Here is a 71,559-nt window from a genome sequence, read left to right on the forward strand (position 1 = left end):
ACCTTGGTTGAATAGTTTGTCATTCACCTAGTTCTAAAAGAGACGGGAAGTAAGTCATTTAGAATATATTCCATCTTATGTACCGAACATAGGTAACTGATCTGACCATCAAAGCTTAGGCAGGTCGGAAGAAACTTGAAGGCAAAGTGACATTAACTGCGCGTCTTTGAGATGTTTGTGAAGCGTCAAAAGATCGTAGATGTTGGAATCTCCAAGAGTGCTAATGTGTATCAACCTGCCTATAATCACTTAGAAAGTGATGAAGCCAGGTACCTCTTTTCGCTTTGTTCCTCATTTGAGGAAGATAATGATATTTGGACTGAATAATTACTTAGATACGAAATAAGGTTTGACAACTTTTAGGCAATTGACAATTTAGAACATGCAAGAAATAGATTTGCTTCGATTAAAAACACTGAAAGATTGCTTTTTTGTTATCTCAAGGTTCGGATAAAAATTATGTCAATGGTATGATCTGTGATGTGGCTATTACTATTTTAAATTCTTTATGTATAAATGTGTGTACCAAGTTTTAAAGCATAAATTTTCTTCCTACCTTATAAATATCTGACAATTATCCTTTTAAGTATCCAATTTGTTAGAGAGTAAAATACTTCATAATTTTGTGGTTGCTTTAAATGTAAAAGAAGATTAATTGATAACTTCCTCAACTTGGCTTGAAATTTCAAGTAAGTAATATACATGAAATATTTGACTATTTTCTCTACCTAAGTGCTAAGAATTATATTTACAAAAACATCTTTTTCAATAATAAAAGTATTTGTTCCTACTTTTTAAAAATAGAATTGTATACCTACATTCAAATATATGTTGAAATACTTAGAGAACAATAAGGTCTATAAAGTTTGGGGGTGGGTGAGAGTAATAATAGAGTTGTTCAATTATCACGTAGACAAATCAAATCAAGAATTGACAACACATTCTTTTCCCCTAACGTTTCTTTTTCTGAGTAATAGTACAAATTTATAAGGTAGACTATTGCCCTCTTGTGTTGTCAACAACTACCTCTTAGTTTATTCATTTTTGGGAAAATGTACAAGTATTTCCTAGATTATGATCGAAATTTTAGAGATACACCTTAACTAAACTAAAGTCCTATTACCCCCGAACCCATTTTTTTTTTTGTAATTTTGTGTACCTTTTTGGCTTACGTGACATCCAAATATTTCTAACACACCTCAATTGCATGGAGTTACAGAGTGTGCCACGTAAGACAAAATGTGTACAAAATTACAAAAAATAAAGTTCAAGGGGGTAATAGGACCTTAGTTTAGTTAATGTGTGTCTCTGAAATTTCGGTCATAGTCTAGGAGATACTTGTGCCTTATCCCTTCATTTTTTCACATTATGCAATTGTGTTGTGATTTATATATTTCTTATAATCGTGGTGTTTGTGTCTACTCACACGTGTAACTTGACTAAGTTTCATGAGGTATTTCTTGAGTAGTTATTATCTAAGTTGCTCGGACTTTTCAAAAATGTTGCAGCACATGTATCGGATCCTTCAAAAATGCACTACTTTTGAAGGGGACTCAAGCTCATCATACATAATTCGATTTCCTACACATACCCAATGACATTTTTGAAGAGTTGGAACAACATTAGTTATTCATCATTTTCAAAACAATTAAGATGTGACAGCCCCATGTTAGGTAGGTGGGTGAGAGTAATAATGGAACATTATTTTATTTTATGTTGACTTCATTGCTCAATAATATTGTTTATCATCATTTCATCACATTATCTGTTTATTGACAACTTTTAAATTTCAAATTTTCAGATGATATATTTAAGTTCAGAAGATTGGAAGAAAAGTGTGTGTATTGATATTTGAGTTGCAACTAAGAGCCCTGCAATGAACTTTTTCCTCTGTTTTACATCTTGTTTTTCATTGAATTGAAGAAAAACTTGTGATTTTCATCTGATCCTGCCTTTGCTTCCTTGTAAATTTAGTCAAAAACAGAATTAGCTATGGAATTCTTATCTATTTTTGTGGAAAAACTCACTGATTGCTTGATCCAGCCAGTTGCGCGGCAGATTGGTTATTTCTACTACTACAAGAGCAATATGAGATGTATGGATAAAGAATCTGAGAAGCTGAAGAATATCAGAATGACAGTGCAGCGAAAAGTGGAAGATGCCAGGAGAAACTTACAAGACATTTCACCTAATGGCAAGGCTTGGTTAACTAGTGTTGATGCAACTACTGCAGATGTGGAAGGCGTAATGCGAGGTGGAGCTGAGGTTGAAAGGGGTTGCTATTATGGTGTGTGTCCGAATTTGAAGTCACGTTACTCGATGAGCAGGAGAGCTAAGAAAATTACACTGGAGTTGATTGAACTTCAAAATGAAAGCAACAAGCCTGATGTTTTCTCATTTGATCATCCAGTCGAAAGTGAACCTGAGGCTATGTGTAGTAACAATGTTGAGGAGTTTGATTCCAGAAAATTGAAGGAGGATGAGGTCATGGCAGCTTTGAGAGATGATGGGGTTACTATTATTGGGATATGTGGTATGGGTGGAGTTGGTAAGACAACACTGACTGAGAAAATCAGACAAAAGGCGAAAAAAGAAAGGTTGTTTAAAGATGTTGTCATGGTAATTGTCAGTCAACAAATAGACTTTAAAAGAATTCAGAATGAGATTGCAGGAGGAGTCGGGCTGACATTAGAAGGGGATGATTTGTGGAGTCGTGGAGATCTGCTGCGTACAAGGTTAATGGATCAGAACAGTCGCATCCTTATAATCTTGGATGATGTTTGGAAGGCTCTTGAACTGGAGAAACTTGGAATTCCTAGTGGTAGCAACCACAAACATCGGTGCAAAGTGACATTCACAACGCGTTTCCAACATGTTTGTGAAGCAATGGGAGCTCAAAAGATCATGGAAGTTGGAACTTTATCTGAAGAGGAAGCATGGATCCTTTTCAGACAGAAAGTTGGTAATTCAGTCGATGATCCTTCTCTACTTGATATAGCAAAAGATGTTGCCACAGAATGCAAGGGGCTGCCACTTGCAATTATTACAGTTGCAGGAGCACTAAAAAAGTGTAAAACCAAGCGTTCGTGGGACTGTGCCCTTGAAGAATTACGCGGTGCAGAAACAATAGATATCCCTGAAGTGCACACAGAGGTGTATAAACCTCTGAGGCTAAGCTATGATTACTTGGGAAGTAATGAAGCCAAGTGCCTCTTTTTGCTTTGTTCCTTGTTTGAGGAAGATAGTAATATCTGTCCTGAAGAATTACTTAGATATGGAATGGGGCTTCGCATCTTTCCGAGAATCAAAAATTTGGAACATGCAAGAAATAAGGTGTGTTATCTGTTGGAAATATTGAAAGATTGTTTCTTGTTATACCAAGGTTCAGAAAAAAATTATGTCAAAATGCATGATGTGGTCCGTGATGTGGCTATATATATTGCGTCTGAGGGCAAGGATATATTTATGGTAAGCCATGATGTGAACTCAGAAGAGTTCCCAAGAAAAGACTCTTACGAGCAATACAGTCACATGTCAATTGTTGCAAATAATTTGATGAGCTTCCTAGCCCAATATTTTGCCCAAAACTGAAGCTTCTAATGTTGAAACTTTGTTTTGAAGAAGAGCCAATCAAATTAAAGGATGATTTTTTTGATGGAATGAGTAAACTCAATGTCTTAAGTTTTAGGACAGACGATTATCGTTACTCCATTCTACCCTTTCCAGCATCCATTCAGAGGTTGTCAAATTTGAGGACGTTGTGTCTGAGTAATTTAAAGTTGGATGACATATCCATTATTGGGAAACTTGTCACTTTAGAAATTCTCAGCATAAGAGATTCTAAGTTAGGGGAGCTGCCCGTGGAGATAGGAAAATTGACCAATCTAATTATGTTAGAGTTGCGGAATGAGGAAAAAGCACTGGAAATGATTTCACCAGGGGTCTTATCAAGATTAGTTCGATTGGAAGAACTTCATTTGGTGGGAGTAGAAAATTGTAGTTACTCCAACTTGAGGGAGCTGGAATCGTTATCGAGATTGACTTCACTGACATTAAGTGAATGTTCTGGAGATGTGATCTACAGTAACTTGGGCCTTTCCTCTAAGTTGACACGGTACGCTCTTACAGTGGGTAGAGCTTACAAAGCGACTTCAAGCATGGATGATTACGACAAGAATATTGCCTTAAAGGTCACTGAGACTGCCCCATTGGGTGATTGGATCCGCCACATGTTGAGGAAGAGCGAACATGTACATTCAACCGGAGAGGGCTCCAAGAACGTGTTGGCTGAGTTGCAGCTGGATGAATTTCAGAATGTGAAATATCTCTGCCTGAAACACTTTGATTCATTAGTACATATCCACTGTCAGAATAATATTTCATTCCCCAAACTTGAAAGACTGGAGGTAACAAAGTGTCGTTGTCTACAGTATGTTTTTTGTGTGTCATTGGCTGGAGGGAGTTTAACAGTAGCTTGCCGTGATGATGAGGAAGAGGAGATCTCTCGGAGGACACGTGAAGTAATAAAGTTCCCCAATTTATATGATTTGAACCTTCGATCTCTGAAATGCCTCACTCACTTTTGCAATGACACTGTTGAGGGCATTGAGTTCCCTCGGTTACGGAAAATGCACTTCAGCAGCTTACCTGAGTTCCAAAATTTCTGGCATACAACCAGCAACTCTATCACTGACTCAAATCCTCTTTTTGATGAAAAGGTTCCCTTCTACTGCTCTACGTGTGACCGATCATGAAAAAAGAAGAACTTTTATGAATTAAACACTTACCTTTTACTTGAGCATTAGAGATATTTACTTACACAATATCAAGTTCATAATCAAATAGATAATACCACTAATTTATAAATTGTATATTTGCAGGTTTCTTGTCCCAACCTGGAAGAGCTATCTATCGATAGGGCTGACAGCATAACTGCTCTATGCTCTCACCAACTTCCAACTGCCTACTTCAGCAAACTTGTAAAATTCGAAGTAGATGGTTGCAGAAAATTGAGAAACTTGATGTCTCCATCAGTGGCCAGAGGTCTTATGAATCTCCGAATACTAGATATAAGAGACTGTCTGTCAATGGAAGAAGTGATCACAGAAGAGGAACAACAAGGAGAAGAAATCATGACTAATGAGCCCTTATTTCCCCTGTTGGAACATCTGAACCTTTACGGTCTGCCAAAGCTGGTGCATTTCTTTCTAGCCAAGTGTGCTCTTGAATTTCCATTTCTCAGGGATGTGTGGATTCATGACTGCCCTGAAATGAAGACGTTTGTCCAACAGGGAATATCTGTGAGTACACCAAGTGTTGAAAGTGTGAACAATGATGATGAGGTGAAAGTAGTTGATCTCAATAAAGCCTTGTTCAATTCCAAGGTTTGTCTTGTGCCGCTAGCTGTTTAACTAATTACTGCTCTCTTTCCGCTTTAACTAGTAAATAGTAATAGTTATTTCTGTTTGTCACTTAAAGCAACTTTTTTTAGTTTTACTTACTGTTACTATGATGCAAGATGAGAATATGGTTCAATTTTGGATTTGTACTTTAAGCTATATTGAATTTTCATCCCTTATATAAAACACAAGGTGGCAACAATTGCAGGTTTCTTGTCCCAGACTGGAAAAGTTACAACTCAATGGAGCTCACAGTATAATTGCTCTATCCCCTCACCAACTTCCAACATGCTACTTCAGCAAACTTGAAACATTGCATGTATCGTTTTGTGGAAATTTGAGAAACTTGATGTCTCCATCAGTGGCCAGAGGTGTTTTGAATCTCCAAACACTAGATATAGAATGTTGTGAGTTAATGGAAGAAGTGATCACAAAAGAGGAACAAGGAGAAGAAATCATGTTTAATGATCCCTTATTTCCCCTGTTGGAAGAGTTGAGGCTTCAAAGTCTGCCAAAGCTGGGACATTTCTTTCCCACTAAGCATGCTCTTGAATTTCCATTTCTCAGAGAAGTGTGGATTAGTGACTGCCCCGATATAAAGACGTTTGTCCAACAGGGATCTGTGAGTACACCGAGTCTTGAAAGTGTGAGCATTGATGATGAGGTGAAAGTAGTTGATCTCAATAAAGTGATGTTCAATTATAAGGTTTGTCTTGTACCGCTAGCTGTATAACTAATTACTATATATATTTGTGTCATGCATTAATACCTTTTTCTAAAAGCTTGGCTAAACACCTCAACTTGCTAAAACAAGCACTTTTGGCTTCTCAACTTATCACCTAGTGTTTTCTTCGTAGGTGTTGGCTTTTGATTGAGATGAACATGCTTCAAGTATTCTTTATGGTGCCATTTAGTTGTAGTAGACATTATTCTAAAATACCATCAGTAGTCATCATTTGTGTGAAACTCGAAGGAATATACTTTGTTAAAAGTTGGAGAAAATGTATGCACAAAGTCTTATTTGTGTGAAACTGGAAGGGAAATAGTTTGTTAAAAGTTGGAGAAAATGAATGCATAGAGTCTGATGTTTGAGTGCTTGGCAAGTGTTGCAGAATGAACGTAGACTATATAGATTGTTAGCGGATTTGTAGGGGAATCTCTTTTATTTCTTTCCTTAGCAGCTCATGTACATGTATTTATATTGCTTACATTTTGGAATGAGATATCAAGTTATTCTCCATACCTTGTCTATTACATGTTATCGTAGTCAGGTCCATGCTACAATTGGGCCAGTGCGTGAAGGTAGGTGTTAGAGTGGGTTAGAATCACATATTGGTTGGTGATGTAATGACGGTCTGCTTATATGGATTTGGACGATCCTCATGTCATCAACGTTTGTAGGTTACTTGTCCCAGCCTGGAAGAGCTACGTATCTGGATGGCTCACAACATAACTGCTCTATGCTCTCACCAACTTCCAACTGCCTACTTTAGCAAACTTGAAAGATTGGACGTATCGACTTGTGGAAAATTGAGAAACTTGATGTCTCCATTACTTGCTAGAGGTGTTTTGAATCTCCGAATACTAAAGATAGCAGGCTGCCAATCAATGGAAGAAGTGATCACAGAAGAGGAACAACAAGGAGGAGAAATGACTAATGGGCCCTTATTTCCCAAGTTAGAACAGCTGGATCTTTACGATCTTCCAAAGCTGGGGCATTTCTTTCAGACGAAGCATTCTCTTGAATTTCCATTTCTCAGGAAAGTGTATATTTATAGCTGCCCTTCAATGAAGACATTTGGCCTCAGTTCTGTGAGTACACCGAGTCTCGAAAGTGTGAACTATGATGATGAGGTGAAAGTAGATGATCTGAATAAATGGATACAACAGATGTTCAATTCTAAGGTTTGTCTAGTGCCGCTAGCTGTATAAATTAATTAACTCTAGTGCTCTCTTTCCGTCTTAACTAGTACTCCATTTCATAGTTGCAATAGTAATATTCAGATACTTATAATTTATGTTTGTTCAAGTAATCTCTGTTCAAGTAAATATTGTACTTTCATCTATGTTCTTTTCCAATCTCTACTCTCAGGAAGATGTAAGTGATGGCTGTGAATCTGAAGAAGATGTAAGTGGCGGCCGTGAATCTAAAGAAAATTTAAGTGATGGCTGTAAATCTGAAGATGTAAGTGATGGCAGTGAATCTGAATCTTCAGTCTAGTGAAGGCAGAAGCTAGCGTGCTGTCGATGAATCCAAAGCTATGAAGGTAATAAGTACTCGATGGAATAGTTAAAGTGTGACAAGTCAAGCTCGAACATCACCTGATACCTATGCTCCTGATGGAAGCAGAGATGTATACCTGTAACTTTATTAGTAATATCTAGAAATTCCTTGACTGTGAACACAACTATTAGTATTATATATTATTTTGATATCACTGTAGGATTCTATAAACTTTAAATTTTGAATCCGACTATGTTCTTTGTTCTTCTTTCATTTATATTTAACAGCTAATATGTAGTTTTATTTTCTCATGTAATCTTGCATTCTATGTCGTGTTGAAAGTTTTAAAACATTACTTTTCTGGTGATGCTTATTCATCCATATTTAATCGAACTTCGAAGCCTATACATAGCTATCTTACTGCTTGTGATGGGAATGTTACATTGTATTTTGGCTCAAAAATTGGGTCCAAAAGCTCTTTAATATTGAGATAAAAACATATTAGGTGTACAATGTTGCAATAACAGAGAAGAGAATAGTAGTTTTACTATGTTGATTAAGATGAAATCTTTGATTTTTATAGTCAACAGTTGCCAAATAAGACTAGATTAGTATAGCTTCAAGTGATTAATTTAATACTCTTTGCTAATGGAATTCTTGTATAGCTTAGTGCCCAAGTAAACCAAGCTAATATTTCAAAGCTCCAAGTCTTGTGTTGTCAATAACTACCTCCTAGTTTATTCTTTCTTTCACATTATGCAATTGTGTTGTCATTTACATATTCGTGGTGTTTACGTCTGCTTGCACACAACTAGTGCATCACCATTTATCAAAAGAACTTTCCAAGAGAGCTTTAACAGACAAACAAATATTGCAAGGTCAAAGTTAACCGCCAAACACTTCTTTCATCTTTTTCTTGGATATTTGCTACTCCATCTGTTCCGATTTATTTGTCCTATTTTCTTTTTTAGTCTGTTTCAAAATAAAAGCCTCTTTTTTTTTTCGACAACTTTTTAATCTCAATTTTTCACATAAATATTTAAGAGCACAAAATTCAAAAGTTTTACTTTCTTAAACTCTGTGTCAAGTCAAAACAGGACAAGCAAATTGAAACGGAGGGAGTATTTGTCTCTTGCTAAAAGAGAAGGAAGAAAATACAGGGAAAAACAGAAATGGTGGTCCATGTTGGTGACTTTCATTGTGGAATTGAATTGGAAGTTGGTGACTAATGTCCAAATAATTTTCCAACTGCTAAAAGAGAAAGGAAGAAAAGTCTATGTATGATATTTTAGTGGGCCTAAAAGTAAGAGCCATGTAATTCTTATCACTAAAAGCCCTGGAAATATTAACTCTTTCCATTTTTCCTTTGTTTTACATCTTGTTATTCATTGAATTGAAGCAAAACAGAAAAAAAAAAACTTTGGTTGTTTTCTTTATTACAGAAATGGAATTCTTAGCTATTTTTGTGGAAAAACTCACTGATTGCTTGATCCAGCCAGCTGCGCGAGGGATTGGATATTTCTATTACTACAAGAGAAACATCACATCTCTGGATGAAGAATCTCAGAAGCTGGAGAATCTCAGGAATGGCGTGCAGGAAAGAGCGGAGGCTGCCAGGAGAAACTTACGAGTCATTTCACAAACTGTTGAGGATTGGTTAACTAGTGTTGATACTACTACTGCAGATGTGGCAGCTGTAACGCGACGAGGTAGAAATGAGGTTGAAAGTGGTTGCTTCTATGGTTTCTGTCCAAACTTGATGTCACGTTACTCGTTGAGCAGGAGAGCTAAGAAAATTACACTGAAGATGATTGAACTTAGAAATGAAGGCAACAAGTATGATGTTTTCAGCTATCCTGTTGAAGCTGAAGCTATAGTTAGTAACAGTGGTGAGGAGTTTGACTCCAGAAAAGTGAAAGAGGATGAGGTCATCGCAGCTTTGAGAGATGACGGTGTCACTATGATTGGGATATGTGGTATGGGTGGTGTTGGTAAGACAACGCTGGCTGAGAAAATCAGACAAAGGGCAAAACTAGAAAAGTTGTTTGATGATGTTGTCATGGTAACTGTCAGTCAGCAACCAGACTTTAAAAGAATTCAGGGTGAGATTGCAGAAGGAGTCGGGCTGACATTAGAAGGGGATAATTTGTGGAGTCGTGGAGATCGGCTGCGTTTAAGGTTAAAGGGACAGGACAGTATCCTTATAATCTTTGATGATGTTTGGGAGGCTCTTCATGATCTAGAGAAACTTGGAATTCCTAGTGGTAGCAACCACAAACATCGGTGCAAAGTGACATTCACAACGCGTTTCCGACATGTTTGTGAAGATATGGGAGCTCAGAAGATCATGGAAGTTGGAACCTTATCTGAGGAGGAAGCATGGATCCTTTTCAGGCAGAAAGTAGGTGACTCGGTCGATGATCCTTCCCTACTTGACATAGCAAAAGATGTCGCAAAAGAATGCAAGGGGTTGCCGCTTGCAATTGTTACAGTTGCAGGAGCACTAAAGCTTAAAACTAAGCCTTCGTGGGAGGATGCCCTTAAACAATTATGCAATGCAGAAACAAGAAATATCCCTGGAGTGCACACGAAGGTGTATAGACCTCTGAGGCTAAGCTATGATCACTTGGAAAGTGATGAAGCCAGGTATATCTTTTTGCTTTGTTCTTTGTTCGAGGAAGATAGTGATATTTCGACCGAAGAATTACTTAGATATGGAATGGGGCTTCGCATCTTTTTGGAAGTTAAAAATATAGAAGGAGCAAGAAATAGAGTGTGTCATCTGTTAGAAACACTGAAAGATCGTTTCTTGTTATCCCAAGGTTCAAACAGAAATTATGTCAAAATGCATGATGTGGTTCGTGACGTGGCTATATATATTGCGTCTGAGGGAAAGCATATATTTATGGTAAGTCATGATGTGAACTCAGAAGAGTTCCCAAGAAAAGACTTTTACGAGCAATATAGTCACGTGTCCATTGTTGCAAATAAATTTGATGAGCATCTTAGTCCAAAAATTTGCCCAAATTTGAAGCTTCTAATGTTGAAACTCTATTGTAAAGAGCCAATCAAATTACAAGACAATTTTTTTGATGGGATGAGTAAACTCAATGTCTTAAGCCTGAGTGGATATGAGTCCTCCATTTGGCCTTTTCCAGCATCCATTCAGAGGTTGTCGAATCTGAGGACATTGTGTCTGAGTAATTTAAGGTTGGATGACATATCCATTATTGGTGAACTTGTCACTTTAGAAATTCTCAGCATAAGAGATTCTCTGTTAGAGGAGCTGCCCACGGAAATAGGTAATTTGACCAATCTAATCATGTTAGAGTTGCGGAATGAGAAAAAACCACTGGAAATGATCTCACCAGGGGTCTTATCAAGACTAGTTCGATTGGAGGAACTACATATAATGAAAGTAAGAAATTGTAGTTACTCCACCTTGAGGGAACTAGAATCCTTATCGAGATTGACTGCACTGACATTAAGTGAATGTTCCGGAGATGTGATCTACAGTAACTTGGGCCTTACCTCCAAGTTGACACGGTATGCTCTTACAGTGGGTAAAGCTTACAGAGCAACTTCAAGCATGGATGATTACGACAAGAATATTGCTTTAGAGGTCACCGAGACTGCCCCATTAGGTGATTGGATCCGCCACCTGTTGAGCAAGAGCGAACTTGTACATTCAACCGGAGAGGGAACCAAGAACGTGTTGGCCGAGTTGCAGCTGGATGACTTTCAGAATGTGAAATATCTCTGCCTGAAATGTTTTGATTCATTGGCACATATCCAATGTCAGAATAATGTTTCATTTCCCAAACTCGAAAGACTGGAGGTAAGAAAGTGTCATCGGCTAAAGTATGTTTTTTTTGTGTCCTTGGATGGAGGAAGTTCAACAGTAGCTTGCCTTGATGATGAGGAAGCCGAGATCTCTCGGAGAACACATGAAGTAATCAAGTTCCCCAATTTATATGATTTGAACCTTCTATCTCTCGAATGCCTCACTCACTTTTGCAATGACACTATTGATGGCATTGAGTTCCCTCGGTTACGGAAAATGAACTTCATGAACTTACCTGAGTTCAAAAATTTCTGGCCTACAACCAACAACTTCATCACTGGCTCAAATCCTCTTTTTGATGAAAAGGTCTGCTTCTACTGCTCTAGTGCAGGATCTATTTTATTTTTTTTAATCAATAAAGCAAGTTTCTATTGTGAGTCATCGATCATGAGTAGTATTTCTTCTTATCAGTTTAATATTTGATATGTGAGTCATTGATCCACATGATATTAACTCATTTTTTTTGCAGGTTTTTTGTCCCAACCTGGAAAAGCTACAACTCATTAGAGCTAACAACATAAGTGCTCTATGCTCTCACCAACTCCCAATTGCCTACTTCAGCAAACTTGTAAAACTGAAAGTAGATAGTTGCGGAAAATTGAGAAACTTGATGTCTCCATCAGTGGCCAGAGGTCTTCTGAATCTCCGGAAACTAAAGATAGAAAATTGTGAGTCGATAGAAGAAGTGATCACAGAAGAGGAACAACAAGGAGAAGAAATCATGACTAATGCGCCTTTATTCCCTCTGTTGGAACTTCTGAACCTTGACAATCTGCCAAAGCTAGAGCATTTCTTTCGGACGAAGCATGCTCTTGAATTTCCATTTCTCAGGGATGTGTGCATTCATGACTGCCCTGAAATAAAGACATTTGTCCAACAGGGATCTGTGAGTACACCGAGTCTCAAAAGTGTGAACAATGATGATGAGGTGAAAGTAGATGATATCAATAAAGTGATGTTCAATTCTAAGGTTTGTCTTGTGCCGCTAGCTGTATAACTAATTACTTATATGGACTTGGGTAATTCTCCCCTCTTGAGTTAGCTTTTGGGGTTAAGTTAGGCACATATGTCATTTCTTTGCAATTTTCATTCCAAATTCTCCATTTCCGTTATCTGATCTTTCATTTTCATACCAATTTCTACATTGCCGCTCTTTCAGCTTTCAAAGTTACTACTTTTCTACCCAACTATTAAACTAAATGGAGTCGATACTTCATCCCTTTAACGTTTGCAGGTTTCTTGTCCCAGCCTGGTGAAGCTAGTAGTCGTTGGGGTTAACAACATAACTGCCCTATGCTCTCACCAACTTCCAACTGCCTACTTTAGCAAACTTGAAACGGTGTACATATCGAATTGTGGAAAATTGAGAAACGTGATGTCTCCATCAGTAGCCAAAGGTCTTCTGAATCTCCAAGTATTAATGATAGAAGCCTGCCAATCAATAGAAGAAGTGATCACAGAAGAGGAACAACGTCAAGGCGAAGAAATCATGACTAATGAACCTTTATTTCCCCTGTTGGAAGAGCTGGTGCTTTGCAAGCTGCCTAAGCTGAGACATTTCTTTCTCGCGAAACATGCTCTTGAATTTCCATTTCTCAGAGTAGTGTGGATTAATAGTTGCCCTGAAATGGAGACGTTTGTCCGACAGGGAATATCTGTTAGTACACCCCAACTCAAATGGATGAACAATGATGTTGAGGTGAAAGTAGATGATCTGAATAAATGGACACGACATGCGTTCAATTCTAAGGTTTGTCTTGTGCTGCTAGTTGTATAACTAATTAACTCCAGCGCTTTCTTTCCGTATTAACTAGTATTCCACTACTTAGTTCTCTCTTCTCTGTTCCCAGGAACAAAATGCTAGTCAAGGCACTACCGATGGCAACCAATCTGAAGCTAGAGATGGCGACAAATCTGAAGCTACTGATGGCGATGAATCTGAAGTTACCGAGTCTCAAAAGGGTGAACAATGACTTGGGGTGATGGCAATGAAGCTGAACCTAGTCATGGCAGAAGCTAGGAAGGTAATAAGTATTCGATGAAATAGTCCAAGTTAGCTTGAACATCACATGATATAACCTATAGGGTTGTTAGTTGATTTTTGAAAGAAAGGGTGGATCTTGAAGAAGCGATATGAGCTTAGAGTATCAGCTTATTACGTTTTATCAGGCCCCTTTGATATCTTATTAGTCAAGTGCTAGCGCCCCTTTAGTCTGATCTACATTGGAACAAATGAGTCTACGTGACCATGTATTTGTATTAGCCATATCTATAAATGAGTTGACTTTGAACACTGATATTATTGCATATCAACTTGTGCTCTCTCTAGGATTCAATAAACTTCAAATTCTAAAATCGTCTCTTATATCTAACATCTAATATGTAGATTTGTTTTCTCTTCTCATCTTGCATTTATGTCCTTTTGACAGATTTTAAAGAATACTTTCTAGAGATGCTTTGTAAAATACTTCTTTTTTTGGAGTAATTTCAACTTAGATGATTTCTTTCATATGTTGAAGAAGTAATGGGGTTTGTATGGGATGTTCCCCAAAATAAATAATTAAAACTACAACAATCGCTCTATCAATTTATTCACTCGTTGCATTTAGACTATATCAACGAATACAATCCAAAAAATATAATAAACGTTATTGCTCTAATTTCACTTATATTCATTCGCTTTTACCTTAATATACTGATGGTAAAAAGAGAAGGAGAGAGAGAGGAGTGAGAAAGAGGAGAGAGACGAGCGAAATTGGCAGAGAGGAGAACAGATGCTAACATTTTGGACAAATTAGGAGAACCATCAATTTTATGCCTTATTTATTTTCAAATATGAATTTTTACTTTGGAAACTAATATATATATATATATACTATTTTTAGTTTTTTAAAATTCCGCGAGAAGAAAAAAAGGTGAAACACCCACTTAAGAAGCAAATACTCCCTCTGTCCCCATTTAGATAGACATTAAACACTTTCTATTTTACATAATAATTAAAAAATTATTAATAGATCAATCAATTTTAATATAAAACGGACAGATCATATAAATACCCCTTTAAATTTTTCACAACAATTAGGTTCATCTTTTAATTTTATCAATGACTTGATAGACATTACATTTATGAATTTTAATTGTTTTTTCAATGTTATCAACTTAGTGTAGTTTTTCCTAAATATAAAGCAGCTGTTTTTTTTGGGTCCCAAGAGTGAAAATAACACATACTAGCAATCAATAACTTCTTTGTGACACACAAGGCTTTAGGTTTGAGTCGGAAAAAACTTAACCGCACCGGGTGTTTACACTAAGTTAATGCAGTTTTCATTATTACGTAATTTAATGAAGTAAAACACATGTAAATTAATTATGGTTAAGTAAAATGAACTATAAATTTAAACACATGGCATGCATGTATTGGTTTGGTGTAAACACCCGGTGCGGGTAAGTTTTACCTGTTCGAGTCTAATTAACATCATAGTTTCTTAGATAGAAAACATTTTATTTCCTTTCAAACAAGTCAGAAGTTAAGTAATTTAAAATTACTGAATTATACACCGTCAATATATTATTTATTTATTAATATAACTACAAAATCTGAACTAAAATTATTGAATCAAACCCATAATCAAAATTCTAGCTCCGCCCGAATCTCAAAAGCAAACAAAAGGAAAAAGGAAAACAAATGTCATCTCTTATCTAGACATGAAAGCAAGTTGCCAAGTCCATAAAGATACCGCTAGCAAAAATATCCCTAAAAAATGAACCAATATCCAACACTAGATATTTTTTTAAATGAAACAAATAAAGACAAAAATACCCCCTACTATAATATATCTTAAACTTCCACAATTCCATTAGTCATTCCAATTTTCCCACAAATAAAAAAAAAGTATGTCACATGAGGATATTTCTGAATGGCAACAAATCCCATATTCTTCATCTTCAACTAGAACCAATAATAATAACAATAATACTCAAATAGCTTCTGATGAAATGACTATTTTGCCCTTGATTGAGGATATTACTATTGATAATAATAATAGTAATGATGAAGATGATGAGAAGGGTGAATATGGAAATAAGTGGTTGAAAAAGAGTTTAAGAGAATTGAGTTGTTGGATTGTTCAAGTGACTTCAAAGATGAGAAATTATGCTTCTTCTAAAGTTGGAATTGGAAAATTCACTTATAATAGTAGAATATTGACATTTCTTTTGGTTCCATTGTTTTATTGGATGATAAAGAAAAAATGGAGGAGGCAAAGACAAATTGATAATACTTCTAACAAACTTATGCTACTTGTCCAAGAAAAAGACCAGGTATTTATTTAACTTCTTCTCTTCTTTTTTTACCATTTTTTGTTCTTTTAGAACTCGTTTGGTAGGAGGAATAAGAGATAAATAATCTCGAGGTTAATTTTAGAATGAGTTTATATCTCATATTTGATTAGAATAAAATTATGAGGTAGCTTATTCTGGAATTGTAGTTAAGGGTGAAGTGTGAGGGTGTTCACTGGAAATCTATTAGTAAAAAAAAATTATATTGTATATGTTGGATAGATATCTAGGTATATGTGTTATGAATATATTATAAATTGTGATCTTCTAAGGTTTGAACAACAGTAAATCAGTAAATGATTAGCTTAGGAATTCGGAATATTTAGAATGCACCACAATGTCCAAGATTTGATTCTTAGGGATTGCGTTATTTTTTATATTTTTATTTTTCATACACATAGAAAAATGGGATAACAATTCTAAATATATGATGCACCTATAAATAGGGAATTGGATTTTTTTCTTATGTAATGATGCACCTGTAAAGATCTATTGTACAACTAACATATACTCAACAGAAATTTAAAAGTATTTTGTTCTGTATTTGTCTCGTACATGCTATAATATATAAATAAAAATTTTAACTTGATCTTCAATTTTTAAACTTATTTTTACTGTGTTAATTAAACATTCTAACTTACAAAATAATCATCTAGACATTTTCAAAATTTATGTGTGACGGGTTGATGTATCTAAATATCCATTCTCAAAATTAGAATGTTTAGTATCAGTTAAAATCAAGTTAAAATGTCTATATATTTATGTATTAGGTCTTCTAATTACAAGAAACTATCATTATTGCAGAAAATCGAACAATTATCGCTCCAAATTAGCCAGATGAATGAGTCCCTTCTAACACGGCGAAAAGTTCCGGTCCTTCAAGTAGGCTAATATATACACTACCCATTAGTTGTTTGTTGTGCAAGTATATAGTTAAAGAAGATATCTTATTAGTATTTGGTATGAAATATTATGTACTCTTTTTAAATGCAATGCTTTCTTTCTTTTACTTTCGGAGGAGATATAGAAAGTGTGTCGTGTTTAGATTTGGTATCAACTGGTATATGTATTCTTTTATTTTAGAGGTGTACAAGTACATATTTAAAGTCGTATAAAGTTAAACTAGTAGATATACATGTCATCCTACATGACATAATACACGTAAGACGTCATGTAAAACCGTAAAATTTTCAGGTAGGACGTGTGTGTTTACTTATTCAATTATATACAAATTTACATATTTACTTGTTCATAATCAAAGTTGGAGAATATAAATGCTAGTTTAACAGTTGGTTATCGTCATATTTAAAGCCTTCTTATTTCTTTAAACACTTTTACATTTGGTTAATATCACAGATGATCACTGTGTTTTATCTATTATAATAAATAATGTTTTAAGAAAAATTATATTAAAATAATTGAACTTTACGCACTAAAGCAAATGAATTGTATAAACGGATGGGTATAAACTAGTCGTCAATGAGGTTGACGACAAATCGGTTTGATTTTTCTAAGAAAAAAATCTGCTTTTCATCTGAATGGTTTCGAAAATAAAATAAATATACTTAAATAAATAATTTTATGTGAAAATTCTTGAATTATATCTTAATGAAATTGCCACTACACAATAATTTAATAATGCCTCATTAAACATTTAGTTTAAATATATCTTTTCTGTTATACTTTTGGTTCAAGTATATTTCTCTCATTATATTCTGGCACTAATTTGTTCTTAATTTTGACAAAGAAACATGCAGAAAACTTATAATCAAATTAATCCACCTTCAATTTTAAATATCCGATTTCTTTAGAAATTCACCATTTAACCCATCTCTAACCTATTCCCTCCCTTTAGCCCTTTTCTATTTTTTTTAACGAAAAAATTTAGTGAAGTGATTTTGAAAGATAAAAACACTATAAGTGGAATGATTTTAGTGAGGCATTACCAAGTTCAGTGATTTTATTACATAATTTTTTGTTGAGTCAACGAGATATTAACTCTTAACTTTCAGTGAAAATTCAATTAATTATATATTTAAAAACTATTAATTAAATAAGTACATGTAAATTACTGATACAAGTTGTGTTGCAATGACGAGACAATTCCATTTGAGATCTGGGATTCAAGCCTTCGAAATAAAGAAAATTTTGTTGGGAGCGCTAATTCATAATGAACTCAGTATGCAATTCAAATTTAATCGGAGCTTCGTACGGACATGAAAATAAAAAAAAATAAAAATACTCATAAATTATTAATATTAATATACTCGTAGTTAAAGTATTATTTTTAAAAATTAGGAGTAAAAAAATCGTAAAACTAGTTGAGGTTACAAATACAGTGACAGACTAAAGTGATTGGACAGAAAGGGCTACTAAACTTTATAAAATTCACTTTCAAGGCCCTACATTTTACAATTGATTTCAAATAAGTCCATCTTTCTCCGGCGAACTCCTCGGGATCTCCTTTCCTTCCTCCGACGTAATCCAGCCGTAAGTTCCGCCATTTCCATTCTACATTTCCTGCTCTTTTTTCAGATAAAAATCCTAGTTCCTCTTATGTATTCCATTTTGCTTCACATTTCGTAAAAGCTACGAATTTTTGGGGGTTTAGTTTTTGCTCTCTCCGTTTCGAGTATTCGTATATCGTAATCTGTTTTATTGGCTTCTACAGCTACATAATATACTGTGATCTTTCTAATAATTCAAACTGCTAATTAGTCAAGTTAAAATATTACTTATAAAATTCACTAATTTTGAGAATTAATTTTTGTCTGGTAATTAGTGATTTGCTTGTTCACTAAGTTTATTAAATTAAATACTGCATCTTTTCCTATGTGAGCTAATTTTTAGGCATTATTTGGCTAGTGATGTTTATTATAATAGTTACATACTATCAGGACTTTCAAGCAGTCAAATTTATTTAATTATTCAGATTTTAAGCTTTGATGTGATCTGTTTTTCTATTTTTTCAGATGAAAATGACTTTTTCAAGTAAATTTAATGTGCAGTACAATATAATTCATGTTTATAATAGTGTAGAACCTATTTTGACTAGTAATTGAAAACATATTAGTATATAATTACATGTTAATAAAATAAACTATCTAATATCAAATCCTAACCAATTTTGGTTTCTTATTCCAACCTTGAATTAGTCTTCCAACATTCTCCCGTTATTCAAAGTTATATTTCCAATTGTTGATGCACTAGTCACCAACCTCCATTTTTATGCACTTGTCACCAAACTTCAATTGTTGAAACACTTGTCTCCAACTCTCAATTGTTGATGCACTCTGTAACCAACTCGTAATTGTTGAAGTACTTGTCTTCAACTTTTTTTTTTTCTTTTTGTTTTGTTGATGCATTTGTTGCCAACCTCCAATTGTTGAAGTACTTGTCTCCAACTCTCGACTGTTGATGATCAATATATTTTTTCATTTGTTTATGCACTTGTCATCAACTTTCTATTGTTGGTGCATTTTTCACCAACATTTAGAAATAATTTCTTCCTTTTGTGCTATATTTGCTTGCTCCTTTATAAACATGTTTGCATTTTTTCTTGATCCTATATCAAATTTTCACTGTCGACAATTTTCTGTGAGTTTGCGACCGTAATCCTTGTCCACAGGGGCGACATACGTTGGCTAGTGCCCCTGCGTCAACAAAAGTTATTTGATACTCTACTAAGATTGTAGAAACTTTGATACCTATAAGAATGAAATTGATTTCAGAACCTCATAAATTTGTTAATGTTCTCCATAAATCTTCTCTACTAGAAAATAAGTAATAGCACACCTACTTAGGCATGAATTGAATAAATTAACCAGTAACAAATCCTAACCAGTTTTGGTTTCTTACTCCAACTTTAAATTAATATTCCAACAAAATGTTTTCTTCTGTTACCACTTACCACTAGTATAATATATAAATCAGATTAAAAAATTAAGTCAAAACCCGTGTAAATATTGGAATGTACAAAATCATGGCCGAAGTGTTGGTTGAAAGATTGAAGGTGAGAGATAAGTTGATCAATACACATTAGAGGGCCTTCATAAAAGGAAGACAAATTATGTATGCTGCTTGATAGCAAGTAAGTATGTTGATACTAGACTGAGAGGTGTGGATCCTGGAGTAATGTAAATTGGAAATTGAGAAGGCTTATGACCATCTCGATTGGAATTTTCTACTCAGTATTGTCAGGGACTCAGATAGATGGGATTTGACAGCAGATGGCTGAAATGGATTGAATTCTGCATCAAAAACACTAGGTTCTTAATTCTGGTTAATGGAGAATCAGCTTTTTTTTTTCAGCAGAGAGGGGGCTCATACAGGGAGATCCCCTATCAGCTTTCCTCTTTATCATAGCTATGGAGGAATTCAATAGTATATTGAAGATTGCCACTCAGAGCATATGGTTACAAGGCTTTTGAATTTGAAAATGGGCAGATGAGACACTGTAAATTTGCCACCTGTTGTATGTAGATGACCCTGTAATTTTTTATGATGCTAATCCTGAGCAACTATCTTAGGATGATGCTAGTTATTTTTGAAGCTACATATGGAGTGTAAGTTAATTGAAGGAAAAGCAACATCTTTCCTATTAAGGATGTTTCACAGATGCATGTTGCTGACAAATATTCTGGGGTGTGGGGTGGAAAAGTTGCCTACTGTATATCTTGGAATGTCATTGGGATCAAAACACAAGGCTCTTGAGATTTAGGATGGCATTATAGAGAAGATAGAAAGAAGCTTGCAATGTGGGAATCTCAGTATCTCTCTTTAGGAGGCAAGTTAATTTAATCAACTCTTTTTTGGATTCTTTATCAACATTTGTGATGTCCTTATTTCCCATGCCAAGAAAGGTAATCGAAACTCTTGACAGCTTGAGAAGGAACTTTCTGTGGCACGGTTACAAAGAGGCCAAAAGTTTCAATTGGGTGAAGTGGGAAACAGTCCAACAGAGCAGAGAGCAAGGAGATAAAGGGTTAGAAACTTGAAGCTATAAAATAACAGCTTACTCATGAAATGGTTATGGAGGTATAATGAGGAGGGTCAATCTCTTTAAAAAGATGTAATCTATAGAAGTATGGGCAGAATGGACAATAGTGTATTGATGAAGTCACAAACACTTTTAGAGTTGGAGTTTGGAGAACTATCAGGTTTTTATAGACACCCCTGATGAGGAATATAAGCTACCATGTGGGCAATGGAAGAAAAATACTCTTCCGGAAAGACAATTGGACTGGGCAAGGAACTTTGCTGGAGACCTTCCCTGGACTATTCTATATTTGCACCAATTCAGATATCACAATAGAAGAGATTTGGACAACATAAGGTTGGAGTCTTGTTTTCAGGAGATTGTTGAATGATTGGGAAGCGGAAAGGGTGGTTGAACTGTTAGAAAGAGCGGGAAACTTTACTGGGGCAACTACTGACTTGACACCATCAGATGGAGGCACAATGAATATGGGCAATTCTCAGTAAATATAGTATACAAGAGGGGCCTGTCTGAGTTGGCAGGAAGTTTCACGGGTCTATAGCATGGCACGAACAAAGGCTAAATGCTTTTTATGGTTGGTGGTGAAGAAAGAATGTCTTACTCATGAAACACTTTAGAGGAGGAAAATCCAGAGATGCTCTCTATGTATGGAGGCAGCAGAAACTAATAACCATTTGTTATTGCACGGTAGGTAACATCATCAGAAGTCTAGGCACTTTTTATCTGTTTGGCTAGGGAGGAATGGACAATGCCAGAGCATACCACAGACTTACTGAGCTGCTGGATCAGAAGGAGTGGGAGTAAGAGTAAAAAAAAGTGGTGGAAAACATTACCAACATGTATTCGATGGAACATATGGAAGGAGAGAAATGAAAGGATCTTTGAAGGCAGATTCAGTTCCATACAAAAGATCAAATGGAAATGTATTGCCTCTTTATGATTTTACTGTAAAGAACAATGTATATTAGGAGGAAGTACAGATAATGGACTTCTTAGGAGTTCCTTAGTTAACTTCTCCTTGTAAACTCATTTTTTGGAGGTCGCCAGCATACCCTTAATGCTGAGGAATACAAGTTACCAGTTCAAGAAAAAAGTATCCTCATCCTAATTATAGAAATACTAATTGAAATGTGATCGACTAAAATTGTGTCAAAGTCTTACACTCTTTCTAGTTGATATTGATTAATTAATAATATTCTTTAGAATTCAGATTGTATGAGATTACCAGTTTGTCACAAATAGGTTGACTGGATCGGTATTCCTAATTTTACACATAAATAGGTCTTTTTTGATAATTGCGTCGTCCGTTCCAATTTACGTGCACCTTGAATAATTTCATAGGATACCTGCTACTCCCCAACATCGCAGATATCGACAACTCTGTCCACCAAGACTTCGACTGATGAGAGGAAATCATAGTGTTTTTGCCTCTGCTTGGATTTTAACTCGAGATCTCATGATCTCGCCTTGCTTCATTGATCCATGGATCCTTTATCAGCCATTCACTGGCCTTTACTTTATGTAAATCGCACTCACTCTAACAACGTACCTTTTGTATGACAGGTCAGTGAGAAAATGAGAACAAACCACATATAACTAGATTTTCTTATGAAAAGTTCAAGGATATATATAACTAGGTTGACTAAACTTAAATAGGATATCCTTTATATATTTTTTAAATGACAACAATAACATAAATAGATGAACAATGGCAACAAACTTATAAGTTATAACTAGGAAACGCTGTTAAAAGACAAATGACAAATCAGCGATAGAAAAAAAGTAAATGAATTACATGTTCAATCAACATCCCAAGGATGTCCATCATTCTCTTCTCTAGCATTGTTGTCATTAGCACTAGTTTCGTTTGCAACATTCTTGTCTCCATGTTCAATGAGCTGTCTCTTCCTTTTGTCAAGTTTAGTCCGAATATCAGCAACTAGCTCTAACAAACGTCTACATTTTCTAGCATCAAGTTCATCGAAGCTTCTTTTCCCCTCTAATATTTGGTTGAAGAGGTTTCGTATTTCCTTCTCCTCAGCCATTTGCTCTATTTTCCTAATATATTTTTCCTTGAAGGTAGGTTTCATAAAATAAGAGTGTTTGTCTTATATATATAGATGCCTGATATGATCACATAATTAAATAACTCAAGTTGATTGAGACAATTTGACCAAAGGCAATAAACTAATTGCACAATCTAGATTTTAAGCTACTTATTAATTACTTTCTTAAACAGATGCAATTAAAATCCTAAAAGTCAATCTTGAAGTTAAGGAAATTATCATATTTCCATAATGATATAACTTAGAGTAGGTAAGAAAATCCTTCACCCAATTGAATAATCAAATCAATACATGGATATATTAAAATAATGGAAATAAGTCTTAAAGTCAAGATTTCATAAATATTACTCCCTCCGTTTAAAAAAGAATGGCCTAGTTTGACTTGACACGGAGTTTAAGAAAATAAATCTTAAAGTCAAGATTTTATAAATATTACTCCCTCCGTTTAAAAAAGAATGGCCTAGTTTGACTTGACACGGAGTTTAAGAAAATAAATCTTAAAGTCAAGATTTTATAAATATTACTCCCTCCGTTTAAAAAAGAATGGCCTAGTTTGACTTGACACGGAGTTTAAGAAAATAAATCTTAAAGTCAAGATTTTATAAATATTACTCCCTCCGTTTAAAAAAGAATGGCCTAGTTTGACTTGACACGGAGTTTAAGAAAATAAAAGACTTTTCAATCTTGTGGTCCTAAATTAAAGTTGTCAAATGTACCAAAATGTCCTTTAATCTAATGACTTTAAACATGCCGCGCAGAAAGTTGCAATTAAAGTGTTGCAAAAAAAAAGGGATCATTCTTTTTTAAACATATTAAAAATGAAAGTAAGTCATTCTTTTTAAAGCGCTGGGAGTAATAGAAGTGCGGAAGTAACAAAATACACCCAAAATCTAGTGTCATTAGGACAAGAGCTTGCAAGACTTAGTACAATTGTTTCACGCTATACTGTTTGAAATAACAAAGACAAGGAAATGAGATGGAGGAAGTCGGACATCGCTTTAAACTTGTCACAACTCGAGACTACCCCCTAGGCGTAACACCGTGCTTAGAGCCACAAGTGACCCCTAAACTAACCTCATAGTCTGGCATGACACTAAGATTAACATAAAAGTAATGACTGCAAGTAACTGGAATACTATGCGGAAGCTAAAACTGAATTAGTCCAGTAATTGGATTAGACAATATCTAAATAGGCATAAGCTGAATCTAACTGACTGTCTGAAAAGCCTCTACTAAGACGACTTGCTAGGACAAGCCCCTAGCTAACTCTGAACTATCTGAAAATTGAAAGCATAATACTGAATGAAATGTAAAAGATGTCCTTGAAAAATGAGGACTCACCAAAAGTACTACTAAGCTGATATGGAGCACACTAACCATGGCTTGAGTGTTGAACATCTGAATCTATATTATCAAACAATATAGGCAGGAAGTAAGCAGTCAGTACTTAGAATGTACTGAGCATGCATGCTAAAATAACAACTAAGCATGATAAACTGAAGTGACATAAGCTAATGCAATGATCAAGTAAATAACTTGAAAACTGATAACAATGGTGTACTGAAGTAACTGAATACTTGATCATGTAATAACCTAAAGACCGAACTGTAGGAGATACTAACCGACATATAATCATGGGAGCTACTACATGGAGTTTTGTATAATCCCCATCAAAAGGGCCCGATATACTTTGCCAAAGTATAAAGGCTGATTTGAGCTAATGTGGATCCACTAAGCTAATGTCTGTAAAAAACTAAGGAGTCGGCCTCAATTGATGAGAGACCCTTTTTAATTCTACGGTGGTACGTAGTTCTGGGACAAAGAGATTGCTAAAGGTCGTATGCCTCAACTAATGGGTGAGCCTTCATCCCTAGGTTCGCTCGCTGCTAAATAAACTCCCAATGGAACAACATACATTTAATTGAGGACAGTAATAATACTGAATGAAATGTAAAAGATGTCCTTGAAAAATGAGGACTCACCAAAAGCACTACTAAGTTTGATATGGAGTCATACTAACCTCGACTTGAGTGTTGAACGTCCGAATCTATATTATCAAACAATATAGGCAGGAAGTATGTAGTCAGTACTTAGAATGTACTGAGTATGCGAGGCATGCATGCTAAAATAACAACTAAGCATGATAAACTGAAGTGACATAAGCTGATGCAATAACTAAGTAAATAACTTGAAAACTGATAACAATGGTGTACTGAAATAACATATACTACTAACCTACATATAATCATGGGAGCTACTACATGGAGTTTGATGTATAATCCCCATCAAAAGGGCCAGATATACTTTGCAGAGTATAAAGGTTGATCTGAGCTAATGTGGATCTACTAAGCTAATGTCTGTAAAAGACCAAGGAGTCGGCCTCAATTGATGAGAGACCCTTTTTAATTCTGTGGTGGTACGTAGTTATGGGATAGAGATTCCTACTAAAGGTCTTGTGCTGGTGGGAGGTAGCAGGTAACCCGTGGAATTAGTCGAGGGGCATGCAAGTTGGCCTGGACACCATGGTTATAAAAAAAGTTGCTTGTTTCCTGGGATAAGAAGCAGTACCATTATATGGCGTCAATATCTTACCACTATTCTGAGGATGTTTCGCTATCTTATCATTGTTTTTGAGAAGTTGCTTTCCTGAAAAATTTGTTATATGGCCATTCCAATTCTAATGGTGTCTTTTGTAGACAGTGAGGGGTATGCTTTGACTAGCTTCAGCATTCTTCCTGCAAGCTTTTTCTTGATTACATATTCAGAGTTCATTCAAGTTACACATTCTCCGTGATGGGGCGTTTAAGGATACAATCTAGTATCAAAGCAATTGAAGAGGAGCCGGAAGATTGCAAGACCACATCTTCCAATAAAACTGCTATAGCTTGTATGGTTAACTCTGAAGTAAGTGCTGTTTTAGCTGTTATGAGAAGAAATGTGAGATGGGGTGGTCGTTATGTATCCGGGGATGATCAACTAGAGCACTCACTAATACAGTCTCTGAAGACATTACGTAAACAGATATTTTCATGGCAGCATCAGTGGCAAACCATCAGTCCAGCTTTATATCTCCAGCCATTTCTGGATGTTATTCGATCTGATGAAACTGGGGCACCAATCACTGGTGTTGCACTGTCTTCTGTTTTCAAGATTTTGACTCTTGATTTTCTTGATCATAATACTGTCAATGTTGAAAATGCCATGCACTCTGTAGTGGATGCTGTGACCAGTTGCAGATTTGAGGTAACTGATCCTGCATCAGAAGAGGTTGTGTTGATGAAGATACTTCAAGTACTTTTGGCGTGCATGAGAAGTAAAGCGTCAGTTATGTTGAGTAATCAGCATGTTTGCACCATAGTCAACACATGCTTTAGAGTAGTTCATCAAGCTGGAAGCAAGAGTGAGCTCTTACAGCAGACAGCACGTCACACCATGCATGAACTTGTGAGATGTATTTTTTCCCACCTTCCAGAAGTTGACGACATGCAACAATCTATAGTTAGACGAGGCAGTTCCACCAAAAACAAGGTATTGGTGCATCTTTGTTCTTTTATGTATCTCGATTTATCCTTCCTGCAGTATGTTCCATACTACTTCCTGGTTTGGGAAATATTGATCTTCCAGAATTATCTGCAGTCCCCTCTTAGAGTGCAAATCAATAAGAATGGCTGTATAAATGGTTTTATAATACTTCTCATGATCCAGTTTTGCCTTATGGGTATCATTTGATAAAAGAATATTTCTTTGTGTTGGCACAAAGAAAAGATTGGGTTAAGTGGTCTGATAAGGTGGATCTTACAATTCAAAACAAAGTAGCAAGACTGTTATAAGCTAATGAGTAGTTTTTCTTTTCTTTTGCATGTGCATCTAAAATATCTGTTTTTTCTTTTTCTTTCCCTTGGTTGGGGTGGGGGGAGGAGTGGGACAAAAATTATGCTCTAACAAGGTAGTCTTGGTATAATAGCACCAGAGCTGGAGCTTGGGGGAGCATAAGGGGTTCATCCCGACCGGTGGCGGAACCAAAATTTTTACTAAGGGGCGTCACAATATAAAAAAAAAGTAGACACATGTAGAAAATAAGTGGAGCTAACATATAGTATATATACATAAAACTAAAATTTTGACCCCCTTCGCTGGAAAATTACACTATATATACAAGGTCAAAGTTATATATATATAAATATGTTTACTTCTTTAATAATTTGGATCCTCTTAGTGAAATTCCTGGCTCCGCTGCTAATTAGCACCAAAGAGAAATTCTAGAAGTGAATAAAAATGTTTCAAAAATCATTTTCTGTTTTTGCTTATTCTTCTATATGAATGTGTTTGGAGCATTATATGTTAGTTTCTTCTAGCGTAGGTTGTGGACCTTGACAACGAGTACAGTTTCAACAAGTCAGAGAATGGTACTGGTACTTCTGAATATGATAGCCAGCCACTTTCTGGAACTTTTACTTCTTCTGCTTCCACAGGTCTTCTTAACAGTGTTATAGATGAAGGAATGGTCATGAATGATAATGGGAAGGATAATGTTCCTAATGATTTACATCTAATGACTGAACCATATGGAGTTCCATGCATGGTTGAGATATTTCACTTCTTGTGTTCTTTGTTAAATGTTGTCGAACATATAGGGATGGGTCCCAGAGCAAATACCACATCATTTGATGAAGATGTTCCACTGTTCGCCCTTTGTTTGATCAACTCAGCCATTGAGTTGGGTGGCCCTGCTATACACAGTCACCCTAGATTGTTGAGTTTGGTTCAGGATGAATTATTCCAAAATCTGATGATATTTGGCTTGTCAATGAGTCCAGTGATTCTTTCAACTGTCTGCAGCATTGTTCTAAATCTGTATCAGCATTTGCATACTGAACTAAAGCTACAACTTGAGGCCTTCTTGTCCTGTGTTGTCTTGAGACTTGCACAAAGTCGTTATGGGGCATCATACCAGCAGCAGGAAGTGGCCATGGAGGCTCTTGTTGATTTTTGTAGGCAGAAATCCTTCATGGTAGAAATGTATGCAAATTTAGATTGTGATATCACCTGCACCAATGTTTTTGAAGAACTTGCGAATTTATTGTCAAAGAGTGCATTCCCAGTAAACTCTCCATTATCTGCCATGAACATTCTTGCTTTGGACGGTCTGATTGCTGTAATTCAAGGAATGGCTGAGAGGATAAGCAATGGATGTAGGTCACAGCAAAATCCAATAAATCTTGAGGACCATGCTCCATTCTGGATGGTTGAGTGTGACAGCTATAGTGATCCTGATCATTGGGTACCGTTTGTACGTAGGCGGAAGCACATAAAGAGAAGGTTAATGATTGGAGCTGATCATTTTAATAGGGACCCTAAGAAAGGGCTGGAATTTCTCCAAGGAACATATCTGTTGCCAGAAAAACTTGATCCCCAGAGTGTGGCTTGCTTTTTCAGGTTTACAGCTGGGCTAGATAAGAATCTCGTGGGGGACTTTCTGGGAAATCATGATGAATTTTGCATTCAGGTTCTTCATGAGTTTGCTGGAACATTTGATTTTGAAGACATGAACCTGGATATTGCATTGCGGCTGTTTTTGGAAACTTTTCGATTGCCTGGGGAATCTCAAAAAATTGCAAGGGTACTTGAGGCGTTTTCAGAGAGATATTATGAGCAATCTCCACAGATTCTAGCTAATAAAGATGCTGCTTTGCTGTTGTCATATTCACTAATAATGCTCAATACTGACCAACATAATGTTCAGGTAAAGAAGAAGATGACAGAGGAAGATTTCATTCGAAATAATCGGAACATTAATGGAGGTAATGATCTCCCTCGTGAATATCTATCCGAATTGTATCATTCTATCTGCAACAATGAGATCCGCACAACACCAGAGCAAAGTGCTGGTTTTGCTGAAATGAACCCAAGCCGCTGGATTGATTTGATGCACAAATCCAAGAAAACATCTCCATATATTGTGTGTGATTCGAGAGCTTACCTTGATCATGATATGTTTGCCACCATGTCTGGTCCAACTATTGCTGCTATCTCTGTGGTATTTGATCACGCTGAACATGAGGATGTCTACAAAACTTGTATTGATGGTTTCTTAGCTGTTGCCAAGATTTCAGCTTGCCATCATCTTGAAGATGTTTTGGATGATCTGGTAGTATCTCTATGTAAGTTCACAACTCTCTTGAATCCTTCATTGGTGGAGGAACCTGTTTTAGCCTTTGGCGACGATGCAAAAGCAAGGATGGCAACTGTTACAGTTTTCACTATTGCAAATGAATACGGTGATTTTATCCGTACTGGTTGGAGAAATATCTTGGATTGCATCTTGAGATTGCACAAGCTTGGCCTTCTTCCTGCTCGTGTGACAAGTGATGCAGCTGATGACTCAGAGGCACCTTCTGATACAGGACATGGGAAGTCCTTGCCTAATTCGTTATCTTCTGCACATTTGCAATCCATAGGTACTCCTAGAAGATCTTCTGGACTTATGGGGCGATTTAGTCAGCTCTTATCTTTAGATACTGAAGAGCCAAGGTCTCAACCTACTGAGCAACAACTTGCTGCTCACCAACGCACACTGCAGACAATTCAGAAGTGTCGCATTGATAGCATCTTTACAGAAAGTAAGTTTCTTCTAGCTGATTCCTTGCTACAGTTGGCACGGGCTCTCATATGGGCTGCAGGAAGATCTCAGAAGGGTAGTAGTTCTCCTGAAGATGAAGACACTGCAGTATTCTGCTTGGAACTGCTGATTGCGATCACCTTGAACAACAGAGATAGAATTAGACTTCTTTGGCAGGGAGTTTATGAGCATATTGCTAGTATTGTCCACTCAACAGTAATGCCTTGTGCTTTGATTGAGAAAGCTATATTTGGACTCCTTCGCATCTGCCTGAGGTTGCTTCCCTATAAAGAGAACTTAGCTGATGAACTTTTGAGATCACTACAACTTGTTCTCAAGCTTGACGCCCGGGTTGCTGATGCATACTGTGAGCAGATTACACAGGAAGTCAGTCGGCTGGTTAAAGCAAATGCCACGCACATTCGTTCTCAAATGGGATGGCGAACGATTACTCTTTTACTTTCTATAACAGCAAGACATCCAGAAGCTTCTGAAGCAGGATTCGATGCCCTGGTTTTCATTATGTCTGATGGAGCCCATTTGTCCCCAGCTAATTATGTTCTTTGCATCGATGCAGCTAGAAATTTTGCAGAGTCTCGTGTTGGACCTGCGGATAGACCTGCTCGCGCGGTGGATCTTATGGCAGGTTCAGTTGCTAGTTTAGCATGCTGGTCCAAAGATACTAGGGAAGCTCTGGCAGAGACTGAAGCTGTGAAGTTGTCCCAAGATATCGGAGACATGTGGTTGAGGCTTGTACAGGGACTGAGGAAAGTTAGCTTGGATCAGAGAGAAGTTAGGAATCATGCTCTTTTATCCCTACAAATGTGCCTGAAAGGAGATCATGAAATTTACCTTCCAAATAGTGTATGGTTACAGTGCTTTGATATGGTCATTTTCACAATGTTGGATGACTTGATTGAGCTTGCATCACAAAAAGACTACCGAAACATGGAAGAGACACTTGTTCTTGCCTTAAAGCTCCTTGCGAAAGTTTTTCACCAGTTGCTGCATGAGCTATCTCAATTGACCACATTCTGTAAACTGTGGTTGGGTGTCCTCAACAGGATGGAAAAATGTATGAAGGTGAAAGTTAGAGGTAAAAAAAGTGAAAAGCTTCAGGAATTAGTCCCTGAACTTCTGAAGAACACCTTGACTATAATGAAGTCTAAGGGGGTACTTGTTAAGAGAAGCGCCCTCGGTGGAGACAGCTTATGGGAATTGACTTGGTTGCATGTAAATAACATTGTTCCTTCTCTGCAATCTGAGGTTTTCCCTGATAATGATTCAGAAAATGTACAGCCTGATCCTGTGTTTTCTGAAACCAATCCAAATGAATAGCTTGTTGAGGAATTATTCAACCTTGTCTCTTCAAGTCATCAGGAGAAAACATGTTACTGTGCTTTTGCCCCAGAATGAGAACACAGATAAATGTCTGGTGAGTTTCTGCAAGAAATTTCAACAAAGGTCTTTCTCAGATGATTGTATTGTATTGAGCTCATATGTACAGAACACGAAGTTTTAATCTTGTTTTTACTCTTTTGTTTTGTCAGTGTGTTGCTGCACGAGTTCTACTAATCTGTCTAACATCCATAATATAATATATTTGTATCAGTCCATTCTGTATTTGAATTTTGTCATAGGGAGTGTTGTTGTTCAAGTTTTCAACTCTAAGCTTGTTAAAGAACCATGGTATTGAATGGCTAGTGGCCTTTGTATTTTGTCATCATTCCATGAGGTGAATATTGGATTTTGTTTAGCAAGGAGATGGGATCATTCTTAAATTTTTCAGCCCCTATTCTTTGTGTTCTGTTTTTAGCCTCATGTTGTAGAAATGGTTTGTCATTCTTCTTTTGTATTTTGTTATATGATGTACTGAAGCAAAACTATTTTAATATTTCTATCAACTAGTTGTATTATTACTCACTAACTATGAAGTTTGGTTATTAATCTCTCTTTGGTTCGAATAGTATCATGTCAAACATTATTCAATTTCACAGAAGTTTTATGTTCAAAAAGATCATTTTCTTGTATGACAGTGATTTCAGATTGAAGTCATACAACCAAATCTTTACTTGAATCCAAACTTAATAATTGCATAGTAAATCCCTTCTTTATTACATCAAACACTTGCAAGTTGTTGATTCTTTAAGAAACATCAGTACTGATATTCTGTAATGAAAGTTCCCATATTAGGCCTTTGGTAACAAATTCTTGTTCTGTGAGTCTTGTTTTGTGGAAAATTAGAGTCAGAGAGAAGGCAAACAGAGCTCTGAGAGTAACACATGCATTTCAGAATACAATTTTCTATCACATTGTACATGAAACACAACTTCCCTTCTAACTATTGTGTTGTCTATAAAAAATTCTACTGGAACGGGAGAGTAGTGAAAATATCAGAATAACATTAGATTAGCTTCTTCTTTTCGAAAAAGGTTTTCAAATGCCACAATTGCAATCCTGCTACAGATAAGCATACACAGATTGACAGTCCAGTCATCCAAGCCATTTTGGAGTTGGTTGATCTGTTAAGTTCTTGCATTTCTTCCTCCCTGTAATATGTCGAAAAATTTCAAACTCTATTTCATTAGCTTAGTTAGATTCATGAGGATGATATTGATAACAAGAATAAGGTTAACTCACCTTTCACGTAGATAAAACATCTCATCATGGATGTTTTTAACATGTTCATACATCTTCTTCAGTTCTAATTCCATAAGCTGACAAGATAACAGATGAAAAAGCATTACAAATCAAGCAGTCGGTGGAATCTGATGCAGTCGAAAGAAAACCTCTCTTAACATTCTTTTTTTTCAGGCAAAACGGCACATATACAAGAAAATGGAAAAAAGCATGGAGAGACTACTTGGTATGAGTTCAAGGTCAATAATCACACTGCAAATCAAATGTACCTTCCAAGTTAAGAACCTGGTTATTCAAACAAGAACAGAATAAAATGCAGTATATTCTGCTTTAATTGAATTATATTCAACTAAAATTCATATGATCGTATAACTCATCTCCCGCACCTCTCCACATTGGAAGGAGTTATCTCAAGAATAAAGCACATCAATTTACAAGAGGCTCCTGAAATTCTGATACCTTGCCCATAAAAAGAACCTGGAAGGCCCCAAACTGCTCAATCCAATCATTTCTTTGTTTTTTTTCTTCTAGGAAGTCAAGTTCATGAAAAGTACTTGTATATAACAGCCAAATGGTAAGCCTGAGCCAAAAAGCTGCAGTCTTTGAGGCTGCTTAAGTGCAATTAGATGCTTCTTTAAGATAGAGCGCAGTTCAGACGTTCAGGAACATTTAAAAGTTATTCAATAAATGTTTCTTTCATATTGTTAAAGTGAAACGCTCTAAGAGCTATGCATTCTCATCTGAACATTAGTTTTGATGAAACAAAAAGGGAGTCATGGAGGCACAGAATAGGAACGAGTCAATATGTGTGAAACAGCCAGTGTGACTCAAGACGAATTAGATAGGGACACCCACATACGTGTGATTTGGCATAAGCAATCATGAAGAAGAAATAAGGCTTACGTCAACAGAGCCTTTCTTGGCAACATTAGTCCAGTCCTTAGCAGCTACACCACTCTTCCAGTCGAAATTAATAGTCATAGTAACAGGGGGCTTGTGATCAGCAGCATAGAAGCAAGTCATATAATCCCCAGCTTCTGTTGTCTCAAAAGCAAAATGCCCCTCATGAACATTATCCGCATAGTGAAAAGTATTCCCATGCGTAGATGTCACCTAATTCACACAAACCACATAAAACTTCATCTTTTGACCAGAGGAAACTGATTAGTCTGATCAATGTAACATATGATATACAAAAGTTCTTGATTTATGCATGAGAGAGGAGCATATCTCATCATTTATGAACCTAGGGGAATCACGTTTTTTTTAAAGAAACCTATGACAATCCTTAAATCACATGTATCCTTATTACTCGTGCATCCAAATAGCTTTAGAGAAAAGAAAGCTCTTATTAAAATTCAGAATTTTGTGGTTCATCAGGACAAAATGCAAAAGAATCAAACAGATTTTCTCTAGCTAAAATATCCAAACTCAAGTATTAGAAGCTAACTCCGCCTGATTGAGTTTCGTATCCTGAGTAAGCTCACATTGCCAATCCCAATCCCAAATAAATAAAAAGGGCAAGGTTAATACAGACTATGCAAATCAATCAAGCAGATATTGACTAACCAAAAGTTCCAACTGAAGGGTTTAGAAGCTAATCCTGCCTGCTCACATTTTTTGCCACAATCCCGATATAAGAGAGTGACAAAGTTGACTGCCAGTGTAAAGCTAGCCAACTTATGACAAATCAACATAATATTGAATGCATTGTGACATGTTCATTCCGATACATGCTATATCAGTACTGTTAGAATGAAACAAGTTTATATGGAGTAAACAGAATACTCCCTCCGTCCCATATTACTTGTCCACTTTCCCCTTAACACGCCCCTTGCAAAATCATAAATAAGAAGGATATTTTTACTTATTTACCTTTAGCTTTTTTTAATACACTCTACTTATATGCCTTATCCATCAAGACGAAGAATGCCTCAAACTAATAAACTCGAGTTAATGAAGTATCAAGATCATTTATGCAAAAGTCAGTTCACCTTAATATTTTGAATTTTTCATAGCACTGTTTGAAAACATCTCAAGGTAAAAGATTTTCGGAGCCAAAATTTTTTCCATGAAAATTGCTTGAATCCTATATGAAAATGAAAAAATTCCCTATAAAAAGAATGATTGATCTGCTAAAAAATGCAAATGGACGCGAGTTAAGAATTTAGGCAATTAATGCACTCTTTTGAGTAAAGTGTACATGTAAACGATTAACAATAGAGGAACTTTACAATATTTATGCAGGTGATAAATACTTTTTACACTTTCAAAACGAATTAGTTTTAAGTGCAAAACAGAAAGTAACTAATTATATCCTTGTTTTGTAAATTGACAAGTAATTTGGAACAAATAATAGGTAATGTGACAGGTAATATGGGACGGAGGGAGTACAACATATTCACGTAACCTATCCTAACTACTTTGGAATTAAGGTATATTAATATGGTTGTTGTAGACGGTTTCGCCAAGAAGACCCATATAGAAGGTAAAGTGTTGTCTGACAAAGACAATTCCATACCCAATAAGAGTTTGTTTGGATGGACTTATAAGCCAAAAGTCATAAGTTAAGTTTTCTAACTTATGACCAATGTTGCATGAACTCTTCACTTTCGATGCCACACCCACATCGAATTCTCCAAAAATACACTACTTCTGGAGAATGCGACACACATCCATTGACATTTTTGACGAGTGCATCCTCCCTTACGACTTTTAGCTTCTTCTTTTTTTGTTATTTTGGTTTAAAACTAAGTCATTAAAAGCACTTTACAATCCTACTCAAACACTACAAAAGTGTTCAAAAGCTATTTTAGCTTAAAAACACCTAAAATAAACCAATCTAAACAGGCTCTAAAACTCGAAACTGATACCTCTCATTAAGGATTAACGAGTATTTACCCCTCCACCACAATACTTGTTGATTCGGGTAAAGCTCATACACGCTTACCCAAAAGTTCAAAAACTCATATTTTTTACCCTAGAAAAATCAAATCAAACACACCCAATTGCTTCATATCCCAAATATCAATCAAAATCATACAAAAATCTAAAAAAAAATAAAAAAAATTTACCCTGATGGTGACTTTGTGAGTATCTGGCAAAGGATGTGGTTCATTGGGATTGACAATATGATATTTGCCAACAGTCATGGAATGACTCTTGATATCTTCAGCTATGCATTTTGTGCGACCAGATAAAACTTCGAATTGCAGTGAATGTATTTTCATTGAAAAAAACATCAAGATTAGAAACATAAACAGTGATTTACTTGTGAGGATCTTCATTTTTTTTTTAATGATAAGACTTTTGAAGAAAAATATAGCAAAACAATAAGGTTTTGATTTGGTAATGTCTTACTCTTCTCCAACAATGGGAGGTTTTATTCTAAATAATTATAAGTATTTTTATATCTTTTAATCATTAATTTGATTTTTGTTTATTTAGTTATTGCATATGTAATTTTTTTTTATGGACAAAATTGTTTGTACTTTGGAAGCTCTGTTTGACTTGTTCTTTTAAGTATAAAAAAAAAAATGTGTTGCAAGTTTAGCCCACCTAACATAATTTTAGAGTTTTTTTTGTTTAATCATATTCCTTTGATAGTTCATATATAGTTAAAATTTCTTTTAAATTGTTAAACGCTTAAAATTGATGATCGAAATTAAATATATTTGTCAGTTTATTGGAGTAAACCGATGAGCAAGAGATATCGATTTTTGCTTTGTCGCTTTAGAAGAATCAATGAACAAAGTCGAAAAATATTGAGGGCGGTCTATCGGTTCCTTTAATTTTATTAGGTTGGATTATGTAAAAATGAATTTCCGATGGACAATGTCGTTTTTAAAATTTTATTTTATAAATTAATTTTAATAAATGAACATTGTTGGATGAAATGCGTGGTTGAATCAAGCAAGGACATGTGGGAGATGGCCAAAGTAACATAACACATCGAGAGGTTGTTGATACAACTCACCCCGTAGAAATCAGGCTAGACCAAGGCCTAGAAAAAAAGCCAACGATCATTATTAGTTGTTATGAAATTGTCTCACGAGTGAAGTTAGACGTTACTCTTTACTCTTAAATGTCATTAATTATGTTATTTATCATGAGTTACAGTGATTAATTATGGACAATCATCTCCGGAAAAACACCCTTTAGAAAAGTTGTGGAATCATAACCTTGTAAACAATGAACTTCTACTTTATTCTTTGGCAATTTTGTTACTTGTTCGATTGACTCATTGCATAAGTTAAGCTTTCCCGAGGATATCTCCAACATCAACGTCACTAGAATCAGGTTGACTCAGGCTATCCTAATTCTTTATTTGCTTAATATATTCAATTTCTCATTAATTTATTTCTTACTTGCTTAGTAAATCATTTACCTCAATTGGAATAATATCTTTCATCCTTTAAATTTTGTGTATAAATTCAATTATACTTTTTCGGAATAAACATGAGTTGTGTGCACCATCTCAATTTGTGAGGGGCATGGAAAAAATGTCCTAAATTGTTGTTATTCATCCTCAAATCCTTAATTTATTATGATAATTGTCATAATGCTTGTACTTTTAATAGTATGAATTTTTATGAAAAAATATTAGAAAAATATGGGGATCTATGTGAGAAAATTCAAATGAGATAAGACACTTAATAGAAGGAATACATGTGTTTGGACAAGAGATCACATGGTTTGGTAGTGTTATGCTATTCATGCTTGGAGTTGGAGGCTAAAGTGAGTGTAAAGATTGATGCGTGTAATGCTCAACAAATTAGTTATAAGTTAAAAGAACGAAAAAAGAATTAATAAGTGAAATTGAGAAGCTAAAAATGGAGAGTTAATATTCAACTATACTTTATTGAAGATGTCTTAAGCAAGTAAACAATGGTGAAAATGTCGGAAATAACACACTTCTAGTGTTAAAGTGTGTAAAAATTGAGTCCTCCAAACCTATGGAGAAGAATGTATAGATAAAGAATAAGACTCTTACATCCTAAAAATTGTCATGCCGAAGAGATAAAACAACACACCTCACTTAAATGTTCATACGATATCTATTGTTTACTTTTTAATTTTTACACCACCACTCAAGAGCAAAGCAAAAAAATTAATATACAAATAATTTACTTCTTAACTAGCCACCAAACGACGTCTAAGTTCGGTTAAAGATGATATTGACGACAGAAAAGTATACAAGTATCAAATGTAAAACTACTTGACCCACACTACTAAAACAATGCACAACTAACCATGGAATGATTACAGAGTAGCATAACACTTGTGCACAGCTCAACTAATTTGATAGACCAATCTACATTTTTGCCTCCGCTGGAAACTAAATCTAAAATCTCATTATTATTAATCTGCTTTATTAATTACCAGGCCACACCTCTACAAGATTCCTTCGTGTATATATTCCGCCTTGCCACAGTCACAAGTCTATTTATCATGTATATCTATCACCCTGTCATAGTCACAAGACTGTTTATCATGTATTATATATATCTACCGCCCTGTCATAGGATTTATAGTCGCGACTCATATCATAGTCAAACTAGAGATCATAATTTATCAAGTAAATACCGAATGCATAAACAAGGAAATACAATGCAAATTACTCTTTGCACTTAAATATTACAATTCTATGAACTGATGAAAAATCTGTAGCATTTTTATTACAATTATTTATTGGACAGATAAATTAGTCAAAAAACTCTCCATTTTCTCTTTTCAATTCTCAAAAAACAAAAACAAAAAAATCCTAAATTCATCTCTTTAGGGGAAAAAAATAATCAAAAATCATACCCAGAATCTTCAAAAAAAAAGAAAAATTACATTTCTTCTTTCTGCTCAATCGATTCTCTGTTCTTCTCGAATTCAGCAATAACCTTAGCTTCTACATCTTTCTCTACCTGTAAAATTGGAGCATAGTAATCGGAATGAGCTTCCATACATTTCTGCAAAGCAGAAGTAACTTGGAAACATTTTTCTGCAATGTCTTCATTGTTTTTTTCCCCTTGTTCAACGCATTTTTCCCAATCGATAAAAGGGTCTCTACATCCACCTTCTTTCATGAATAAACAGAACCCACATTCTTCTTCTTCTTCTTCGTCTTGTTTTTCCTCGTCTTTTTTGAGAATTTCTTCTTGGGTTTTGGTATTTATGTTGGATTGGGGATTTGGTTCGTGGGTTTGCGAGGAATTTGAAGAAGAAGAAGACATAGTGGTGAAGTTGGTGGAGCTAGGGTTTGAGATTGAAGGCGGAAGGTAATTGTCTTCCTTTGTTGCTCATAAAACCCCTCTTTAAGCCCTTTTTCTCAAAGATTAAAAAAACTCTTTTTTTTGTCTTTACTTTTTATTTTAGAGTAATTTTGCAAATGAATTTTATTTACATATTTTTAACTGGTATTTTGGAAGAAAAAAAAAAGAATTATGCGTGTTTTCAAACATCTATTATATAAATAAGTTAATTATATAAAATATATATGATTCTTTAAATACATATTATATTAAATATGTCAGGTTTGTAATTCAGGGAAGTGGGGACATTTGACATCGATATCACAGATTGTATTGGTGCAGCGTGGATGAAGTAGAGTCTTTGCTTCTGGAGTTTCTGTGATAAAAAGGTACTATTAAAATTTAAAGGTACATTTTATAAAGTTGTGGTTAGACCGACGTTATTGTATGGGGTAGAGGATGCATATCGTGGAAATGAGGATGATGAGATGGATGTGTGGGCATATTAAGAGTGATAAGATTAACAATGAGGTTATTCGAGATAAGGTAGGAGTAACGTACGTGGTGGACAAGATGAAGGAAGTGAAATTGTGAGGATTTGTACATGTGAAGTGGAGATGCATAGACATTCCAATAACGAAGTATAGAGGCTGGATGTAATAGGCACGAGGAGAGGTAGTGATAGACTGAAAAAGTATTGGGAAGATGTAATTATACAAGACATGCCACAAATTCAGATTACCGAGGACATGACCTTAGATAGGACGGTATAGAGGTTGCATATTAGGGTAGAAGTTTAGTAGGTTGTGGAGTGATATCTTGTGTTTGTCATTATACTAGTTGTATTCTTATAGTTCTACTTTTTAAAATTATATCATCATTTATTTATTGTGTTTCGGCTACTGTACTATTTTGTTGTTGTTTATATATATATATTTTCTGTAGGCTTTGCTTTGCTTCTCTTATTTGTTGTTATGTTTTTGTCACTTTTCTCTTCTTATACTTAAAATTGTTGCACTTGAGCGAAAAGTCTTTCGAACAACGTTTACCTCCATGAGGTAGTGATAAGACCTCCATACAATTTATCATCACTATACCCCAGCTAGAGGTATTCACTAGGTATGTTGTTGTTTTTGATATTGTATGGTCAGATGTGTTTTTCAAGATTTTTTTTTTCAATTTTTCATGTGTTTGCCCATGAATATATTGGTGATATGACTTTCGGAGGATTTCTTTGTGTAATCTTTATAGAACACTCCGTAGGGAGTTGGGGGAACAGTACATACAGTCTCACCATTATTGAGGCATTTTTGGGCATTTAGGGGCCAATTTACAGGAATTGAGTGATTTTCTTAGTTTTTCGTGTGTGTTAGCCCATTAATATTTTGGTGATATGACTTCTGAAGGATTTCTTTCTAAAACCTTTATGGAACCCTCCGTAGGGAATAGGGGAGAAGTAAGTACCGTCTCACCATTTTCCTAAGACATTTACGGGACAATTTACAGAAATTAGGCGATTTCTCAATTTTCTTGTGTATCAGCCCATGAATATTTTGGTGAAATGATTCCGAATGATTTCTTTGCAAAATCTTTATAGAACCCTCTGTACGGAGTAGGAGGAGCGGTACGTACAATCTTACCATTTTTCTGAGGCATTTTGGGGATTTAGGGGCCAATTTACAGGAATTAGACGATTTTCTCAGTTTTTCGTGTGTGTTAGCCCGTGAATATTTTGGTGATTGGTTTTCGTGTGTTAACCTATGATATTTTGGTGATTTATTTTTGTGTGTGTTAACCCATGAATATTTTGGTGGTTGATTTTCGTGTGTGTTAACCCATGAATATTTCAGTGATATGGCTTCCAAATGATTTATTTGCGAAACCTTTACGGAACACTCCATAGCAAGTTGGGAGATCAGTATATACAGTCTCACCATTTTTGAGGCATTTTCAGGCATTTAGGAGTTGATTTACAAGAATTAAACGATTTTCTCAGTTTTTCATGTGTTAGCCCATGAATATCTTGGTGATATGACTTTCGAGTGATTTCTTTGCAATTTTTTTACGAAACCCTACGTAGGAAGTTGAGGGAGCAATATTTTCCCTACTTCTTAAAAAGTCACTTCACTTATTTTTAAGAAGCTCGGACATTGTTGAGTGTTCTCATACATGGGAAAGTTTGAAGACTGGGGAGTTGATGGAATCAATAAAACACACCAAATCATAATAGCCATGGGAAATAATTAAAGTGAGGAGCAAGTGTTGCAGACATAGTTCTCTTCAAAATAAGCAGATAAGCATAAGTTGCTGCTTCAGACTGCATGTTGATTCTATAGCCTCTTTAAGTACTAATTAGAATTTAGAACCAAAGAGCTATCTGTTGATGGCATGACCTTCCTCTGGTATGCTTTCTAGTCTCCAATTCTTATTATTTGGCTAGATTTACTTGTCACCAATTCAAGGGAAGGTTAGAATAAAGCAACTGATATAGTGCAACTTAACATGGAATTTGAGTACATGCTGCAATGACTACACTACAGTACACAATGCGGGCATGATACAACGTAACCTTCCTAGTTTCTAACTGGAGATTCTACTACAAAGAAAGGGATTTGAAAATGAAGAAAAATATGTCGAATGATCCCTTCAATTTGATCAACCGGTAGAATTGTTCTCTTCACCAGGGTTCTGCTTAATCCCACTGCAACAAAAGAAATGTGGCAACTTGACTCGACCACAAGCCCTGCAAGTTTATTTGCATCAACAAGATATGTCAGATACTTAAGCAAGGATTACTGACTGCATGAAAAACCTCAGAGACTCAAACGTTCAATATATACTCCTCATTCAGTCACTTAAAAAGATAACATCTTTCAAATCATTTTCTTAACCAAATTATGCTAAAAACTTAGACCCTCTTGAAAGCTGACTCAATGTTACTCTACATATAAGCACTGGCGTTAAAACGAGCCATCAGATGTTTTTCAGCAAAATTAAGAATATAAAACTGAAAAGAAGAAGGAATTAACCATGAACAAGACGAGGGCATATAGAGGAAGAGAGTTGTCAATAATAACAGCAGATAAACGAAATTCAAAACAGGCAAATGCCTGGAAAAAGAAAATGTGGATAGCAGATAAAATCTCCCTGACATTCGGAAACACAACCATACGTTTTCTGACAGCGTGTTTGTATCTTTCCTGAGTAGATGAACAAATCTTTTGCCTATTAATCACAGTTATCAATTAATTCTGTTTTTTATGAGTAAAGAGAAACTTTTAACTGTCATCTGCTTCATAACACAGTTAAGACCAATGCTATCAGCAATTGACACTTCAACAATAAGGCGAAATGCGGCCACCCACCAACCCCCTAGTTTGAAGCAAATTTTTGAAACTGAAGTGCTTCAACTAAAATAAAACCAACTATAGTAATAGTGCAGTTATAGAACCTAGTTAGAGATATTAATCAACAAAGTCACCACTGAAAGTTTCCAAGCACTTAATTTCTCAATCAGATATTTTTGACTCGGTCCAAGTTCTCAGACCGATTTCTTCCTTTCATTTATCAGTACACAGAAGAAAAACAACAATTTGAACTTCCAAATAGAAGGTTAACAAAGTGTTGACCAAATAATGGCGAATAAGCTAAGCAATCCAATGCAAGCTCAATACATGGAGTAATTATCGAAATAATCATTTCCTTCTTATTTGATTTTCTTTTACTCAAAAATTGTATGCCTCCTCTTTTACTCTTTTTATTTGTTTTACTTTTGTACTATTTGGGGGGCTAAGGTGTTTTCCAAATTCAAATATTAGATTGTCCTCGAGATGGTTCCTATTATTTTTGAGAGATTGCAGGTAGAGTCGGATTTTTTCCAATAAACTCAAACCAGCTCTTCTAAATTCAAGAGTATACAGGCTAAATGACACCAGGGATTTTGCTTATTAGTTAAAAAAATTTTTTGAAATAGTATTAGTAAAAACTTTTCAAATCCAAATTGTATTCTTTGCTGGAAAAGCTCTTACTTGCAACGAATAATCACTGGAACGGGTTTTAGAGCCTTTGGTCCATTCCTTATGCCTCTCTTGTGAGGAGAAACCTGCATTATTAACCACAATCCATTAAAAAAAAAGTCAGATGTAAATTCTATAACACTCTCTCTTCACAGAGCACCATCCAACACACATAAGTTCAGAGCATGTACGTATTTTGTGCATACATGTGATAGAATAGGAAAATCTAAACAAGCGCAAAGCCAACATGCACAACCAGATGAAAAACATTACAAACGGTTAGTTTGGTTTAAAACAATGACCTATGTTGCTCAATACCATACCCCTGTTTCATGGAGGTAGAGAGACTATTTCCAAAAGACTCTCGACTCAAGTAACACATATATCGCAATTAGAAAAGGAAAATACAGAAGAAACGAGGACATATCAAATAATAGGAGAAGTATTACATAGCATTCAGAAAACAAGGAATAACAACAGCCAAATAATGCAATAACCAAAGCACAAGAAACAATAGCTAGTATCATCCAGTTCTATGGTGTAGTGGTTAGCACTCTGGATTTTTTGTCATAAAAAAAAAGAAACAATAGCTAGTAACAAAAATCGTAGGATAAGAAACTACAAGAGTAAATGATGCTACTGGTATGAAAGGAGAAATAGGTACGGTGCACGTGCACCAAACTATCACCAAGCCTATCCCATAAGAAAGTGAGACAACGCTCACTAATCCGTAATCTAGTCATGTCCCCGATAAGCTAAAGATGTGTCATGTCGTGTCTAATCGTCTCTCAATACTTCTTCGGCCTACCTCTACCTCTCCTTAAACCCACCGCAGTCAACTTCTCACACCTCCTCGTGGGGGCATCTTCGCATCTCCTTTTTATATGCCCAAACTATCTTAGTCTCGCTTTCATCATCTTCTCTACCACGGAGGACACTCCTACCTTCTCCTAGATATCTTATTATTAATCTTAGTGTCCTTCTCCTAGATATCTGATTATTAATCTTATCTCTCCTAGTATGCCCACACATCCGCCTCAACATCCTCTAATCATGGCTTCATTGCTTATTTATCAAATGTTTATGGTTTATTAGTTGCTACTCAACTTATTGATACGTGCTAGGACACGACTTGCATTTTGAGAGGATCCGACCCCGGTGCAGCATCATTTTAGAGGATCCAAGCGACAGAGAGTCAGAGACAATGGCTTTGCTTTTCTACAGCAAGGATCATATCCCAAGCTATCACTGATCCTCAAGGGGAAAGATATGTTCACAGTGATCCTAAGCGGCAACTAACTTCAGAATATTCCTCGAGTCATCTAGCTTGTATTGCCTCTAATTGCTATGCACAAGCAAATATGCAATACTTCCTAAAAATTCAGTGCTATATATCTATCATATTAAAGGATATATTTAACGATTCAATGGATTAAGCTAAACTAAGCTGAAACCGGCAACACTTCTAAAAAGAAGAAAAAAATCAAACCTTCTTCTTAGGAACAGCCATAAGCTCCATGGACCCCCAATTGAAAGGTGAATTTGGAAACATGCTGCTGTTATTCTCATTTTCAGGTAAAACCAACGATGGTGATGTCTCCGTCAGCCGATCAACCACGCTATCTAGAGGCGCCGGACGTGAAGTGATGTGGATAAATCGTCGGAGATTAGAGTTCACACCGGCGAACTTCCCGGCGGTTCGTAGCATCGTTCCCCTTAACGCCATTTTTGCTGGGTTTTGGCCGTGCTGAGAATAAGCAGAAGAAAGAGTGAAACACTAAGGGCTCGGAAGTTGTATGGGCCGAGTATAATGGGCCGTCTCCTTTTTGCATTTGTTCGATTAATTTTGTTGGATACACTGTATTTATTCACTCAACTTAATTATACTATAATATACAATTTCGTTGGATATATTATATCTATTCGCTCAATTTAATTATATCAACACATATATTTTATTGGATATAATATATATTCACTTGCAATCGAAATACATTATATATGTGTTTTATGAGATGTATTATTATACTGTATACACAGTACACTTCAATATACTTCAGAAATCATCACCCCAAAACACCACACATTCGATTGATATGCATACAATGTATACTTGTATTTTTATTTTTTTTGAGTGTATGCACATATGTATCAAAAATGAACTTTTGATACATGTATGTACCCTTTATTCATGTTATTAGATGAACCTTTTCTTAACGAATACTATGATCAATTAAAACCATAGCCTAAAATATTAAAAATTATTTTGGTGCCAATTTGTTTTTAATACTTGTGATATTATATGCCATTTATGATTTAATGTTGATATCCGATGCCAAATTTCATTGCATATACGTATTTATTATTTTATCATAATTAAGTATATCATAGATAATTTTAACCATTTAGATTAACTATTTTGATTTGATATAAAAAATGGATACAAATAAATAATTTCATTATGCATCAAATTGTTAAAAGAAAATTAATAACTCGATTCTTTCTTTTTTCAATATTTTTGAGGATATGCTATAAAACACCAAGAACAATCATGTTAAACCACATCATTGTGAGTAAGCTCAAGGTGTATTTTTGTCCTAACTCGAAAGTTAGGAATATTTTTTTTGTCCATGTTCAAAAGGTCTCGCACTTGTTAAGGGAGATTATTTATAATGTCCATGGATTTGCCTCTCAATAACAATGGTTAATAAAGATATACACTCGTTTCTTGGCTATCATATTTGTTATGTTTTAGTCCATGTGAGATATTTATAATGTCAAAAATATGTTTTTTCCAAACATAGATACTTTCTTACGACAATTTTTATTTTTTTTGGATATGCAAACGAAATATATGCACCACATAATTTTTTTTTTGAAGAAAGGACAACTAAGATCAATCATGTAAAATAAGTAAATTAGAATTAATAATTTATAGCAAAAATATCAAGGGGTTAATATTGAGTATTTTTATGGTCAATGTTGAATATCATCATTGGTTCATCACTACAATTAAAATAACTTTTTTGTGGCAATACTTATGTACGTTACTAAAGAGTATTAAAATCTTTATCAGTATTAGTTAATGGTCATTCGATTTAATGTTACTATAGATTTTAACGACATTTATAAAATATGCTAAAATGTAATTGTCAGTAGTAATTTTTTTACACTATTATAGCAAGGCATAATACATAAATGTGCTCTTTAACTTGACCTCATTTCGCATTTATGCCCTTCAACTTTGGATATGCACAAGTAGACATTTAAACTTGTATAAACTCGAACAAGTAGACACATGAGTCGTACGTGACACAATACACGTAGGACACCACGTAGGACAAAAAATGACACGTAGGATTCCATGTAGGACATGTGTGTCTATTTGTTCAACTTTATACAAGTTTAAGTGTCTACTTGTGCACACCCAAAGTTGAAGGGCATAAATGTAATTTGAAGCCAAGTTAAAGGGCATATTTATGTATTATGCCTTATAGCAAGGCTAATATGGTAATATAAAAATAGAAGAGTAACCTATTATTAAATAGGCACAACCAATTAAATTGACATGATAGATGTAAAAATTTAATGTAGGTATAATTTGAATCTTCATTTATTTTTTATCTACTACATTTGAAGTTTCAGGCTTACTACTTAGTTAATTTCTTTGGCTACCATTATCCTAGATTTAGGTAAAACTTTAAAAAAATAAGTTATAATTCAATTCAATCCATTAATTATAGCCTATAGTTCGAATAAATGCTCGTTTCAAAATGAATCAAATATTGATATTATTCAATAAAAATGAATAATATAAATATTCATATTATCAATATGCATTTTTTGATATTTTTTATGAGTTATAAATTTTTGAGAGTGAACTTATTTTTTATTTTTAACTTATGTTCTTACCTGATCATGAAAATATATAAATATTTATATTATTCATCCAATCATGTCTCTTATATCCAATCCTGCCCATTCATTTGCCATTTCTAACTACGAACGGAGCAGATTATTTCATGTCATGTCATGTCATAGCGTCAGGGAGCTAAATAATTTAATGACAAAGGAATAGATGTAAGGATAACATTAATAAAATTTAACTATACAAAACATGTCCATCTGGTTTAATAAGTGACAATTCAATTGGGGGTGGTGAGGACCAACAAGCATTCATAAATATTTCAGCAATTACGTACACCTGTCTTGTTAATAAGTGACAATTTTAATTGATGTACATACTTATTATACCCCAGCAAGTTACTTCTAAATAATAAAAATTAAAAAAAAAGTGATGATTACTTCTTTTTTTTCTGGGGTATGATTTTAGCACTCTAAAAATGTGATAATTATTTAGAATGTACATTGTTTTATGTGATAATTATTAATGTTGATAAAGATTTTAGCATTTTTTGTAAAGATGCATATTCATTATCGATAAATTTTTAGTAGTACTAAATATGCATCTTAACAAAGAGTGCTAAAATCTTTACCAATACTAGTTAGTTGTTATTAGATCTAATATCACTATAGACTTTAACGATATTTACAAAAAGTGTTAAAATGCGTAATTGTCACTAGTAACTATCGCTAAAAATATACATTTAGTGGCAATTAAACTTTTATCGTCAATTATTTATCACTAAAGATCATTTTTAATATAGTGAAATAACTATGCAAACCATAATCTTGGACTATGTGGTCCTTTCTTAATTTTACTGTCAGTTTAGTTAAGATTGTATCAGAAAATTTAGTGCTACTGAACAATGGTACATAATAGGAATACGGATAGAGTACTCTGGCTTAGTAAAGAGAGTTGTAGGATTCGTAAAACAGAAAAAAATCAAGCATCTCAAAATATGAGGCAAACGATATTGTGCTTTGATTTTGTCTCTCGGAATCTACCACAAATTAGGTTTAAGAGTCGTGTGTATATGCATGACTATTCAGCATGGTTCAAAAAGTATCTTTTAATTTATTGATAAATGAAAGCACCTCGAAAGCTAGAAGTATTAAAGGAATAGTGTTATGAATTATAAATCTATTTAAACATAACTATTAATCCATCATCACTAAATCAATAATATATTTTAAAATTTAATTTATCGATCAAACACAAACGTATGCCCCTACAATGTCGTGGCTTCCCACACACCAAATTTTATGTACTGTAAACTTTTTTATGAATTGAAAAAAAGAGACTAAAATAAATGTGATCATTACTCAAAGGCTCCACAAAATTCTTGAGAAAGTAAAGAATTAATTGTCATAATTATACCGACCTTATGACTATTTAAATCAGAATTGAAAAATTCATAACAGGAAAAAGTACGACAGATGGGATATAATTAGTAATATTGAAAAAAATGGACTAAACAATTTAGTACGTATGCACTAAAATTTAAATAGTCCCACAATATATTTCTGGTACTTAAACATAATTTTAATAGATATGTTGCAACGGTAATAGTTTAATTGTTGCTACACATGCTTTTTAGAGACAATTAACACTTTTTGTAAATGTTTTTAAAGTTTATAACAATATTGAATCCAATGACAATTAACTAATGTTAATAAAGACTTTAATATTTTTGCTAATATGAATTTATTGACGCTAAAAGTTATTTTTGTTACCGTGAACAACTTATTTAGTTGTGCTATGATATTTTGGAGAAATACATTATATATATATAAAAAGTTAATTTTTTTTAAATGTATTTATAGTAAATTAATTTGAATATCTCTTGTTTATTGTGTCGATAGTTTATTGAAAATTAAACAATCTCACTGAGGTGGAAATAATGTGTGCATATACTCTACGATTTTCAAACCCTACATTGTTGCATTACACTTAATATATATTATTGAATATCCTCTAGTATTTTTCATATTTACTTCTTTTTATTTTGAGTCACCTTAATAAAAATCTTGATTCCATCGTTATTCACATGTATGGCTCAGGAAGTTTTGAAATCTTCAAAAGTTTGCTCAGTTTCAATTTACAAGAACCTAGTTCTTCTCAAATTTTATACTGACCCTATAAAAAATCTATTGAGTGTGCATAAAGTAAAGAACATAGGATTCTTTTATAGAAAATCATCATGCTCAATAGGTTTAAAAAGTCCGATCTACTCCACGTTAAAATTCAGATTAATTACAATTTTTTGCAATCCAAAATTTAACCCTAAGTCATATTCCATCAATCACTAGATTGAAGCAAAATGTTATTTCTCAAAGTAACGATAACCTATCAACACTTCTAAGTAATTGCTACAACTCGATAACTTAAGACAAACAGTAGCGTACACAAAAAAAAAATTATAAGGGGTGTAGACATTTAAATAATTAACCAAACTGTTGATTAATGAATAAAGTATTTAAATCATATTTAATAAAACATAATTCATGTAAATTACTACATCTTTTTAGAAATAGTAATTTTTTTCTTTCGAGTTTTTAGTTGAACTTATTCAATATATCAAATACTATATTTTCTAAGCATTGTATATATGTGAATTATATGTTTGGTTGGTTGGTACTTGGTACAAATATTTATTTTTAAATAAGGAATTGTCGGATAGAGTCTAACTCAAAACCAGATTTTTAATTAGCAGATAAAGGTATAGAGTCATTGAACTCATAGAGTAGCTAGTTAATTTTTATTATTTGTATATGTAATTATCTCTCTTTATATATATCAAATTTTTCGATCAAGTAGTCATGTCGGATGACACCCCTTGGTATAATTGTGTGTCTACCCCTGATTATACAATCGAACTAGAACCAGACTTGAAGGAAAAAGTTTCAAATATGTCATCGAACTTTGAGAAAAAGTTCATTTATGTTATCAGTTAAAAGTTTGGCTCATCTATGTCATTTCCATTTGAGAATAAGCTCATTTCTACCATTCTTTGTTAACTGAAATGACATAGATGAGCTAAACTTTTGACGGATGACATATATGAGCCTTTTCTCAAAGTTTGGTGACATATTTGAGCCTTTTCCCTTTAAAACATGATTTAATTAATGACGTGACTGAATCATAATTGACCACGTGTAAAAATGGTTTTGCAAAACTGGTATTTTCAATTAACAAATAATGACATAGATGAGCTTTTTTTTTCAAATGAAAATGACATAGATGAACCAAACTTTTAACCGATGACATAGATAAGCTATCCTTTTCTCAAAGTTCGAATATATAACATACCGTGGCGGAGACGCATACACTTGAGGGGTGTCGACCGACTCCCCTTCGTCGAAAATTACATTGTGTAGCCAAATATAATTTTTTGTGATATGTATATATATTACATGTTGACAATCCTTGACTTCTTTGCAATTTTGCTTCTTTATATTTTAACACCCCTTGATCAAAATTCTGGCTCCACTACTGATAACATATTTAAGCTTTTTCCAAAAAAGAATCTCCACCTTGATTCATCACACTTTACTCTCTAGACTTGAATTCTAGATTACTAGTCATTTCTACAAGATATGTCAAGATATATATATATATATATACACACCATTCACCACCATCTTCTCTTCCCCTCCATGTTCACCTCTTCATTTCTTTGTTACTCTTACTTCTTCTTTGCTCAACAATGGCGTAACTACGTTGACACATTTTTTGTTGAAAAACTATATTGTGCATATAAAAAATAAACTACTGTAAAAGTTAAGTCAACAGTACAACAAGAAATTTTTAAATCTTTTTCTTGATATACTAACAAATAAAAGTGAACAGTCATGAGTATTAACATATATTAATTATTAAGGATGAGACTATAGTAGAAGAAATAAAATTAGGTCTGTGTAAGAGAAAGTTGATTATTCTTTTGGAGTAATTGCCAAGGGGGATATGTTACTTTAATTTGGTGAGTCATTTATGGTTGCCATCAGTTCATGTTTTTGAAAAGATCATTTCACTATTTCATGGACCACACCAATTAAGGAATCAAATAATCTCCTTAGATTTTCTGTATTCAGAGGTTAATGTATTACTATTTAATTATTACTCCCTCCGTTTAAAAAAGAATGACCTCCTTTCCTTTTTTTAGTCTGTTTCAAAAAGAATGACCTCTTTTCTTTTTTGGTAACATTTTAATTTCAGCTTTCCACGTGACATGTTTAAAGCCACAAGATTGAAGGACAATTTAGTACATTTGACATAATTTTAATTTAGGACCACAAGATTCAAAAGTCTTCTTTATTTTCTAAAACTTCGTGTCAAGTCAAACCAGGTCACTCTTTGTGAAACGGAGGGAGTATAAAGTTTGTGGTACAACTTTTGTCATGGCATTTAATTCTTGCTTTTCATATATACTCTCACTTATCTTTCCATAATATTACATATCACCAAAAGAGGAAAAAGAGAAACACCACATTATATATCTTATTAAAATTTGGAACTATAGGTTATAATTAAAATGGGAAGATCACCATGTTTAGATAAAGAGGGTTTGAAGAAAGGGCCATGGACACATGATGAAGACCAAAAGCTCTTGGCTTATGTTGAGGAACATGGCTATGGTAGTTGGAGTGATTTGCCACTTAGAGCAGGTAATTAACATTATAAACTTTATTCATTTTGGAGCTAGGTTTTCTTTTCAATCCCTACTTCTTTTTTGTTTTTTGTTTAAAGTTTTTAAAGGATAGTAATGGTATATAGGTGCCATTACTAAAAATAATGCAAAAAACGACGGACAGGGTTAGTCTAGAAAATCAAGAGAAAATGGATTTTGTTGATTAGTTTTTTTGTTTTTAAAAACTAAAGATTCTTTTAATAGAAAACAAATAGATGTATATCAGTTATTTTTTCGCGCAAAAAATTATAATTTTTGGATTTGGCTTTTTTTAAGGGTAAACCAACGTAGTCTCTCGGTTTCTTAGAGTATTTTTAAAAAAAAATAAAAATCAATGGACAGAGTCGGTTTTTGAAGTAGTGCAAAATTCAAGTTGAAGAGTGTAAATAAAAATGATGGTTATTTCAATATCAAAAAGTATGTGTGGTTGCGTGATAGACTTATCTAAAGCCATAAAAAATATTTGGGTTCACGTAGCTACCTCTTTATGTTATATTTTAGAAAACCGACCTTGTTCATCGATTGTATATATAATCTTGGAATGATGCAATATTTATGATGTTCACGTAGGCACATATGTATCTTTAAAATACATTATTAAATAGTACAGGGTGTAAAAGGTCATTTTCAAAGTTTGGTATCGTAACAACAAAAATTGAAGTATTTTTCAGACCCTTTTCCCTATAATCTTTATAAAATTTCTGATTACGTCGCTAATTTTATATAATGTACATTTTTTTTCACATTTGAACTATAGGGCTTCAGAGATGTGGAAGGAGTTGTAGACTGAGATGGATCAATTATTTAAGGCCTAATATCAAGAGAGGAAAGTTCAGCTCTGAGGAAGAAAGAACCATCTTTAAACTTCATGCTCTTCTTGGGAATAGGTAATACTCGAAAAAATGGACCGATAAAATTTTGAATTCCCTTAGTTAAAATTCTGACTCTATAGTTCACGTATATTTTATTAAGTGATTTGTGCAATAGTAACATATTTGGTTCATTTCTTTATTTATTAGGTGGTCAACAATAGCATCTCACTTACCAAACAGAAGTGATAACGAGATAAAGAATTACTGGAACACACATTTGAAGAAGAGACTAATCAATATGGGCATTGATCCCATGACTCATCAACCAAAGAGAGATGGTTCTGATTATAAGTCCATTGCTAGCCTTAGCCATATGGCTGAATGGGAGACTGCTAGACTTGAAGCAGAGGCTAGGCTTGTCCGAAACAGAAGCACATACAACAACAACAACAACAACAACAACGACAATAATAATAATCCTTATCATCGTCCTCATAATAATTTGCAACGAATCCCTTGTCTTGACATACTAAAAGCTTGGCAAATGTCGCGCACAAATGTACTAACTTTAAATGACATTAGTGCAATACTTCTTGATGGTTTTATCAAGAACACAAGGACAAAAATATGTGATTCTACAACACGATCTACGTTCAATAATATCGAAGAAAATGTAGAGGTTGGTGAAGACCTTTGCATATTTGAAGATACAATGAGAAAAGATAATGACATCCAAACAGAATTTTCCATCATTGAGGATTTAGATGAGCTTTTTCCAGAATATGGTTGTAGCCAAAACCCTGGAAACTACTCAAGTGAAGTACAAATTGATAGTTGCTTTGGAAACTTTGAAGACAACAAGAGTACTAATTGGAACAACATTGCACATGTGGTAATGACTTCACCAATTGGATCTCCATTATTCTAAGTATTCATGACAGTTTTGGATTATTTTGTATGCACTTTTTTTTCCCTTTTGATCATGACCTGCCGTGGTGAATTGGATGAGATCTCTTCCCGTTGAATAAAAAATATTTGATTTGAGCAAGGAGAATGGAGTAACTTTTTGTAGGGGTCTTCTCCTTTGATGATATTTTATGCCACATGAATCTGAATTTGTCGGCAAATTAATTAATGAATAAAAAAATTATCAAGATCTCATATTAAATTATATTCTTATAAATGGTCCTTGGGGGGTCTACGTTTGACCTTGAATATCTATCTCTTTCTCTCTATATATATAGAGAGAGAGATCGAGTGTGTTCACAAATCGTAGAAGTCATCTAATAAGTTAAAGCTATATTTTCTTATATATATAATAGTGTTTTTATTCATAAGGTTTAGGGTTAAAAAAGAAGAACGAACTAATGGTTTAACATTAATCATCTAATTAGCATCTCTTATGAGTGGACCTGACCCAATAATTATTTCCAACACGCGATTTAAACTATCCTTAATTATTATCTCCTTACATTTACTTGCCCTATACAAAAACTTTTGGTGAATCTATAGGAAGTAGGAAGTCCCCCGGGAGCGGTTAGATCTCTCTCTAACTAATTTTTTTTTTAAGAGAAGTACCGCGGGGATAAGATGTAGTCAAACTTTGTGAAGTAAAAATGTAAACAATACAATATTTAATGAAAAATTAAAATATAAATTAAAGTTGGAATAATATCCAAACTCAAGAATTTAAGAAGTTGATACATGATTTCGAATTAGTGTTGTTTGCAATATGATAAGTTGATGTAATAATATCGAATAATAGTGTTACACTACTTCAATATAATGATAACTTATTTTAATGTTTGAAATTTAAAGAAGACATCAAAAGGCAAATTTGATCTTTTTGTAAACATAAATAGAATTTTGCATAATGAATAAGGTTTGACCATTTGAGAGACTTCAAAATATTCAATAATAAGAGAATAAAAATAATGAAAAGGAAATGAAAAAGGTAAATATAGAAATAATAGTGTGGGTTCATGTTAGACGTTAGGTATAAATGAAAGAACGAAATAGATAGTCACATTTAAAATTATTTCATTTCTCAATTATTACAATGATTCCACGTTCAATAAGATATGTACATAAAAAGTTATAAAATTTCCTCCTAAAAATTTCTTTACGAATTGTGAGATTTTTTTTAATAATATTTTTGCGTACAATACATGTTTAGGGAAAAAAAATACACCCAAAACCTAAGTTATTGCTTTAGTTGTTTTATGGTCGAGCTAACCTGAATATTTAGAATGTATTAAAATATTCTTTAATCTTGTGATCTAAAACTGATAGAGTATAACTTAGAGTTCATGTAAATAAAGACTTGAAGCGGATAGCTGGAAACTAACATTATGTTTCCACTAGATATATTGTATACTCCCTCCGTTCATTTTTACTTATCACTATTTGACTTGACACATCCATTAAAAAATAATATTGATATAAGTATTTTACCATACTATCCTTATTAAATGATGTTTGGTATTAAGTTTTAAAAAATGATTTGAAAAATAAATATTTAATATTAAAGATTAAACATGAAACTTTTTTTATCTTTTCTAGATATATTAAAAACTATGTGCCCCTCTTTCTTGCCTAACTGTTTGGAGCAGAGAAAAATTGGGACCATACGATGGGGCACACTATTTCCTTAGAATCAACATTGAATTCTAAAACTTATTAAAAGAAATCTGCAATGGTAGGTATAATTAATATTCCCTTCGTTTCATATTAATCAATTTTTTTTAAAAAAATAGGTATTTCATTTTAGTTGTCCACCTTATTAAATCAAGAAAGCATTAATTAAATTTTTCTTATATTATCTTTGTAAATAATTTTTAAAAAAAGTGGTCTCGTTTGTTTGTAAAATTTCTAAGAAGTTTTTTAATAGGCAGAATAGTAAAATTATTTTTTTATTTATGCTTTCTTAAATATGCGTGTAAAAAGGAAGATGAGTAGCAATAACTTTCTTTTGAAAAAAATACTACTCCGTCTATCTCAATTTATTACTTTTCATTTTAGTTAATCCCAAAAAATGACGCATCTTTATATGTAGTACCAATTTAACTTTAATATGTCATTTATATTCTTAATGAAATGATTTCTAGCCACATAAATATCTATCACTTATTTTAGATCACAAATTTTAAATATTTTTTTTTAAAAAAAGAAACTTAATATCAAATCAAAGTAATTCATATAAATTGAAACGGAGAAAATAATTGATAGTAATAACTACTGTTACATATACTGATATTATTGTTTGCATTAATTTTTGGAAAACAACGATGTTTCACTGTTATATCTGCATATGTGCCCTTTACTTCCTCTTTTAAAGCTGCACATTGCTATATTATGATTTATGCTCATAATTATAATACCAAAAGTCAGTAATGAAGAAACAGATAAGCACAGGAATTTGTGTGGTTCATTTTTACATTTGTCATGTAAATTGAAAATATTTTTTTCTTTACTTTTCCACTTGAACCAATCGAAATATATTGTTATAAAAATTATTGTAGTATGATCAGAGGCGGAGCTAGCTGGGGTTCATGGGTTCGGATGAACTCAATAGTTTTCTCGTAGATTTATATTTATACGAAAAAATAAAATAAATAATATGTATATTAACTTGTGAATCCCTAAAAAAATTATTGAGAACATGAAAATGCTTTCCACTTTTTTTAAAGAAAATTTAGAACCCCAAACTCATAATCTTAGCTCCGCCTCTGAGTATATATAATCATAAAAAAATTATTTAGAATTAAAAGGAATACAACGGTAAGTAAATTAATTAAAATCAATCACTCCTTCTATTTCAACATACTTATCATATTTTTTAAAAATCAAACTGCATAAATTTTAGTAAATATTTTTAAATATATTACCATATTAATATTTTAAAAAATTATTTATAGTAATTTATTTTTTTAGTTTTAAAATATTTAAATTTATTTTTAAAATATTAATTTACTTTAACCCTAAAAAATTAATTAATTTCTCTCAAAATATACAACGTGACAACTATTCGAAATATATGAAATAATACTCAGAATTTATATATCAGTATCTAGATGACGCAAGGAGTGACACAAGAATAAACCTAGTATTTTATTCAATGATTTAATAAATTTATAACTATTGGTATATTGAAGGTATAATGAAAAAGAAACAGTGTAAAGATAGTCCACCTTCAACGCATGCTAACTTAAAAGGGGATTTAATAGGGACCCAAACAAACTTGCTAATATATCCATGGAATATTCTTCATTATTTTATTTTATTTGGTTTCTGAAGTTCATATTGAAACTTTGATTAAATTTGAATCACGCACTGTAGGATCCATTTGAGGGTGACACTTGTAACAAGATTTTTTTATATACAGAAATCAAACTTGAGACCTCAGATTAAGGGTGAAACAGTCTCACCATTGCACCACATGCCATATTGGTATTCTTCATTATCTTTATTCTTCTCTACTTGATGTCCAATCTCAAGGATAGCTTTTTTCTTCTTTTTTTTGATAGTATCTAATCAATTATTTAAATAGTCAAGTGAGTTTTTGTATGATGGTAAAATAATTTTTTAATCAAATTAGATTCGCCTTATTTGTTTTTATTAAGGTTGAGAAAATTTGAACGTATATTTGAATGATGACTATACTGTTGTTTTTAATTTAAATAGTAAGTGATTAAAATTATTTAGTTTCCAGAATGCGGAATTTATTTATTACTTTCTCTTTTCCTAATTATTTGTCCATATTTTCTTTTATAGTTATCCCTAATTACTTGTCCATTTTGACAAATCAAGAAAGGTCAATTTTTTTTTACCTATTATACGCTCAAGTTTTTAGTTCATCCACTTCATAATTAATAGGGATAAAATGGTAAACTTACTATATCAATTATTGATTTCTTAATAGGTGTGTCAATTCAAAAGTGGACAAGTAATTAGGGACAAAGGGAGTAATAGACATAACAAAGTATAAGTTTAAATATATAAATAATTAAGTATTAGAAATAATATAAATTTAATAAAATAAAATAAAATAAATATTTTATATTTTTTTAAAAAATATTTATGTTTGTTAGTGATGACAAATATGATCTGATAGATGATGGTCGGTATTAGTGATTAGTAATGATGAAGATAGTTAGTATTGCAGTGACTGGTGTGATAGTAATGCTTGATAGTGATAGTGGCGATCGTAACAATGAAGTTAATTGATGTTAGTAGTTAGTGTTGTTGATAGTAATAGCTAAAGAATGTATGGTGATTAATGATGTATTAATGGTAGTTGACAGCAAAGCTAGTTGTGATGATGGATATAATTGATAGTAGAGATTGATTTTTTTTCTTTTATATATATATAGTAGTCGACTGATAGTAAATTGATAATGATTGACAACGGTGATTGTGATAGTGGTTGAAGATTGTGTGTTAGATTGATGATGTAATAACAGTAATTCATGGTGGTTTTAATTGTGATGATAAAGGTCATCTATAGAGGTAATTGATCATACTGATGGTAATGTCCGATAGTTATAGTAATAACAACAAAACAATATAGTTATAATGATGAAATTAATAGATACGATTACTATTGATAGAAATATAATTAATAATAATAATTGTGATGACACACATAAAATGGATATTATTTTCATTTTCAAAATGGATCGACATTGAAAGCAAAGGGCTGATCTGATTTGCTTCAAATGAACAGCCCATTAGTGAGGTGGCTAGGATAATAACCACAAGCTAACTTATGTAAATATATATTTTTTAATCTAGTGCTTATCTTTTATAACCACTTTTGAAGAGACACTTGTCAATTTTCTAAAGCATGGGAGACTTATAGCTACTTTTGGTTGTTAGTAAGAGATGTATTTTTTAAAAGTGGCGGAGACAAAATTTTAATTAATTCATCAATTACGATATCTTTGAATGTTTAGTAGATCATGAGTCTTAGTTCTTAGTTTTTAGTATCTCAGCTATCATATATGATTCTGAATTGAAATTCATTGGACTGAACATGTCTTCTCTATAAATCTGTGATAAAAATAAACAAAATCCTTTTATTTTTAATTAAATATTTTATGTTAAAGTCTAATTGAATATGAAAAATTCTGATAAAATACTGACTTTCTCTTAAATAATTATTATACCATAAATTTGAATTAATGAAAATTTCTATACGAATATCAAATATCTCGAATATTTATCAAGTTTAAAAAGAGAAGAAGATATGCTTGTTCAATAAAGAAAAAAAGATAGGTACTTTATGAGGACTTTTTGCTAGTTAAATAGAGGAGTAATTGGTTTGCTTTAAAATAAAGCTTCTTACTACATTCATGTACTTGCAATAAAAAGAAATCAATCATTGTTATTACCATTTGACCTAAACACCTTTATACCCAAAATAACAAATAGAAAGACATTAATACTATGAGATGATAGTCCAATAATTTGGATTTATCTTCTTCTTTTATTCTCTTTGAAGCCTTTTTTTTTTTTTTTAAAAGATAAAAAAATAAATTCAAGTTGTAATGGAATTGTTGGAATAAGGGATTGAATTGATGGCAAGTTCACCAAAGAACCATATGTTAATTGTAGTAATATATAATAATAATAATAATATTATATATGACGATGGCATGATTTTGTCCAATTCAAAAGGTTTGTATTATTCCACACATACTTGGAAAAAGTTTATATTTATTGGATTTGGTTTAATTAAGAAAACATGGATAAACTTTATTAACGGTCACATACACACAAGTATAATGTTTTCCCCGTCAAAATCACATAACTATGTTTTATATTAGACAAATCACAAATATTTCACCAACTAACAAAAAAATCTAACATTTTGATGAATGATGAGATATATTGAAAAACGTTATTAGTGCATAAGAATATTATTAATTAATCTATCGAAAGTAATAATTTTTTCATAACTTCTTTCTAATTCCTTGACCCTTTTAGTTATTTGATTGACTAGAATTATTTATGTTGAATGACAATGATCCCTTACGTTTAAGATAATGTGAATGATTAACAAACTGTGTATAAGCGTTATTCATATATTACGTATGAATGTTGTTTTCAAGTCATTTTCTTTAATAATATATACAATGAATCTATATACGATCGCCAAGAGCATATAAGTTTCATCACATCATTGTGGAATGGGAAAAAAGTGCTTGCATTTGTTCTTTAGACCTTTTTTCCATCTTTTTACAAAAAAACAAAAGAAAAAAGATGTAGTGGAGTTCCAATTTAGCCATGCCAATAACACAAATGATTCTCTCTAGCTATTACTTCATGACATGGTACATTAATTTGGAGAAAATATCAAAACTCTAAAATATCAAAAAAGTCCAAAGTTCTCTATAATTATTGTCCTCATCATACACCTAAATCTTCAACCTTTTAAATTGATGAATATGAGCGGTATATAATTATAAAGGCAGAGTCAGAATTTTAATTAAATGGTTCAAAATCTAAAGAAATAAAATAATTAAACTAGATAAAGTGATTCGACATCTATTATAGCTGACTCCACCTCGGTATACCATTTGTTTGATTAACAATAGAACACGGACCATTTCGTACAAATTAGATTATTCCATTAGGTACCTATCATCTCTCACTAATACGACTATTTGGATAATTTTGTCCACCAAACTAAAGGTTAGACACACGTAGCACAAAATTATATAATCTTTTTTTGTCTTTATATATTGGGTATTTAACTTTAATATCCAATAACTTTCACTCTTATTAGCGTTTGATCACACACAATATCAATATAAGATCATGACACTAATAGAAATAAAAGTTTTTTCATTAAAAATTAATGAGAAATTTGTGTTATAAAACATAATATTTTCACTTATTTCTCACCAAATCAGCTCATTTCTCACCAAATCAGCTCATTAGAAAAATGTATGATGGAAAATAGATTCTCACTAAAATAGTGAGAAACTTTCTAATTTTTCCATATGAAAATATTATTAAGTTTTTTCTTTTCTCACCTATTCAATTAAAATATCCGTGAAAAGAGCCACTGGGCCTGATTCTTGCAAGGAAATTTACTTATTTTGTTTTTGATACTCAAAATTGGAAAAAGCTAGCTAGCCATGGAATGAAAGTTTGTTAAAGTAGCACAAACAACAAAAAGAAAAAGATAAGAACTAAGTACTTCATCCAACCCCTACCCCATACTCATAATAGACATGTTATCCATTGGAGGAATAAATTAATTAAAGTAATATACCTAATCTTCAAGTATAGTTTGCTATACTCATAATACTAGGAAATGTTATTAACATGGTTTGTGGTGCGCGTAATGATGAGATTGCTTCACTCTTAATTAAAAGTCTCGGGTTTGAGCCTTAGATATGAAAAAAAATCCTATATATTGGGAGCGTCACCTTTCAAATGAACCCTGCAGTGCGCAATCCAAATTTAGTCGAGGCTGTAATATGAGCTCTGGACACCAGATGAAAACCAAAAAACTAAAATACTAGGAAATGTCAAGACAAAAACAGCCAATTATCAAACCCCATGTCATGCAACAATTAGCAACAAGACAAAATATCCTCAAGAATAAATTGACCAACTTTCCCCTTTCAAACATTTCAATTAATTCCTCTCACTTCTCAATATTATTATTTTCCTCTTACATAGAATCAAATTCCCCTCCATCAACCCCACTTTATCATACTTTTCTTAGCTTATACAATTTTTATTTTTTTTATAAAACCTTTGTTCTATTCCACAAAAATTCATATAATTTTTTTTAAAAAAATGATTGGTAAAAATAATTCCAATCACCTTCCTCCTGGATTTAGGTTTCATCCAACAGATGAGGAATTAATCATTTATTATCTTCGAAATCAAGCTACATCGAGGCCTTGTCCATCTTCAATCATCCCCGAAGTTGATATCTATAAGTTCGATCCATGGGAATTGCCTGGTTAGTATATATACATATACAATCGCGTTTTAATTCAAATAATTATTTTATGAATTAATATTGATTTTTTTATTTTTTTTTAACGTAGAAAAAGCTGAATTTGGAGAAAAAGAATGGTATTTCTTCACTCCTCGTGATAGAAAATATCCAAATGGTGTTAGGCCAAATAGGGCAGCTGTGTCTGGTTATTGGAAAGCCACAGGCACAGATAAAGCTATATATAGTGGAACAAAATATGTTGGTATTAAAAAAGCTCTCGTGTTTTATAAAGGAAAACCACCTAAAGGTATCAAGACTGATTGGATCATGCATGAATATAGATTGAGTGAATCAAGGACTCAACCAATTACTAGGCCAAATGGATCCATGAGGGTAAGATTCAAATTCTTTGGAACACTATTTTCCGCAGATATTTTGATTGAATATTCAATGAGAAAATAAAAAAATGTTTAGTGAATATTTTAAGTATATTTCAATGTAAATCTGATTCCCACCATACGTTTTTCTCAGTGAGCTGGTTCAGTGGGAATTGAGTAGAAAAATTTGTTCTATAGCAAAAAAATTCCGCTTCTCATAGTGTTTGTCACTAATTCATCGATAAATTACTCATAGCTAATTGATTTTTATGATAAGTTTCTAATTTTGTTTAACTGTAAAATTTGTCTGTCGCTAATTTTTATATTTTTGTCATAGTGTATAGTTTAACTTTTGTAAATTAATCAAATCATTTAAAAAGTAATTATATGTATGATTCATATATACTATATTGAAAAATATGGCATGTAACTTTCTATAGCAAGTTAAGTTAAAACATTATTACGCTAGCGCTGGTTAGTGAATATAAGTTAAATCTTTTCTACTATTCATATTTTTTTTTCATGACTAATACTTACTTTTTTGTTGGTTATTTTTCAGTTGGATGATTGGGTGCTTTGTAGAATTTATAAGAAGAAGAATTTGGGAAGAGCTATAGAGATGATGAAAGTTGAAGAAGACACACAACAACCTCAAATAATGAGTGTTATTAATCCTAGTGAAGTTGTGGCTTCTAATGGACAACAAACAATGAAACTACCAAGGACTTGTTCACTATCTCATTTATTAGAAATGGATTATTTTGGGTCAATTTCACAACTATTTGATGACAATAATTCATACAATACTATAAGCCAAAATAATACATTAATGACCAATGGATATGTTGTGCCTCATCAAGCCATGGAGATATTTCAACTAGGGGAAGTGTCACAAAATAACTCTAATAGCTTCTTGAAACAGCCAATTTTTATGAATCCATCCTTTCAATTTCAGTGAGAAGGCGGTGCACAGCGATTAAATATTTCGACAACAATAATTACTATGCCTCAATCCAAAACAAGTTGATCAGTCGCGGACTACTAGTAATCTCGACAACAATAATTACTATGCCTCAATCCAAAACAAGTTGATCAGTCGCGGACTACTAGTAATCTCGACAACAATAATTACTATGCCTCAATCCAAACAGTGATCAGTCGCGGACTACTAGTATCTCGACAACAATAATTACTATGCCTCAATCCAAAACAAGTTGATCAGTCGCGGACTACTAGTAATCTCGACAACAATAATTACTATGCCTCAATCCAAAACAAGTTGATCAGTCGCGGACTACTAGTATCTCGACAACAATAATTACTATGCCTCAATCCAAAACAAGTTGATCAGTCGCGGACTACTAGTAATCTCGACAACAATAATTACTATGCCTCAATCCAAACAGTGATCAGTCGCGGACTACTAGTATCTCGACAACAATAATTACTATGCCTCAATCCAAACAGTGATCAGTCGCGGACTACTAGTATCTCGACAACAATAATTACTATGCCTCAATCCAAACAGTGATCAGTCGCGGACTACTAGTATCTCGACAACAATAATTACTATGCCTCAATCCAAAACAAGTTGATCAGTCGCGGACTACTAGTATCTCATCAACAATTGTAACATATATATGTAATTTAAAGGTCATGGTACTATAGAGGAAAAAAAGATAGTTGTATTAATACAGAATTTTATTTTCTAGCACTTGTTTGACAAATAATTAATTTGGTTCTGAAATTGTAATACTAATATTTTACAAAGGTCTTCCTTTCATTTCTATATTTAGCAAAGAAATTGTCAATTTAGTGGGTGGAGAAGCTTGACTTTACTCTCTAAGTTAACCTTATTCTTCACTTTTTCCTGTACTTGATTTTTCTTTAAAAAATTATAATTTATAATTGGTAAAATTGGAAATTATTCGTTAGACTACCTAATCCGTGTTGAAATAATTAACATTATCGAACTAATAGAGATAAGTGAAAAGTGAGATTTGCTCAAGCAGTTGAACACTAGATTAATTCACATTACACTGAAAAATAAGTAAAAACATTATTAATCCTAAGATTGGAAAAAAAAAACTAATAGAGATAAGCCTTAATTTGTTTGGATAAACTCCACATAGAAGAGAAATAATGATGTCTCAAACATAATAATGATTACAATAATAACGATATATTAATTATTAATTAATTTATAAATGACAGTAAATCCTCAATCTCTTGTCATATATTATGTCTCAATATATTTGATACTCTTTGAATTTCCAGTGTTAAATTATTCTAGTTTGACCTATATAATAGAAATAATGTATTTTATAAAAATAAAATTTATATATATATTAAAAAATTTAAAAATATTATAAATCAAATCATTAATAATTAAAAATATATTAAAAATTATATAAACATATTTTTTGGTATTTAAAATTCAAACGGCATCACATAAATAAGATCATTTCTTTCTTAGATAATGCAAGAAACTTTGTCTTTTCTTTCCACCACAAAAAAACAAAAGGAAAAGAATATAAATCTAGTCTAACCATCAATGTATTAGGACAAAAAAATAAAAGAGACAAGGATTTAAACTTCAACCATAGAAAATATTTATGGTAATCGCCACTTGTCGATACAAAAACAATTTGCAAGTAAAATAATAGAAACGCACCATCCTTATCACAATACAAAAATTATGGATGACAAGAGCATAAATATGAAAGGTGATTGGGAAAATTAAAGGTGGACGTTTATAATTGACAAAAAAAATGAAGGTGATGGCCATGATGAGTGGCTAAAGGAGTGTGGTCTATGCATGGCTTATCAAAAAGATTAATAAATGAGTATATCTTCATCTATATGACGTTGATATTTTTGGAGTATTCTTTACTATGATATACTCTCTTCGTTGCTATTTATATCTCGTCCTTACTAAAAATAAATGATCATTAATATTTCATAATTCATCTTTACTTGTTCACTATACTAAAAATAGTTATCCAATAATATTTTTTTGTTTTAGAAAATTAAGAGATAATTTATCCCGATCTGTCTATTTTATCCTTGCTATTAAATACTATTTAATACCTAATACAATTCTCAAAGCATTAAATTTAAAATATTCAAAGAATAATGTAGTAATAGTACTCTATTATTTATTGTTTCTTAAGATGTGTGTTAAGTCTTCATGCTTGTTGTTATATGTAGTAGACATGTGGTTATGGGTATACATTGTTGTTTCAAGTCATGCTATATTATGTATTGTTAATTCTATGTTACTATTTGATGGTGAATTGTTTATATGTATAAATTGGACTGGCCGCGTGATTCTACCAGTATACTATAATTTATATACTGATACTACACTTGTTCGTTTCAGTTTGTTGAGTGCAGCGAATTATTTTAGCGGCTGATCCGAGACCTCAATTGAGAGATATCTGATTCGACTCCAAGGGTGAGCTTCCTCTTTCAGGCTTCCAGGGATTCCTCTATATTTTTTTGTCCATTGTTCGGACACAGACTTTTGAGTTATAATTATGTTTAGTTTCGGGGTTACATCCCCACTTGAATTTATTTTAGAATTTGGTATGGTGACTTTCAGTTCTTAGGGGTATTTTCTGCATTGGTGTTTAGACGTCTGTGTTGAGTTTATAGGGACTCAGTTCTATTATGTCTAAATTGCTTTTCCTATTTTATATATATTAGACTTGGTTAATTAAACGGTGTTGGGTTGGTTTTTCGAGTTAGCTGATTCTCCCACCGGATTGCTTAGTGTGGGTGCCACTCATGACGCTCTAGGTCATGACTCCTGCTGCACAACTTTGCATGCCAAATCTACTTAGCACCACATCAATATAAGTATTTTGAGACAATCCAAGCATGTTTTTGGTACGATCTCGATGGATCTCTATACCCAAAACAAATAACGTTTTATCAAGATTTTTCATTTCAAATTTATTGGATAGAATTTCTCGATTTCATGCAATAAACCTATATTAGTGGTTGCCAATAGAATGTAATCTACATATAGCATAAGAATAATAAATTTGCTCCCACTAAACTTGAGATATATACATTGATCAATAATGTTTTCCATAAAATCAAAGAGGTTATCACCTGATCAAACATTTGGTACCATTGACATGATGTTTGTTTTAAACCATATATGAACTTCTTAAGTTTACATACAATGTGTTTTAATTTTGAGACTCAAAGGTTTCCAGTTGCAATATGTATATTGTTTCTTCATTGTCTCCATTGAGAAATACAGTCGTTACGTTCATTTGATGTAGCTCTAAGTCATAATGAGCTACAAGTATCATAATGATACTAAAAGAATCTTTCGATGAAATTGGCAAAAATTTCTCCTTAAAAACTATGCCTTCCTTTTGAGTGATAGCAACTAGATGTGTTTTATATCTTTCGATGTTACCTTTTGAATCACGTTCGGTTTTAAAAATCTATTTACATCAATCAGTTTCGTTATTATGGTAACTCGACCAGATCCCAAACGTCATTATCTTTCATTGATTTCATCTCATTTTTCATGGCTTCGATTCATTTAGCAAAGTTTTGACATAATTTTACTTGGCTAACAATTATAGGATTATCTTCTAATCCCATGTCAAAATCATGTTTTTGGAGATAAACAACATAGCCTACGGGTATTGGTTACTGCTTTACTTGGAACTCTGTTTAATATATAAACGGTAGTTTTTAGTGCTTCTCTCCAAAGTGATTCAAGTAAATAAGAATGACTAATCATACTTATTATCATACCCTTTAGAGTTCGATTTTATCTCTCTCATACACCATTTTGACGTGAAATTCCTAACATGGTGTATTGAGGTACAATCCCGCACTCTGTTAAATATTTTGCAAAAAGTCCTGAACGTTGTTCACTTGATCCATCATATTTGTCGTAGTATTCTCCTCCACGGTCAAATTTGACAACCTTAATTTTCTTTCCTAATTGAGTCTTACTTCTTAGTGACCTGACTATGTTATTATTAAGTACATAGCTATGTGATGAAAAAAATTGATATCTTACTACCTCTATTAGGTTTTACTTAAACATTTTAATGTAACATAGCTATGTCCTTATTGAGTACATTGCGTGAGTAGCACTGCATGTATATTTTCAGGCATTAATGGGTGCAAAATGTGTGTATTGATCTGGTTCGAGTTATTCTTAATTTTGTTAGGGAAAGTTTGAATACCCCACTTGCTATAGTTTATCTGAAATGTGTGTACATCTGATACGTTGTTTGTTCTCATGTTGCTTTTGAATTGTTCTTGTGATATATATCCGGTTTGTTTTAGTATGATACTTATTGTGACTTGTCTGCAAAGTTCTTTAAAGTATTACATTGAAAGTTTCAAAAAAGAAGTTTTGTAATACTTGCAATATGCCATCTTCTGATTCGGATGTACTGAGACCAGGTATAATTATGTTATATCTGCGTGGGTAGTCCTCCCAAGAAATGTATGTTTTACGATATCACATCATTCTGGGAAGTACTAGGATCCATGTTCAATCAGAAAATAAGATCAATCATAGGCACCGGAAGAAAATTACACCAGTTGAAAAGCTCTGCTAGAGAACTTATGAAAGAGCGGACAAATTAATTGTTGTTGTGGACTAATACATATATTATATTGGTGGATAACCACTCTGTTTCTTTTCTCTCTTGCTCAAAGTGAAATTCGTTTTGACTGGACATCTGTTTTTCCTCAAATTTCATGATGCTTCTATCTCTTCATCATTTAAGGTATTTGTTAGTATACTTAAAACCACTCCATTTTGGGGACTTTAAGCTACATGATACATAATTATAAGTATTTTTAAAATTACTTTTGAGATGAAAAGTTTTTTTCTTTTTAATGAAAAAATTTACTTTATCTTTAAATAACACTCCATCCGTTTTAATCTTTGTTTGATTTTGATTTGACGTGAAATTAAAAAAATAAAAAAGATTTTTTAATCTTATGGTCTTAAACTAAATTAGATATATATATATCAAAATATATTTTAATCTTGTAGTCTTAAACATGTCATGTGTAAAGTTAAATTTAAAAATTGATTGAAAAGAAAGAAATATTCTTTAATATTTCGAAACAAACTAAAACAAAGTAAGACAAATAAATTGAAAGACACTTTATTATTATTATAGAAAAAAAAAAACTTAAAATGATTGTATTTTTAGTGAAAAATGAGGTCCCTCAAACTTTTGAGGCCTAAGGCGAATACATTATTTTTAAAGACATTGAATCGCCCCTGCTTTTGGGAAGAAGAGTTGGTGTATTGGATTTAGTTAATGATTCTAAACTTGTTTTGAAAATTTGATTACATTTGGATTTTACCATCAAAATGTGAAATTCAGAGTGGGAAATTATGGTTTTGGTTGAGAAAAAACTCAAAATAGTCCCATATCAAAATCATCTTTGTGTTTTTACATGGAGCATTAATAGTTCCTCATGTTTGCAATATTAATACATTTTTGGTCTTTTCCCAAACTTTTGCCTATTTTTTAACATTAATTTTGTTCACAATTTTATGTATGGAATGTTCAATAGTTTTTTTTTATATATTTAGTAGAAATAATAACTCTATGAGAGAGAAGTGAGAAGGACACTTTATTTTATTCAATAGAAATATTATTGCAGTTAAACTAAGAACTTACCTTTGCTTGTTGAACCATATCAATTTTGTTGACATATGACGTTGCAAGAAAATAATTTTTTTATACTATTGTACGTGAAATCGACGTGATCAGGGGTGGAGCTATCCTAGGGCAAGGGGTGTCAAGCGACATCCCTTCATCGGAAAATTACATTGTATATATAGGTCAAAATTTGATTTAATGAATATATATATACAAGTGTTGACACTTATTGACATAAGTTGAAGGTTTAGTGTAGTGGTTAAGTGGTTGCAAAAGTTGTTTGAGGTTTGTATTTTCATCACTGAACGTGATGAACCTCTCGATTTTAATTTTTAAAAGACAAGTTTGATGGCGGACCAAAAGTTATGAAACTGCCGTCAATTTTTTTAAAATCAAGAGGTTCATCACATTAATTTCACGCGCAATAGTACACAATTTTCTTTTCTTGCAACGTCATATGTTAACAATAACTTGATATAGTTCAACAAGCAAAGAGAAGTTCTTAGTTTAGCTCCAATAATATTTCTATTGAACAGAATAAGGTGTTCTCTTCTCACCTTCTGTCACATGCGGTTATTATTTCTTCTTAATATATAACAAGATGATTGAGCATTCCATACATAAAATTTTGGACAATATCAATGTTAAAAAATAGGTAACTTGAATCTTTAACCCAAACAACAACAACAACATACCCAGTGAAATCCCACTAGGTGGGGTCTGGGGAGGGTAAAGTGTACGCAGACCTTACCACTACCTCGTGGAGGTAGAGAGGCTGTTTCCGGAAGACCCTCAGCTCAAGTGTAACAAAGCCAAGTAAAGGAAGAGAATTATATAAAGCATAACATCCAATAAGAAAATAGTGCATAATCAACAAAGGGGGCAATAACATCAAAGAAAATAATGACGAGAAGTGAAACGCAAGTAAACAACATAAGGCAAGTAGGGATCACATACAAGAACTACAAGTGTACGGCTAAGACTCCTACAAACGCTAACAACCCATACCCTCGCCAGGAAGACAGCACGCTAACCCTACTAGCCTTCAACCTTAATACGTGACCTCCACTCCTTCCTATCTAGAGTCATGTCCTCGGTAATGTGTAGCTGGGCCAAGTCCTGTCTAATCACCTCTCCCCAATACTTCTTGGGCCTACCTCTACCCCTCCGCGTACCCTCTAACCCAAAGATAAAGGAAATATATTGAGCTTTTTCTCATTTTGAGGCTTAAACTTCCAATTGATGAGTAAATTGAGGAATTGAATCATTTTTTGAACTCCAATTTGAAAACTAACAGACACAATATATATTGATATAAGTAAAAGGCACTGTCTGGCAGTGAATTGCATACAAAATCCAAAGCATGAAACTTTAGTCAAATATCAAACACAACAGATACACAAACTATATATAAAAGGCTAGCAAGCCAATGTATAAACAGCATCAGTCAATTATCAAACACAACAGATACACAAACTATATATAAAAGGCTAACAAGCCAATGTATAAACTGCATTGATTTATCGCCTAGATATCGCGACAGCTGAGAAAATGATTAGGAGAACAAGACACACCATCGCGCCAAATGAGCCGATGAGAGAGCCAGCAGATCGTTGGCAGAAATCGGTATACTGTTGACAAACTGAAAACCAGTTTGCAGAAGTGTTCCCAGTATGTGCTAAATACACAATGGCAGCTGCTGCAGATGCTCCAGATGTGAGAAGAACCAGCATTATCTTCAAAATTTAACAAGAAAATTATGAATTAGGGACAAAAATGATCTAATTTTCATGATAATTATAATAATACACTTTTTCAAGGCCTAATCAAGTAATCAACCACAAGTTATAGTGAAACAGTACAGTCAGACTTCTCTATAACAATATTTTTATGTAACAACCAATTTTGTGTGAAACTAATAAGTTCAGTTATCACATTATTTTGATGTTGTTGTTGTTCCTTTTTCTGAATCTTATGTAATGATTTCATTATTATCTGTTATGTATGTTTTGCATTTGTATGTTATTTTTAACATTGCTTTGTTACAAGTTCCTTGAGCTAAGCATCTTTTAGAATCAATCTCTCTATCTCCACGAGATAGGGTTAGTCTGTATACACCTTACCCTATCGATTACATTGGGTATGTTATTATGTTATAGTGTATGTTCTCCATAATAACATTTCACTATAGCAGTCAAAAAATATCCTGACAAACAACGTTGTTATAAAGAGGTTTGACTGTATAAAGAAGAACTCAATCTACATTACCGCGTCAAGGAAGATGAGCAAGATCCGACTTTTTCCTGCTCTGCTCCTCATAATATGAAAGATGGAAAATGGTAGAGAAAGAGCAAGATATGCACATACTATTGCATTCACAATCACGAACAACCTATGTCAAGAAAACAAAAGGATGAATAAACCTTCATGAAATTGTACTTTCTCACATTCATAGTAGATATACTCCCTCCGTTTTAATTATATGACGTATTCTGACCTGACACAGAGTTTAAGAAAGAAAAGACTTTTGAAATTTGTAGTTTTGAGACTGTATCATTAAAAATAAAGAAATGTGTAGTTCTATAGATGGACTTACTTAAATGAGTCAAAATCATCATATTGAGCTGAAAATTGCACAAGTTGTGTGGCAAAAGGAAGAGTTTGTTCAGCAGTTCCCATTGCCACAGCTCCTGCTAAGGTACCAACAATCGCGACGATACGAAGAACAAGATCAAATACAGAGAGTCCTCTGTTCACTCCATGACCTATAGCCTTTGATGCTTCTCCAGATTCAATCGATACCGCCTTCATCATTCGTTTTCGATGGCTCAAGTTTCTCTCTTCACTGAAATTTTTCTATATGATTTGTATCTCAGCTTGTTATGAGTGTTTTAGATTTATCACCAATTTATATTATCAATACTAAGGCATGTTTGGATTTTTATTTTTTTAGTAATTTTCAGCAATAGGAAGTGGTTGATGTGGATTTGCTGATATGAACTCAGCTTTGTAGACTTTATACCTGCTCTACTTTCTTCTTAGTACTTAAACAACATTCTTTGGAGAAACGATTTTAAGTTATATACGCTGACAATGCAATAATTTTGACGTTATTAATGTAATTTAACATGTTATAACAAGTTAATACAACATCATTTGAATTAGGTTATCAAGGATGAGCGATGTGTCAGTTTTAGTTAATTCGAAAATTAAGTGGCCCTTTTTGCATTTTTGCGAGAAAAAATGGCCTTTTTGGCTCCGAACTTGAGTAGTTTTGGTTGATTTTGGATTAGGTACGAGATGTGTTTGCTCTTTAAAATACAAGAAATTCATTGATTTATAATTTTAGGCTGACCATTTGATTAATAATGTGAAGTCAGCCAAAAAAAAAAAGAGACTAATGGAGTAGGTCAAAATTAGAGGGCTTACTAATTGAATCCTCTTTTTCTTTTTCCTTCTTAATTATATATCACTTCAAATCATGTTTAGAAAAGCAAGCAATATGAAGGTTATAGTCAATGGCAAATTCAGGATTTTACAGCTATGTGTGCTCACTATTTTTAACATAAACTTGTATCAACCAAAGAACGTAATTGCAAGCTAAAATTCCTCGAGAAAAATGGGAACACTATTTTTTTCAATTCAATGCAATAGCCAATAGGAGTTTTTTGGATTGGTTCAAGAAAAAAAATCTATACCTTCTCTTTTTTTTACCCCTCCCTAAGAAGCTCCCACCTCTTTATCCTCTAGGTCGAGCTCAAA

At 33.2% G+C, this 71,559-nt stretch overlaps 8 protein-coding genes and 1 pseudogene across 10 annotated transcripts; 5 read left to right on the plus strand and 4 right to left on the minus strand.

Annotated features, from left to right (window-relative positions):
* Positions 1-1,758: 1,758 nt before the first annotated feature.
* Positions 1,759-13,764, plus strand: LOC102589302 (putative disease resistance protein RGA3; annotated as a pseudogene).
* A 1,361-nt stretch (positions 13,765-15,125) lies between these two features.
* LOC102589632 (uncharacterized) lies at positions 15,126-16,862 on the plus strand. Its single transcript, XM_006344196.2, has 2 exons — positions 15,126-15,787; positions 16,610-16,862. The coding sequence occupies exons 1-2, from the start codon at positions 15,362-15,364 to the stop codon at positions 16,694-16,696; spliced, it is 513 nt and encodes a 170-aa protein (XP_006344258.1). The 5' UTR covers positions 15,126-15,361; the 3' UTR covers positions 16,697-16,862.
* A 1,252-nt stretch (positions 16,863-18,114) lies between these two features.
* LOC102589969 (ARF guanine-nucleotide exchange factor GNOM-like) lies at positions 18,115-31,246 on the plus strand. Of its 2 annotated transcripts, none has more exons than XM_006344197.2 (3): positions 18,115-18,295; positions 25,567-26,398; positions 27,231-31,246. In XM_006344197.2, exons 2-3 carry the CDS (start codon positions 25,664-25,666, stop codon positions 30,825-30,827), a joined length of 4,332 nt encoding a protein of 1,443 aa, XP_006344259.1. In that variant the 5' UTR covers positions 18,115-18,295; positions 25,567-25,663; the 3' UTR covers positions 30,828-31,246. The 2 variants fall into 2 exon arrangements, with proteins under 2 accessions (XP_006344259.1, XP_006344260.1); XM_006344198.2 differs by having other exon boundaries at positions 25,571-26,398.
* Positions 31,247-31,735: 489 nt separating this feature from the next.
* LOC102590491 (transmembrane emp24 domain-containing protein p24delta9-like) lies at positions 31,736-35,507 on the minus strand. The gene is made up of 4 exons (XM_006344199.2): positions 35,204-35,507; positions 33,033-33,242; positions 32,130-32,206; positions 31,736-32,038 (listed from the first exon to the last, which is right to left on the minus strand). Exons 1-4 carry the CDS (start codon positions 35,414-35,416, stop codon positions 31,894-31,896), a joined length of 645 nt encoding a protein of 214 aa, XP_006344261.1. The 5' UTR covers positions 35,417-35,507; the 3' UTR covers positions 31,736-31,893.
* Positions 35,508-37,963: 2,456 nt separating this feature from the next.
* LOC102590837 (uncharacterized) lies at positions 37,964-38,353 on the minus strand. Its single transcript, XM_006344200.2, has one exon. It carries the CDS (start codon positions 38,351-38,353, stop codon positions 37,964-37,966), a length of 390 nt encoding a protein of 129 aa, XP_006344262.1.
* A 2,673-nt stretch (positions 38,354-41,026) lies between these two features.
* Positions 41,027-44,113, minus strand: LOC102591198 (uncharacterized). Its single transcript, NM_001288467.1, is given in 3 exon segments — positions 41,027-41,114; positions 42,400-42,473; positions 43,877-44,113. Coding segments are annotated over 3 exon segments (399 nt in total).
* A 6,659-nt stretch (positions 44,114-50,772) lies between these two features.
* Positions 50,773-52,718, plus strand: LOC102588206 (transcription factor MYB51-like). The gene is made up of 3 exons (XM_006344268.2): positions 50,773-50,955; positions 51,736-51,865; positions 51,998-52,718. The coding sequence occupies exons 1-3, from the start codon at positions 50,823-50,825 to the stop codon at positions 52,716-52,718; spliced, it is 984 nt and encodes a 327-aa protein (XP_006344330.1). The 5' UTR covers positions 50,773-50,822.
* Positions 52,719-60,449: 7,731 nt separating this feature from the next.
* On the plus strand, positions 60,450-62,271 carry LOC102591523 (NAC transcription factor 29-like). 2 transcript variants are annotated; one of them, XR_001473087.1, is made up of 4 exons: positions 60,450-60,773; positions 60,862-61,145; positions 61,689-62,152; positions 62,218-62,271. XR_001473087.1 is itself a non-coding variant. In XM_006344202.2 (3 exons), the coding sequence occupies exons 1-3, from the start codon at positions 60,605-60,607 to the stop codon at positions 62,085-62,087; spliced, it is 852 nt and encodes a 283-aa protein (XP_006344264.1). In that variant the 5' UTR covers positions 60,451-60,604; the 3' UTR covers positions 62,088-62,195. The 2 variants fall into 2 exon arrangements, 1 of the variants encoding a protein (XP_006344264.1); XM_006344202.2 differs by lacking the exon at positions 62,218-62,271 and having other exon boundaries at positions 60,451-60,773; positions 61,689-62,195.
* A 6,812-nt stretch (positions 62,272-69,083) lies between these two features.
* LOC102591867 (casparian strip membrane protein 2-like) lies at positions 69,084-70,675 on the minus strand. The gene is made up of 3 exons (XM_006344203.2): positions 70,394-70,675; positions 70,066-70,189; positions 69,084-69,533 (listed from the first exon to the last, which is right to left on the minus strand). Exons 1-3 carry the CDS (start codon positions 70,609-70,611, stop codon positions 69,318-69,320), a joined length of 558 nt encoding a protein of 185 aa, XP_006344265.1. The 5' UTR covers positions 70,612-70,675; the 3' UTR covers positions 69,084-69,317.
* Positions 70,676-71,559: the final 884 nt, after the last annotated feature.

The sequence above is a fragment of the Solanum tuberosum genome, unplaced genomic scaffold (genome assembly GCF_000226075.1).
Source record: "Solanum tuberosum cultivar DM 1-3 516 R44 unplaced genomic scaffold, SolTub_3.0 scf00051, whole genome shotgun sequence".
In the NCBI taxonomy this organism is placed as follows: Eukaryota; Viridiplantae; Streptophyta; class Magnoliopsida; order Solanales; family Solanaceae; genus Solanum; species Solanum tuberosum.

Coding starts and splice junctions, on each gene's coding strand:
- LOC102590491 (XM_006344199.2), bottom strand. CDS start 35,416: ATGAAGATCCTCACAAGTAAATCACTGTTTATGTTTCTAATCTTGATG. Junction 32,207..33,032: donor CCAAGAAAGGCTCTGTTGAC/GTAAGCCTTATT, acceptor TTATCTTGTCAG/CTTATGGAATTAGAACTGAA. Junction 32,039..32,129: donor ATGTTTTATCTACGTGAAAG/GTGAGTTAACCT, acceptor GACATATTACAG/GGAGGAAGAAATGCAAGAAC.
- LOC102590837 (XM_006344200.2), bottom strand. CDS start 38,353: ATGTCTTCTTCTTCTTCAAATTCCTCGCAAACCCACGAACCAAATCCC.
- LOC102588206 (XM_006344268.2), top strand. CDS start 50,823: ATGGGAAGATCACCATGTTTAGATAAAGAGGGTTTGAAGAAAGGGCCA. Junction 50,956..51,735: donor TGATTTGCCACTTAGAGCAG/GTAATTAACATT, acceptor TTTGAACTATAG/GGCTTCAGAGATGTGGAAGG. Junction 51,866..51,997: donor CATGCTCTTCTTGGGAATAG/GTAATACTCGAA, acceptor TTTATTTATTAG/GTGGTCAACAATAGCATCTC.
- LOC102589632 (XM_006344196.2), top strand. CDS start 15,362: ATGTCACATGAGGATATTTCTGAATGGCAACAAATCCCATATTCTTCA. Junction 15,788..16,609: donor TTGTCCAAGAAAAAGACCAG/GTATTTATTTAA, acceptor TCATTATTGCAG/AAAATCGAACAATTATCGCT.
- LOC102591523 (XM_006344202.2), top strand. CDS start 60,605: ATGATTGGTAAAAATAATTCCAATCACCTTCCTCCTGGATTTAGGTTT. Junction 60,774..60,861: donor CGATCCATGGGAATTGCCTG/GTTAGTATATAT, acceptor TTTTTAACGTAG/AAAAAGCTGAATTTGGAGAA. Junction 61,146..61,688: donor GGCCAAATGGATCCATGAGG/GTAAGATTCAAA, acceptor GTTATTTTTCAG/TTGGATGATTGGGTGCTTTG.
- LOC102589969 (XM_006344197.2), top strand. CDS start 25,664: ATGGGGCGTTTAAGGATACAATCTAGTATCAAAGCAATTGAAGAGGAG. Junction 26,399..27,230: donor GCAGTTCCACCAAAAACAAG/GTATTGGTGCAT, acceptor CTTCTAGCGTAG/GTTGTGGACCTTGACAACGA.
- LOC102591867 (XM_006344203.2), bottom strand. CDS start 70,611: ATGATGAAGGCGGTATCGATTGAATCTGGAGAAGCATCAAAGGCTATA. Junction 70,190..70,393: donor GATGATTTTGACTCATTTAA/GTAAGTCCATCT, acceptor TTCTTGACATAG/GTTGTTCGTGATTGTGAATG. Junction 69,534..70,065: donor TGCTCATCTTCCTTGACGCG/GTAATGTAGATT, acceptor TAAATTTTGAAG/ATAATGCTGGTTCTTCTCAC.